The following is a 72089-nucleotide window of genomic DNA, read 5'->3' as shown; positions in this document are numbered from 1 at the left end:
AGAACAATCATCACAAATAACATTCATTCGGTAGGTCATGCTGCTCGTATCAATACTAGCTTGACAAATTATATCTGATATTTATATCGAAATAATTTGGAAAATACATATGCGAATTTTATAATAGCAATGCAAGGTTTGAAATAAATATAGATGGAGTTTGTTAGCATGAGGAACAATAGCCAAACACACTGTTACGAAACTAAAGTGAGGGGTGGGACGGATTGTCAATGACGAAACACAAGCGAACAAATGGTGGTGTTTTCTTTTTTTGGGAGGAATACATTCGAGAGAATAGCAAAAAAAAAAGAGAATATGAAATGAGCGCAAATAGAGGCAAAGTAAGACGAAGTAAGAAAATGGTTTTGATATTAATGACATTTTTACATATTAGTTTGGGGAAAAAAATCCATTATTTTTATATGAACTATAGAACTTTATTTTACATGCATCGGAATGTCCGATTTGGGCCAAATATGCACCGTTTTGTTGTATGATTTGTTGAAATTTTAAAGGTGACTTCATAATACCTCTCTCATAGAAGTCTTGCTCTCTATTTGCAAAAAAAATATAGTAGTTGATTTTCACTATCCTCCCTAGATACCAATTTTTTATCATTAAAGAAATTGATCATAAAGAAAGAAAAATATGATAATCGATTGCCGGACTGAATGGCGGATGTATTAAAATTTTCCAACCAAGCTCCCGAAGTTTCTGGGGAGTTACTGTAGACGTCTGTGGTTGTCCCGGTGGAAACTCTCCTGTTGGCCAATTCTGGCCATTTATGATCAATTGCTATATTCAAACAGCCCAGTTGTTGACAGAAGAGAGCACAATATAGCGTTTGGCCATATAGAAGCAACTAATAAATAAAGTCCCACCGATCAATTTGATCAATTTCTCATCTCCAGTCACCATCTGTTTAAGAAATGGGTCTATCTCATTTCGTTTGGCCAAGACTTCGCAGATGGAAATTCGATGAATCCTATTTTTTCTGTTAATTGGTGTGGCACCCGAACATCGAGCTTCTTTTTGAATCCAGATTTGTGTAAATGGTTTAAAACAGTGTTATGGTCGATGTTTAGCTCTTGGGCGATGTTACGACTGCTAACATGCATTAAAAATTATTTTCTGCGAAAAAAATGTTTAAAAAATCACGCTTAGTTATTTTTAAAAGATCTTCGCCGTTGATATCCCTTAAAATAATTTTGTTTTTAAATTCATGTCTTTGATTTTCCTTGAAAAATCCACTGATAATCCTTGAAAACATGAATTTTTCTGAATGTTGAAAAAAGCATAAGTTTAAAATAGTCCTTAAAAATATTTTTCACGCTTCTAAATAGTAATTGAAAAATATATTTAAAAAACCCGACGTTTAAATATTATATATTATTGTTAAAAATCTCAGGCTCCTTTTGTCCTGGAAAATATGATTTTCAAAATTTACGATTCCATATATTCCATTGTCCTTGAAAGTAATTAACAAATCCACCTTCTGATAGTCCTTTACAATGTTAATTAAATAATTCTGATATTGACATTGAAAAATTCCTCTTATCAAATAGTCCTTGAACATGTTTAATTTTCCTTAAAAATCCATATTAAAATTGTTCTTGCAAATATAATAAAAATAAAAATCTATTGGATATAAAAAATATCCAATAGATTTCGGATATGCACCACCTGCTGCATATGAAACCATCATTCTAAACCGGTAGACGATTTTTAATTATTTCCATAAATTTTTTAATGGATCTACAGTTATTAACATTGTAAAGATCATTCATTACCTCGTCAATTGTATGCAAATAGTAGAGTTTTTTTTATTATTCCAAAGGAACATCAATAATTTAACATTGAATTATGGGTGGCATGATCAATAATGATGTCACAACAGCAGCAGCCGAAGTCATTATTTGATGGCAATTATCTCCCCCATCTGAAATGACTTGCATTCCAGGTGCATCATCAGCCAGCAAGTCAGTTAGCAACAATAATAATAAAAACCCTTCATTTCAAATTCAAATTAAGACAATATTTCAAGTGGCAAATAATAAAAAAAATATTGATTTTTTCCATCAAATATATCTTCTTCACGGTTTGCTGTTGTTTTATGATTTTAGATGCCAATATGCAAAAAGAAACAACAACAAAAACATAAAAAATTACAAAAAATACACTAAACATTGCAATTACACAGGCTGGCATCGGATCGGGTGAAATCCAACCAATAAGGAATTTGAGAAACGATCAGCAAACAACATCACCACCAACAACAAACAACTGCAACAAAAGTGATGTTTAATAGACACGTTTTTGTCATTGAGCTTTTCTGTTTTGCCAATGACAAAATTCACTGAATGACGACTAGATTATTATGACTGACTAAATGACGGTGGTGGTATTGAGTTTCATTTTCTAAAAGACATGAAAATTAAGAAGAATAGGAAAAACCATCATAGAAAGAAAGACTTAAAGACTTTTTTGCATTGCCATCCATGTCACAACTACCAGCTACCATGGTTGCGAATGGTTGCAATGTTTGCTGCTGTTGTTGATTGGTTGGATTGATGACTGTCATATCGTAAATTTCCTTAAGAAATAGTGAAAACGGATGCTTAAACGGAAAACTAATGAAAATGTTTTTATTTGTTTCCAATGCAAAAAAAAGACTGCAGTTGCTAACTTGGGCAAAACGGAACTAACTGTCGGAATGTTCGTGATTCTCTAGTTGGTTGGAAAATTGTTTTGGATGCGAAGAATGACAAATGTGCTGGTATCGGATTTTATGTTCAACGGCTATGAAATAAAACGATTTTTTTCTTATTTGTTTATTACTTGGACAAGAAATTATACCGATCAAAGGCCAAGAAGCTTGGGAAAGGTGTGAATAAAAAGGGAATTTATTTCGCTCTGTGATGGATTGTGGACAGTATTATTAGACATAATCGAAACTGTTAAAATAAAAATGTAGCTGTAATGTTAAAAATTTTCTTTAACCGGAAATCATATGTGGGAAAAATTCCAAGACGTCGGTACTTCAAGCCCAGTATTAAAGAAAAATAATACAATCACTTAAATTGAAGAAAATATTGCGATATTTAAAGACTGGATCAATCTCTTGATATTAGACTCAATTCTCTTGATATTGATTATTGAACATTTTCAGCGGACAGATAATCACCGTTTTCAAGTTTTTTAGTGACTCGGATACTCCGTTCGCAAAAAAGTTAAAATTTATATTTTTTCAAAATAAAATTAGTTGTTCAACAAAAAAAAAAAATATATATATATATATATTTAAGGGGGAAATATGGAATTTTTACCAAGTGGTGAGATATAGCCACTGCTAGTGTCATATATAGCCACTAGTCCTCATAAGTTTACTTTTTTTATTATAGAAGCTTTTTAAAAACTTCTTACAACAGGTAAAAAAGTGTCAGTCGGTGTCGCCGAGAGATATATACCCTCATCCTATGGTGTGCGCATGTCTTCAGAGTTACACACAGGTTGAATTATTCGGATTAAATGTTGATCAATGTCAATTCAATTCTTATAAAATATTATCCTTTGTGGAGGAGGTACCAGAAAGAGGGGACCAATGGACCAAGTAAGTCTTTGGACTTAATTTAGGCTTGGTGAAAATAATATTACGATCGTGTGGACCAGTCCAGACTGACATCCCGACGAACGGACATTTGCAAACTGAGTCCAAACTTATTTGGTCAAAAAAAAAAAAAAAAAAACATGGGGTCTAAAACAAATATTTCGATCAGGCACATTCTTGCCGTATCAAATTTTATATACCCTCATTAGCCATAAAGCTGAGAGTATAAAAAATCTCATAGAAAATGTTCACTGGATGTTATAACTTAACATATCCTCGTTGTAAGGGTTTAGATCGATTTTAGGAATTTTTCAAACCAAGTGGCTGTAAATTGGCATTTTGAGTTTCACAAGGATAAATAAGTGTCTCCAGAGGATTAAAAACCGACAGACAGAAAAAAATAAATTTTGTCTCCTCTAGAAATGAGCTACATAATCGAAGATATTACGTACAGGAAAGCCATAGATATATGTATAGAATATTACATACCCATCAATGTGGAACATGTTTCGACATTGGTTAAGCGGCTCATCCGGCATATGGGGTAGTGTCGTTACTGTGATCATTTGTATTTATGTCGAAATAATGGTGTAGGGATTTTCAAGTTGTTCAACAGGATCAGTTGCAAATTGGTATTTTGAATTTCATTTCTGCTATCAGATCTGCCCACCAAAAAGGATCAATACTGACTTTCAAGTGTTTCAACTAATTTGGGAGAATTTTAATATTTTGGATTCTAATAGAATTTTTTAAACATTGGCACATGTTTCCGGTTTGTCCCCATATAATGGTGAACCCCATTATTCGGTATTTTGGACTTATTAGGCATGTTTTTTAACAGAATTGGCTCTAATTTGATTTTTCAGGTTCTAATGGGGTGTCTAATCTTTCTACTAAAAATTATCAATATTGGTTCATTTTATAGGGAATCGCTCATATAACGCTACATCCACAATTTCAGTAGCTGATTTTTTATATGTATTTTTTTTTTCTCGTTGTGTAGAAAATGTCCCTAAAAAATATCAAGATTGGTCCATGTTTCCGGTTAGCCCCCATACACCTGCTTTTATTCTAATTTAATTTCCAAATTTCCATGGGGTATCAAATCGATTTCGACCGACAACTTAAGTAGACATGTTTTCCATTCCCTCTACTTCCACTTCTATCTGAATCACAACTGGGGCAGCGGAGTCAAGCATTTATTTTTTGACAAAAACTCCTGCAAAATTGACTGCTGTTATGGTCATAAATCAGTGAAAATGATGATAAAAATCCGTTGATATAGGTTTCGGATTGCTCCTGCATGCCAAAGCGACTAAAATTAAAATAATGGTGGGTGTCGAATGATGGCTCATTTTGAAAAAAAATCGTTGTAATTTTCCAAAGAAATCGTCAAGTAAAATTTTCTTCATTCCATATTTGTAGACTTTCATATTTTCAGAATTTAACCTGATTTTTTTCATATGGGTTTCAGTAACCTATAAAGAATTTAAAACATTCTCCATGATATACCACTTGGACATTTTTTTAAAAAAATATATTCTCGTTTTTGCAAAATAGTTAGGCTGAATCCCAATATTCTCTAAAAAACCCCGCTTCATTACAAAAATTATTGAGAAGTTGTAGGTTCAAATTAAATACACATAAAAAAATCGATTGTTTAAAACCGAAAATGGGCAGTCGCCTAAAAAAAACAATCCCCAAAAATATTTTAAAAATCTACGATTATCCGTCCCTGAAAATATTTTAAAAAATGCAAGGTTATAAGTCCCAGAAATTAATATTCATTAAAAAATTGACTTTTATTAATTATTGAAAAAATAGTTCTTGCTTATTGGTACCTGCCAGAATATTCATTAAAAAATCAAACTAGTTGATGCCGCAAAACATATTTTTAAAAAATCCAGGCTTTGTGAAAAATATTCCCAAAAAATCGCATGCTGATGCCTGAACACATTTTAGGTCCACAATTTATATTTGCTTACAAAACTCCTCATCTGTCTCCTGTAAACATCTCGTAAACGATATAGCAAGTGATTCGGTTTTCAAATGTATTTATATGTTGTTGTATGTATGTTTTTATAAACAATTCACCTAAAAATTTTTGGATTCCGAATTTTTATTATTTTTTTAATTTAAAATTACTTGAAAATTACATAAACATTCGAATATTCTATAGGCCATTTAAAAAATTTCTGTCAGTTGACAACAACAGATATTTGGAAAATTGTTTTCCAAGCCATTGTATTTGTAGTGTTGGTTTGTATTCAAACAATGAATAATACAATGAACTTATGAACTAAATTCTGAATTTACTTGGCGTTAGAGCGTATTCTGGTAGCATCGGTAATTTGAATTGGAAATTTATGCAGCAGCATCGCCGGAAAACGTGAGTCGTGAACAAAAACGTGAACGACTTTCAATCCAAAAAAATCAAAAAAACTGATTGCACAAAACTACTTAACCACACGCTGATGAAATGATGACAGCAAACAATAACAATAATAACAAAAGCAAAAATTTATTCTTTTAATTAGGATAATTAAGGCGATGGTAGTGAGTGAACGAACTTCGTTGGGTAGGTGGATACACAATTGTTTCTTTTTGTTTACAAATCCATTAAACAAAAGAAGATGAATTTCAGTTTCATAATTAACACAGTCATGTTCATTTTTAGGAATTTTTTCATATTTTATCTTTTTATTACTTGAACACTTACACTGTTTTTTTTTTAATATGTATTTTGTCAGTAACACTAAACAAATACTTTGTTTGTTTTCTTCTAGATTGTTGCACTCTGAATGCACAAAAATATGAATTTCAAAAACAAATTCAAATTCAAAACGGCTCTAAACTTTGTCCGTACGCAACGATATACTTTTACCAACTGATCGTTGAGACGATCTTACCATGGTTTATAATAGCTTGTCCCCAAAAAAACACGGCTCAACAACTACAACGGCCAAGCATAGAAACACAGAAACTGTGAAAAATGCGCTAAAACTCAACGACAGACGGGCACAGCCACAGCCGCACATCATCAGCTAAGTACAGCAAAAAAAAAAAAAAAAAAAAAAACTAAAACGAAACAAAAACCATCAGCAACAACAACAACAACGACAGTCGTACAAAAAAATAAATGACTGAAAATTGTAATCACAATTTTTGCCAGTATGTACTCGTACACCACCAGCAGCAGCATTAAATAGCAACAACAACAATGCGCACACATACTCCAATAGGTATTGGTGGTATAACTGGTAGTCAGCCAGTCAGTCAATGGATGAATCTTCAGTCATATCCATGCCCCCATACTCCAGCCAACCGCCGACCAACCATCCAGTCATTCAGATATCCACCGTCCAAGCCATGGCTTACCGTAAATATTGCCGCTGCCTTGTAACGACCCCCACACTTCATGCTGTTGTTGTACCGTGCCATCAGGCCAAATGTAAGTAACTTGGTTAGTTGGTTGCTCCGTTGGTTTATTAGCTCCGGCCCGTTTTGTCAGTTTTGGTGTTTTGTCGTTTCTTCCAGTCGTCCAGCAGAAGATAGCAAGAATTACAAGCAGACAGGGTTGGATATGAAAAGGCCCTAAAATAATCTTTAAAAAATCCACGCCATAAAAAGTCCTTGAAAAAATAATCTTTAAAAAATCCACACCATAGAAAGTCCTTGAAACAATAATCTTTAAAAAATCCACACCATAGAAAGTCCTTGAAAAAATAATCTTTAAAAAATCCACGCCTTAGAAAGTCCCTGGAAAAATATTCTTTAAAAAATCCACGCCTTAGAAAGTCCCTGGAAAAATATTCTTTAAAACATCCACGCCTTAGAAAATCCCTGGAAAAATATTCTTTAAAAAATCCACGCCTTAGAAAGTCCCTGGAAAAATATTCTTTAAAACATCCACGCCTTAGAAAATCCCTGGAAAAAATCCACGCCTTAGAAAATCCCTGGAAAAAATATTCTTTAAAAAATCCACGCCTTAGAAAGTCCCTGGAAAAATATTCTTTAAAAAATCCACGCCTTAGAAAGTCCCTGGAAAAAGATTCTTTAAAAAATCCACGCCTTGAAAGTCCCTGGAAAAATATTCTTTAAAAAATTCACGCCTTAGAAAGTCCCTGGAAAAAGATTCTTTAAAAAATCCACGCCTTAGAAAGTCCCTGGAAAAGATATTCTTTAAAAAATCCACGCCATAGAAAGACCCTGGAAAAGATATTCTTTAAAAAATCGTTGAAAAAAGATTCTTTAAAAAATCCACGCCTCAGAAAGTCCCTGGAAAAGATATTCTTTAAAAAATCCACGCCATAGAAAGACCCTGGAAAAGATATTCTTTAAAAAATCGTTGAAAAAAGATTCTTTAAAAAATCCACGCCTCAGATAATCCTGGCCTTAGATAGTCGTTGAAAAAATATTTTTTAAAAAATCCACGCCTCAGATAATCCTGGCCTTAGATAGTCGTTGAAAAAATATTTTTTAAAAAATCCACGCCTCAGATAATCCTGGCCTTAGATAGTCGTTGAAAAAATATTTTTTAAAAAATCCACGCCTCAGATAATCCTGGCCTTAAAAAATACCCGCCTCAGAAATACGATTTAAAAAATCCACGCCTCAGATAATCCTGGCCTTAGATAGTCGTTGAAAAAATATTTTTTAAAAAATCCACGCCTCAGATAATCCTGGCCTTAGATAGTCGTTGAAAAAATATTTTTTAAAAAATCCACGCCTCAGATAATCCTGACCTTAGATAGTCGTTGAAAAAATATTTTTTAAAAAATCCACGCCTCAGATAATCCTGGCCTTAGATAGTCGTTGAAAAAATATTTTTTAAAAAATCCACGCCTCAGATAATCCTGGCCTTAGATAGTCGTTGAAAAAATATTTTTTAAAAAATCCACGCCTCAGATAATCCTGGCCTTAGATAGTCGTTGAAAAAATATTTTTTAAAAAATCCACGCCTCAGATAATCCTGGCCTTAGATAGTCGTTGAAAAAATATTTTTTAAAAAATCCACGCCTCAGATAATCCTTGAAAAAATATTCTTTAAAAAATCCACGCCTCAGATAATCCTGGCCTTAGATAGTCGTTGAAAAAATATTTTTTAAAAAATCCACGCCTAATCCTGGCCTTAGATAGTCGTTGAAAAAATATTTTTTAAAAAATCCACGCCTCAGATAATCCTGGCCTTAGATAGTCGTTGAAAAAATATTTTTTAAAAAATCCACGCCTTAGATAGTCGTTGAAAAAATATTTTTTAAAAAATCCACGCCTTAGATAGTCGTTGAAAAAATATTTTTTAAAAAATCCACGCCTTAGATAGTCGTTGAAAAAATATTTTTTAAAAAATCCACGCCTTAGATAGTCGTTGAAAAAATATTTTTTAAAAAATCCACGCCTTAGATAGTCGTTGAAAAAATATTTTTTAAAAAATCCACGCCTTAGATAGTCGTTGAAAAAATATTTTTTAAAAAATCCACGCCTTAGATAGTCGTTGAAAAAATATTTTTTAAAAAATCCACGCCTTAGATAGTCGTTGAAAAAATATTTTTTAAAAAATCCACGCCTTAGATAGTCGTTGAAAAAATAATCTTTAAAAAATCCACGCCTTAGATAGTCGTTGAAAAAATAATCTTTAAAAAATCCACGCCTTAGATAGTCGTTGAAAAAATAATCTTTAAAAAATCCACGCCTTAGATAGTCGTTGAAAAAATATTTTTTAAAAAATCCACGCCTTAGATAGTCGTTGAAAAAATATTTTTTAAAAAATCCACGCCTTAGATAGTCGTTGAAAAAATATTTTTTAAAAAATCCACGCCTTAGATAGTCGTTGAAAAAATATTTTTTAAAAAATCCACGCCTTAGATAGTCGTTGAAAAAATATTTTTAATTAAATCCTCTCCTTAGATAGTCGTTGAAAAAATATTTTTTAAAAAATCCACGCCTTAGATAGTCGTTGAAAAAATATTTTTTAAAAAATCCACGCCTTAGATAGTCGTTGAAAAAATATTTTTTAAAAAATCCACGCCTTAGATAGTCGTTGAAAAAATATTTTTTAAAAAATCCACGCCTTAGATAGTCGTTGAATCCACGCCTTAGATAGTCGTTGAAAAAATATTTTTTAAAAAATCCACGCCTTAGATAGTCGTTGAAAAAATATTTTTTAAAAAATCCACGCCTTAGATAGTCGTTGAAAAAATATTTTTTAAAAAATCCACGCCTTAGATAGTCGTTGAAAAAATTTTTTTTTTAAAAATCCACGCCTTAGATAGTCGTTGAAAAAATATTTTTTAAAAAATCCACGCCTTAAATGGTCGTTGAAAAAATATTTTTTTTTTAAAAAATCCACGCCTTAGATAGTCTTTGAAAAATATTCTTTAAAAAATCCGCGACTGACGATCCTTAAATTCACACCTAGTGGGTCCCTGAAGAAATATTTATAGAAAATCCACTGCTATGCGTCCAGAAAAAAATTGCTAACAAAAATCCATGCCTGAAAATTTTGAGGCCCCACAATTTCCATTTGCCTTTGAAACTCCTCACCCGTCTCCTGCAAAATTCTTCTCATAAACGATAATGCAAGTGATTCGCTATTTTAACTTGGTTTATATTTTGTTGTATGGATGGATTTCTTAGTGAAGATGATGGTGGGTAAATAACAAAACGACCCAAAGACCAAACGACAGATTGTCAGTCGAGTGTCATACAAATGGCGGCATAAATGATTCACTTCTGTTTTTTCGGGCTGTGCGAAAGAGAAACAAAAAAGAATGCCTAAACAAAACAATTCGCTTGCCATATTAGACGGGGTTAGACAGCCAGATATCTATGTATTTAAATGAGAAAATACCCAGAAATATACATATATGTATGTATGTATGTGGGTTTGTACAAAGAGCCACAAATTCGGCATACATATACACCTGTAACCCCAACCACAACTATGTATTGTCCAAAATAGAAAAAGATGAAAACACTTGTTACAGCGAACAATGTTCGCAAAAAATAATCAACAAAAAATTACTTTAGATTCTCGTCATACATCATTACCATCATTATTTTTGTTGTTATTCAGTTTGTTGTTGTTGTTATCGCATTTGTTTTTATTATTTAAGCCGCTGTAATTGTATATTTTGGAAAAATTCTAGAATTTGTAGTTTTAATCAATTTTGAATGTTTATAAACATGCTGCATGGTGGCAAAGAGTTTGGCAACATGTTGCAGATGTTAAGGTTAACTTGGCAAACATGTAGCTGGGAATTTTTATAATTGATTTTTCTTAGTTTTTTTTGTAATAAAATCGCCATAAGAGAAAGAAATATTTGAAATTGTGGACTTAAGGACGTGCTCAGAATACATTAATCCATAGTTTTCAGATGCATAAGAAGGATATCACTATGTTGCGGTATTGCTAATGTGTGACCAAACTTTTACCATATTCGGCAGCGGATTTCTGAGGCACTTTATCCATAATTCTTTAACAGATATTGGTGTTTGCAGTCCAATCATGCCAACTGTGTTTATTGACATAAGTATCTTCTTATTCTTAGATATTAGAAATGATTAGGAGATTTCCTTATCGAGGAATTTTAAGCGTTCTAAACTTGAATGGTGTTGCTTTCCTGATTTGTTGGCATTTCCAAATTGTCAAAAAAAGAAAAAAACTTAAAATAAAAACATCTCAATCTTCGATTTAAGATTTAAGATTTAAACATGTCAATTAATCAGCCGCCGGTGCCACTTTTTTTTGCAACATTGTGCCTGACGATGATGCTTCCAAAACTATTATTAGTTTTCAATCGATTTATGACCGTTAAATATGGATACCTGATGATGAATTTCCATAGTCATTATCAATGACTGTTTGACAAATTTTCAATTCATCATTGAGTTGAGTAAAAATATTTTAAAAATGTTGTTTTTTATGTTTTAACTACTTTTTATGCACTTTACGTTCTTGAGGTTTAAAAAACTTCTAATATTTGACAAGAATTGTGAATTTTATGTTTTGAAGAATTCGATTTTAAATATTTTTGTTGCTTTAAATAAAAACTCGCCTTCTTTAACTACGCTAATTACACTGTTATACAAAATGAATCTCATACTCAGGAGATAAAAATTTCGTATGGGGATAAAAGTCTATGGCAAAGTAAAGGACAAATTCGCCATAGGTAAAGTTTTTTGAGATATGGCGTGATTATTTTTTTTTACTGGCAATTCTAACGCGCATGAAGAAAGGGCTTTATATATTTAATAGCGGTTATTGCAGGTTATATTTGAGATGGCATGTCTTCAGTCAAATCGAATTAGCCAGATTTTTGTAAAACATATCATTCTTCTATCTCGAGGCCTTGTGCGTCTTATTCGTCCTTTTTATTCAACCATAATCTAATACCACAAGAACAGATTTTTTGACCATTACAATAGATATGTCCGTCAAAGATAAGAAACCGATATTGAAATGCTTTTATCGCCCTTTTATAATTGTACCCGATGCTACGAGAACCTTATATCTATGTGCACTAATAAATTTCGTATAAATTGTAGATTATGATGACCAGGCGGATCCGTCAGTAATATTTACCATAATGACAGTAATTTATGCGATGAAAAGAAAATTCAGGAGAACATACGCACCCACCATTATGCGACGCGTTGGTTAAGCGGCTCAACTAGCATATTGGGCTATGTGGCTTCACAAAGGTCGCATGTTTATAACTTATATTTATAACTCAGATAAGGCGAAGTTGCATCTGCCAAGTTTTCTTAGTTTCGACATTTGTCTTTACTCTAGAAACAGACCTTTTCGAAGCAGATTTTTGTTGCAGCGATGGTTAACTAATCCACACACCTACAACTGCTCCCATGCACATGTTGCGCATGTTTTTTGTGCAACTTTGTCTTAGTGAAAATATATTTTATAATATAGTACCCGCCGAACTATTCAATACCGGTGGTGATCAGGAGCATGCACCAACTGATTAGTAAACTTTGGCTAGATGAATGCAACCCAATTGGAATTGGAACCTCAGAATCCTGTGTTCCGTGCACAAACACGGAGACAAGACGGTATGTGTCATATATAGAAGAATCAGTCTCTTCACCATCGGGTCGGAAAGGATCTCACGGAGCCCTTCAATACCGAACGAGGATTTAGACAAGTGACATTTTGTCCTGGGATAAGCTTTGAAATCCGGAAGAGAATAGTGTTGACCAACAGATGCTACTGTGGTGCCTTAGCAACTCAAAAGCGAGGATCTCACGGAGCCCTTCAATACCGAACGAGGATTTAGACAAGTGACATTTTGTCGTGGGATAAGTTTTAAATCTGAAGAGATGGGTACTTGACGCAAGCAGATGTGTTAGCTCTCAAAAGCAAGGCCACCTCTCGCGCAGGAGGGGAAGCCCAAAAATTGCAGTTGTATGAATCTGAAGCATGGGTACTTGCGCAAGCAGATGAGGCAGCTCTTGGAGCGATGGTTCGCGCAGGAGGGGAAGCCCAAAAATTAGATGGAAAGATCAAGTGGAAGAGAACAGTTCTAAACATGGTATTTCAAATTGGAAGAGCTTCGTCCAAGACCTCTGGTATATTCCAAAAGGATAAATATTTTGTGGAAAAATAATTGTATAATATAATGCTAACGTAGTATCCGATTTGAACCAAATTAGAAAAACCATATACTGCGTCATTAGAACAACCATATACAATGTAAAGCATTCGGTTAGGCTTGTTGTTCGTATTGATATATTGCATTTAGTATTTACATCGAAATACTTTGGAAAAGGTATATGCGAATTTTGTAATAACAATGCAGATGTTGGTAAGAGTGTCTGTAATAAAGAAACAATGGAATGCAAAACTAGTCACAACCGAGTGAGTGGTAAGTTGTCGATTGTTAGCAACAGAAGGGGCGTTCTTACAAGCCTAATTTTTTTACAAATATGTTCGAGGGATTCGTCCAAACACATACCTTGGGGGCGTTTTTACAAACTTTGATTTTTGACGTAACCTTTTTTGAATCGTTTTTTGTAGTTTACCAAACATACATTAAATCCGAAAATATACCCTCTTTGATAAAAACATTTACATTATAAAAATCAAATGGTAAACCCTTTATTATGTATAATTGGCGGACTTAAATATTTATATTAAACGTGGTTTTTATGCAATTATCTCTTACATATGGCCATTATATCTGGTACCTACCCTACAAACAGTCACAAATTAAAAAATACTTCACCTCGACACTAGATAGTAATTCCGTAGACCTCTGCAAATCGTAGGTTGTCTGTGCGTCTGTTGAAATTACGATAATTATGATAGGACTCTGAAAATTTGCACATATATTGCTAGTACTTCTAGGATGTTTGATATTACAAATGGGGTATATCGGTCCACATATTGATATAGCCACATATTGGGGAAGTTGAGCACGTTTTTCAACCGAATTAACTGCAATTTTATGAAAAGTATTTTGAGTTCTTAATGCATAGAAAACGTAACTACTAAAAATAATTAATATTGACCTAATTTTCAGAGTAAGCTTCCATATAACGGAATTTGAAAATTTGGGGACGTTTGCGTAAGTTTTCAAACAAATTGTCAATTGTTTGGTATTTTGGGTTCTTAATGTATAGCAAACCTCCCTACTAAAAATTATTAATATTGACCCAAGTTTCGAAGTAACCCCGTATAACGGTATTTTGGGGATGCCGGGCCAATTGACTGTAATTTATTAGCAACACCGACAGACTCTTTTTTCCAAACCATTAATTTTCCCAACTACATCTTTGATTAGTTGATTTAGAGATTCAAAGATGTAGCAATAAATCGGCAATCAATGTTACAGGCAGCTAATATGGAAATTTTGTATTAAATATTCCGCAAACCTACGATTTGTTATCAATCAAAGCCCTCTAAACTATAGCAATTAGAATGTGTGACAATAATTACAATAAATTCAATACCTTAAATTGGTTTTGCCAGACATTAATGGGTCAATATTGACATTCCTAAAGCAGAGCATTGGGTGGCAGAGGCGTAGCAAAAAATAAATAAAATATTTGAAATAAAAATAACTAACAAGCCAAATCAAATATTTCATACGAATTTAAGGAGGAATTAATACCCACAAATTGCGTTTATTTTTAATGTATAATAAAGTCCCCTTTGGTGTATTTGCATTTCTACGCCACTGCCTAAAACAAGGCTAGGCACTCAGTCTAGCACCGACTGAATTGCCAATTCTTGCAAACCAACTACGACACATCATGCAAGTGGCGCTCAGTGAAAGTTTTTTTTTTTTAATTTAGACTACGTAAATTAGGGGAGCTGAGTTGGTGGGTGCGTGCATGTTTGGTGGGCCGGTAGCTGCCTTAGTCCGTTCGTTCGTCAGATTGTAGCTTGGATGGATGATTTAATCGTCGTTGACATTTTGCATTGGCATTATTTTATTACGCTACTTTTATAATAATTACATGATATTCATTGTTACTTGTACCTATTGTTGTTGTTGGTGCTGCTGCCTGTGTTAATTGTTAATATTTTCTTGTTGCTGCTGTATTCATTGTTATTATTGTTGTTTATTATTTCATACTTTGCATTTCGATATGGCAAAGCCATTTGAGGAAATGAAAGAAATTATATTTCTTAGCCATGAACATTAAAAAACCAAACAAACCCACACAAATTTTTATTATGTGAGTAAGTAAGCCCACACAATTATAAAAAAACGTCATAAATGCACATCTATTTGCCATTCAAATTGACTAATTTTTAATGACAACTGAAAGATGTCGCCGAAGAGCTTTAAAGACAAAAACGCCAAAAAATAATACCTAATTATTTATTATCAATATTGTGACGGAAGAAATAATAGAGGGTGTACCGAGATGAACAATTACGGTAATGTATCATTCATTTTTTGTTAAATTTATCTTAGCTTTGGGTATTTGGAGATGATGGTGCCAATGTCATAAAGATTGGATTTTTAAGTTGTTGGAGTGCTCGTGTGGTCTGCAAAGCCTATTATGTTACCTTATTAGGGGTCTCATTTTTAAGACTATTGTCATTACATTTCGAAATAAGTTGAAAAAAATATTAAATTGTCAGTTATGTCCTAAACTACAGCAATACACACGTACGAAATTTAATGAAAACTGATCTCAATGTCGTATGTTGTTGTTAGTTGGTACACTACAACACCTAGTAATTGAGTATTGAAAAAATCATTAAAAAAACTTAAATAAAAACAAAAAAAATCCACAAGTATTCTTTGAAAATGCGCTATTATTTGTCTGCTGGCTGGAAGGTTGTGTTCTACATGTCCTTGACAAATTCACTGGTTTTTCAGCCGGCCGGACAGACGGACGAAGATTTGTAAATAGACTCCAAATTGCAATGAAGCACGTATTTGGCCTAAGTGTATAAGGCCTAATTAGGCATAAGGTTGATAGTATAAAAATCACCCATATTTTCCCACATGTCCTTCATTAAAAAAACTGAATAATGTTCCACGTTTATTTCCCTATATATTCTTGAGTAAATATTCTTAAAAAATCCTTGAAATCGATGACAATTTGTCACATGTCCTGGAGAAAATCATGTGTTTAAAATCCAACTTTGTAGCTCGATAGGTCCTTGAGAACAAATTTTTTAAAAATCCACGCTCATTGGTCCTTGAGAAAAAACTTATTTTTTATACCCTACACAACTATGTTGTCAGGGTATTATAGCTTTGTGCAGCCCCAAAGAGTTTGTAACGCCGCGAAATATTGGCCCTAGACCCACCTTTAAGTATACCGATCGTCATATCTCGACTAGCTGAGGCGATCTAGACATGTGTGCCCGTCCGTCTGTCCATTATATTTTGTAAACACGATACAGGCCACAGTTATGGACCAATATTCACGAAATTTTGCATGTAGGATGGGTTCTGCCCAATGAAGACCCCTATTGTTTTTGGTAAATATCGGTTAATATCTAGGGGATGAAATGGACCAAATACTTGATTTTTATCGTTTTTGTGGTCGCTCTAGAGGCCGCAATGATGACCCAAACATCGCGAATTTTTACATAGAGAAGGGGATCGGGCCAAAGAATAACAGGCATGCTGTTTTGATAAAGATCGGCGAATATTTAGCGGGTCAAATTGACCCTGACTTTTGTGTAAAAAATTACAAAATTTGTATTCTATAGCGAATAGATTCACACCTGAAGGACATAGACCAAAAAAGTTGTTGGTATATCCAAGGGCAGTGGTTGGTCTTTAAATTGATACCAATTATATAGTCGTAGGTACTCAGATGTGGGAGTTACACTTAAACATTTACAGGTGCTTATGTATTCAGATATTATTTAATAACCCTTTACCACACTAGAGGGCGAAAATATAGCGCTGATCGCTTTAAGATGTTCCATGAAGTTCCAGTTATGGTCAAGGATAACGCCTATAATTTTCGGTGACTATCAGGTAATTATATTGTGATGAAGTGGACCGAAACATAATTTGTTGTGTTTTTTCGAGTCGATCTATATGCTCCAATGGGAATAAGAAGATCACAACACAAGGGATGGGAATCTGGACAAGTAATTAGAAGGGCTGTACTGAACATTAGTAATAATTGTCGGCCTCTAGTTGGTCCAGATGGTTCAAATATCGCGAAATATTGCCCAAGCTCACAATATAAATCCACAGAAAGTTAGTTTTTCGTGGAAGATGTGTAGGGTATCATATGGTCGGCCCCGTCCGACTATACTGCTCCGCTCACTGGTTAAATATACCCTTATTGGTTTACAGGTCCTTGAGAAAAAACGTGCCTTAAAAATCTAAACTTGAGAACATATTCTTTAAAAACATATATCATAAAATAGAATTTAAAAATCGACACATTTTGGTCGACTGGTCCTTGAGAATGTAATATTATTTAAAAATGCACGTTTATTTGTCTACTGTTCCTTGAGAAGAGTGTGCTTAAATATTTACGATTACTGGTCTACAGGTTCTCGAAACAAAATGCGTTTAAAAAACCACGCTTTTTAGTCTAGAGGAACTTGAGAAAAATGCATTTAAAACCCATGCTTATAGGTCAATTGGTTGAGAAAAAAATGTAAAAATCCACGCTTATTGGTCTACAGGTCCTTGAGAAAATATTGTTAAGAATCCACGATTATTGGTATATAGGTCCTTGAAAAAATATTCTTTAAAAATTCACATATTTGTCTACAGGTCCTTGAGAAAAAAATCTTTTAAAAATACACGCTATTTGGTCTATAGATGCTTGAGAAAATATGCTTTATATAGTAAAAACGTCGTCAAGTTCAAAACATTTGAAATAAAAAAATAAAATTCATTGAAGATGTTGCTGATGATGTGCTAAACTATTAACCATTGTTAATAATAATTTTGGAAAATCTGTACCATTTTTATAAACATTGCATAAACATATTTTCTATCTTCCGTAGTACTTCATTTTCGTAACGGGTTGGTGTGTGATTTTGATTTATTTATGTTTCAAAATTGGCTCAAGGACAATATGAAACCAGTGAGCGGAGCAGTAAAGTTGGACGGGACCGACCATATGCTACCCTACACAACTTCAACGAAAATTTGACTTTCAGTGGTTCTATATTATAAATCGCGATATTTGCAGCCTTTCGACCGACTAGAGGTCAACAAATATTATTAATATTCAGTACAGTCCTTCTAATTACTTGTTTAGATTTCCTTCACCGTGGGTTGTGTTGCGATGCTCAGCTTTCAATTGTGGCCTATATATCGATTCGAAAAAAAACACAAAAAATAAAGTTTTCGGTCCACTTCATCCCACTATTAGTATCTGATCATCACCTGACCATACCATGGTCCTCATGGAAAATTTCAAAGCGATCAGTGCTATATTTCCGCCCTCTAGTATGTTAATGGGTTACTAAATAATATCTGAATACGTAAGCACCTGTAAATATTTAAGTGTAACTCCCACATCCGAGTACATACGACAATATCATCTATATACTTCTCGGCTCTATGTCCTTCAGGAATAAATATATACGGCATAGAGTACAAATTTTGTCATTTTTCACACAAAAGTCACGGTCCATTTAACCCGTTAAATATTGACCGATCTTTATCAAAACAGGCATGCTTATTCTTTGGACCGATCCCCTTCTCCATGTAAAAATTCGCCATGTTTGGGCCATAATTGAGGCCTCTAGAGCGACCAGAAAAACGGACAAAAATTACCCTAAATATAACTCGATCTTTACCAAAAACAATAGGGGTCTTCATTGGCCAGAACCCATCCTGCATGCAACATTTCGCGAAGATTGGTCAATAACTGTGGCCTGTATCGTGTTTACAAATTATAATGGACAGACGAACGTACACACATGTCTAGATCGACTCAGTTAGTCGAGATATGACGATCGATATACTTAAAGGTGGGTCTAGGACCAATATTTCGCGGCGTTACAAACTCTTGGGGCTGCACAAAGCTTTAATACCCTGACAACATAGTTGTGTAGGGTGTAAAAAACTAACAAGCCCTCCGGCAGGAATACTTATTAATATCGAATTATGAAATTAATGATAACACAATTGAATTCTCTCAATGGTTTTAATTTAAACCTCTTATAGATTTTTTGTTATTAAAATAATTATTGAAAACAATAATCTATTAAATATAATGGTTCAAAAGATTGCAATTGAAATTTAAATCAAACATTTCATATTATATTTTACTACTTAAGCAAATATATAATGACTCTCTATATTGCCTTAAAGCAAACCATACACTTCTGTAATGTTACGAATATCGTAGTTATGTTTATAGATTTGGAGGTTTTATTGGAAATTTTACCCTACAACACTTTGTTTGGACTACAAATATATATTAATGGAAATATATTTTCATTACAAATGATATGACAATTTTAATGTAGCTTGTATTCCTTTGTAAATGTAAAAAAAAATTAATTTGTAGAGGATTAGTGAAGAACGTGACAACAACAACACCAAACCCCCAAGTCAAGTGTCATGAGAGTTTTTTTTTTGTCACTTGTACGCCTTACATCTTTGTTTCTTTTTTAACTTCTTCTTTGTCTACTTCAAAGAGTTGGTATTACTTCGATTTGCAAAGCACTTAATGTCAAATTCAAATGAAATTGAAACTGAACCGGACCGAAAAAAACGGAAACAATAAGCCGGCATCGGCAGCACCAACGCCACCATCGTCATCATCATTGCCAGCCTTACAAATAAATAAGTAAATAAATAAACAAAATAATTATAACAAAACGTAATGATAATGGTAATAGCAACAATAAACTAAATTAAATAATTCAAAGAAGAGGGGAACCAGCCGCAACAACAGCAGTACCAACAAAAGCAGGTGACTTTGACTTAAATCGGACTGAAACAATTTTTTTATTCAATTTTACCTCTTTGCTCTGTGACAGAAGAAACAAAAACCTTCAATTGAAAACAAAAGTGACCTTAATTTTAGAAGAAAAAACAAACAAACGAACACAAATATATAAATAGATGCCAACAAATATGAAATAATGACACCCTCTTGGCGATTTAGTTTATAAATGCCCTACAATTAAATTGAAGTACAACAAAGTTGTTATATATATGGAGAACTTGATGGCAATCATAGAGATTATTTTCCCGTAAAGGCAAATATCAACAGAAGGGAGTATTAAGGGGACCCCCCCCCATTTTCGGGGTCAAAATTTTTGTTGATATAATTCGAATCTACACTGATTAAAGAATGTCTCTACAAAATTTCAAGTGAAAATCTCAAGAACTCTTGAAGATATAGCCGATGTTTTGTGTTAGCATCAAGTGACGGCTGAAGGGCTTCTCAAACTTTAAATGCGTTTATCTCTAATTTTTTTTTTGCGAATGGCGGGCACGATAACTCAAAAACTAATAGTCCAATCGGTTCCAAATTTTGCAACGCTTCTCTGGGAGTGTATAGCTCTCGTATGAACTAGGATAAAGCCAATCGGTGAAGATCTTCCTTATTTTTTAACTTGGTTTTTTTGTAAAAAATCGGCGATTTTCCAAAAATATTTTTTCAAAGGTCCACCATTTTGTTAATTTTAGAGCGAAGTCAATAATCCTAGTTCATACGAGAGCCAGACATGTACTCTTTCTAACACCGTTGGAATTTTCGGATTCCGATGTTCCAGTGAGGAGTTATCATGCCCGCCATCAAAAATAAGGACTTTTCTTTAATTACAAAAAACAACAACAAAACAATAACAAAATTTTTTTGTAAATTATTTTTCTTCTCTTTTAAATCTTCAATTATATATGTGCAAAGTTACAAACCTTAACAAGCATTTGTATTCATTTACCAGCCCTTTGAAAATCTTGAAAAATTAAAATCGAGAATGGGTGGGGTTCCCTTAAGGCAGAGGTAGACAATGCGTTACCCTATTCCACAGCGTATATTTGGCTAGTAAGCGAAATTAAACGCAACTAGCTGTAATAACTTCAAATCTTGATTCACTATTTACACGAAATAAGACGACATTTTATAGAGCTAAATATATAAATCGGTTCGAATCGATGTTCAAATGAATGTGCATTATATTGAAGACTGCATATATATATATTGGAAGATTTAAAGGATAAGATATAATTTTGTTGTTGTTTTGTAGCTGTTTCTGTAATTAAAGAAAAGTCCTACTTTGGGATGGCGGCCATGATTTCCAAGTAGTGGAATTTCCCCTTCTGGGCTCAATTCAGTTGCCTTTGCAAAATGTCGTGTTAATTGCAAGGTATATTTGGAGCACCATTTACATTAAATTGGAAGAAAAATTCTGGGGATTTGTATCTATACCTAAACCGATTTTCCTTTAAACTGAATATATAAATGAGTTTTAGATATTAGATATAAATTTAGTAGAACTTACAGTTTATTGACCGTTCATGAACCTTTATGAAACTAACATTACGGCGTTCCTGCGATTCCAGTCAGCTGGTGGCTCCTTAAGTTTATTTGGGTCGTAGCAGACCATGACCAACATCTCCTGAAACGAATTCGAAAAAAAAATAAAATTTATCTAAAAATTAAAACGTGTGATCATTAGTAAAGGATATGACTAAGTAAAACAATAGGAAATTGGACGAACAAACTTTGCATAAACAATTAACAACTTTATGCTAGGTCGGACTAAATTTTATTATACCCAACACCAGATGATCATTCAAAAATACCAAAAATAGATCACAACGAAAAGGCACAGTTTCCAATTTGGCGAGTGTACTCAAGAATCAGATATTATTGCCTTGCAGAAAAATGCGATAGGACAGGCGTAAATAAATCAGATGATTACGCCCTGTATTATAACTGCCATGAAACGAGACATGAATTTGGCTGCAGATTTATGATTAATAGGAGAATAAAAGATTTCTACATCAGTCTTATTTGACATATTTTACGAGCATCTAGAAACAACATATGACAGCTGCGCTCTGGCCATGACATTAAAATGTTGCTAGGAAATTTTAATGCAAAAATTGAATGAGAAAACATTTTTGAGTACCAAAGACCTCCATCAAGAAACCCATGGTACGATGAGGAGTGTAGTAATGCTACTGAGGTGAAAAATGCAGCATATCGGGCAATCCTGCAAGCAGTAGCAACACCCAATGCGAGAGAGAATTATCGAGAGAAAGGTAGAGAGGAGAAACGTATCTCAAAAAAAAAAGAAGAAAGAACAAGAAAAACGTGAGCATATAGAGATGTACAGGTGTCAGAATGAAGTCAGAAAATTTTACCAACGAGTAAAACACCAAACCGAAGGTTTTAGTGTATAGGTTAGGTTAGGTTTGGGGATGTGCAGTCACGTGTATGACTGCAACACTCTGAGACCGGTTAGGTCCGTTGTGATCATCCACAAGAAGAGATACAGCGAAGTGAAGAGACAATAGATAGATCTGTAGGGGAGAGAAGATTTGTGAATTAAAGGAGTTAAGAGTGAAGAAGATGGTCCTATGAGTCAGAAAAGTGTTACGTGCCAAGGTTGTATGCTCCTAACCACTTTATGTTTCTAATTATACTGTAGATTAGAGCAGGTTCGGTTGTTGAGAAGAGGCTGAGACTAGGTAGAAAATGAGCACCCATTAGTGTGTGCCGCCTGTAAGCGAGGGCTGGGCACTGGCACAGGAGATGCTCAATTGTCTCCGTCTCCTCCTCGTCAACACAGAGTCTACAGTAATCAATTACATCGAGATCCCATTTACTAGTAAAGGCCCTGATGTTGCAGTGACCAGTGATGATTCCTGTCACCACTCTAATTTCGGCTTTACTCAGGTTCAATAGTGAGCGCGTTCTTTTGGTAGACAGAGTCGGCCAAATGGATCTTGACACGTTGCACCTAGGTTCGTTGTGCCAAAGCTCACAGGCTGTTTCGTCAAAGAATGCCTCAAAATTCCTATAGAAAAGACATATGGGTGGTTTTATTGAGTCATCAGTTTCTAGAGCGGTGGATTGAGATCCTCGTCTAGCTAGTTCGTCCGCTCTTTCATTACCCAAAATGTCACAATGTCCTGGTACCCAACACAACCGATAGCTACGGTTAAGTTCTTCCAGAGCTGCTCTACACTTGAGGACGGCTTCGGATTTGATGTGACAAGATTTGATGGCTTTAAGAGCCGCTTGACTATCCACAAAGATAGTCACCGGTTCAACGACCTCAGCATCCAGACTTTTTATCAATTCCGCTGCCTTCCAGATCGCGAAGATTTCAGCTTGGAAAACACTGCAGTTGCTATCCAGCTTGTAGGTTAACTCAAGGCCTAACCTTTCACAGTAGACGCCTGCCCCAGTGCCTTCTTCCATCTTGGATCCGTCTGTATAGAAAGCCAGACCGTCCAGAGGAGGGTTACTTCGTTTCCAGTCGTCTCTACTAGGAATTACGACATCTACATCGTCAAATCTAAGGATTGGTGATATATAGTCGCTTAGTTTAATGCGTTGGTCCAAAGCTATACCTGGTTCATTCAGAACACTACTATGCCCAAAGGTACAGTTCCGCCAGAGTTTTTGTTCATGCAGCCGTAGGGCGCTACGCGCAGCTTGACACTTAATGCTGAGGCCCAAAGGCTTGAAATCCAGCATTGCGTTCAAAGCTGCTTGTGGCGTACTCCTTCTGGCTCCTGTAACTAAAATCGCGGCGGCTCTTTGTACCTTGTCTAATTTACTAGATGTCGACTTGAGGCTCAGACAGTTCCACCAAACAAGAGAGCCATAGGACAAGATGGGCTTCACCACAGTGTTATACATCCAGTGTATAGTCGATGGTTTTAGCCCCCAGCTTTTCCCAATGGAGTTCTTGCATGCATAGAGTGCAATCATTCCTCTCTTCGCTTGTTCCTCAACGTTCCTTTTCCATCGTAGTTGACAGTCCAGGATTGTGCCGAGGTACTTTGCTTCGGGGGATAGGTAAAGTTGCACTCCATCCAATGTTGGTGGAACAAAAACGCCAAGCTTACGCTTCCTAGTAAACATTACCAGTTCCGTCTTCGTTGGATTTACACCAAGACCATTTGCCCTGGCCCAGCGTGACAGCGTCAGTAAGGCTCTTTGCATAAGCTCAGACGGAAATTTCCCGGAGATCAATAACACCACGTCGTCCGCATAATCTATAACTTTGATACCTATCCCGTCCAATTCCCTTAATATGATATTAATAACCAGTAGCCATAGTAACGGAAACACCCCTCCTTGAGGTGTGCCTCCATTTTGATCTATCCTCGCATTTTATCTATCCAATATGTCAGGGTATCAGGAATGCCAACTTCCCTAAGTGAGTGGTTTATGGATTCAAGTTAGACGTTGTTAAAGGCTCCCTCTATATCTAAGAAGGCAGCCAGCGTAAAATTTGAATTCTCCATGTTCCTCTCACTTCGTGCAGTGCAGATTCCACAGACTTGCCCTTTATGTATGCGTGTTGTGAATTGCTAAGGGAGGTGGTGTCTATACGACTCCATAACTCCAGATCGATCAGTCTTTCGAGAGTCTTGAGGAGAAAGGATGATAGGCTAATGGGTCTATAGTCTTTTGGTGCAGAGTGGCTTGTTTTCCCTGCTTTGGGAATATAAGTAACCTTTACCTCGTTCCATAGATCCGGAACATACGAGAGAGTCAGACACGCAGTGTAAATCTTCTCAAGAATCAGATAAATACTTGGCGAGGCATATTGAAGCATCGCCGGTATGATACCATCCGGTCCTGGTGATTTATACGGCTTGTTAATCACCTTGCTAATGAGATCCAGATCCGGAGTGACGAAAGGCCGAGGTTTTAGTGTATGCTCATCCTCCTGTAGAGATGAAGAAGGAAACCTAATGACAGATACAGATAGCGTGTTGAGGATCTGGAAGGATGATTTTGCAAAGATTCGGGTATAAAATAGCAGCGAACAAGGAAATACCCTAGAACCAATAAAGGATACCACCTAGCCAAGATGAGGTTAGAATAGCAACTAGTCGGCTGAAGAATATTGAAGCCGCAGGTGTCGATGGATTACCAGACGAACTATTCAAGACCGGTGTTCAGATACTGATCAGGAGTATGCATCAACTGATTAGTGTAATTTGGCATACCCAATGATTGCAACCTCAGTATCCTGAGTCAAGACAAGACGACTATAGAACATCACATATAAAGTGCTATCCAGCGGACTGTGTGAACGACTGAAGCCAATGACCCATAACATTATTTGACCATTCCAATGCAGCTTCAGGCCTGGCAAATCCACCATTGATCAGATTTTCACTATGCGCCAAATACTGGAAAAGACCTACGAAAAAACACTTCGACACATTCCATCTATTCGTCGACTAAAAGCCCTATCCGTTCAGAGGTGTTTATGTCTGCCTTCGGCCGTCCTGCATAATTAATACGGCTATGCAGGATAACTTTAATTGCCGATGACATCGGTCGAACATTGTCAGCGGTAACAGTCACCTTTGAGCGAATTGAGAAAGAGTCAGGCAAATTGGGACTGGGCAAATTAAACGTGAATGTCTTAAAGATGATTTTTTAAGGTGCCTCTTGGCGTGTATTTTTAAATATTATTTTTTTCAAGGAGACTCTAGGCATGGGTTTTTTAAAGAATATTTCGTCAAGGTGACACTAGGCTTGTATATTTAATTTTTTGTCAAGGATTTTTTAAAGAATATTTTTAAGGAGCCTCTAGGCGTAGATTTTTTAAAAACTTTTTTATGTGCCTCTAGAAGTGGATTTTTTAAAATTTTTGTTTCAATGTACCTCTAGGAGTGTATTTTAAATTTTTGTTTCAATGTGCCTCTAGGAGTGTATTTAATTTTTTTTTTCAAGAGGCCTATATGCATGGTTTTTTTAAGAATATTTTGTAGGGAGCCTATAGGCGCGAACATTATAAACTATATTTTTCAAGGCGTAGATTTTTTAAAAATATTTTTTTCAAATTATGATAAATTGTAGATTCTTAAAAAATATATATTGTCTTCAAAAAAAAAAAAAACATCAAGACCCAATGTGGAAGGAGGTTATTTCAAAAATAAGTAAGTATATGAGATTTACAAGTAATCAAAATGTTGACCATTTGTGGGCTAGGTACTAGAAGGTGTGGACCGATAAGTCCCATTTTTCATCATTATAATGTCATGGTTATCATATTAGATTGTGCAAAGTTTAGTTAAAATCGGATAGTCCATGTGATATTATAAAATAAATTTGCAGCAACGTTTGGACCAACATTTGGCGTGGACCAATATCCTTCATCTTCGAACTTGATTGAACTAAGTTTGGAACAAATATTACCATGTGTAAATTTTGAATCGGTTATTCGCTTCAGACGTACATTTGTATATTGACTTCAAATTGTCTTAAACGGATTTGGTCCAAGGAAACATGGGATCAAAAGACCAATATTTCGAAGAGGCAAATTATTGTCGTAGCGGAGTGTATTTACCAACCAAAATTTCATCATTCAATGACTCGCCAAGGGCTTTCATTTCCGTAAGAAATTTTCCAACCCTCAGAAGCTCGATTTTGTTGCTTAGCAATACTTCCATTACTGTAGGGAACCTCATTGTCTTTCTTGCCGACTATAGTCTTTTCGAATAATGTTTCTATTACATTATTTAAATCAGAGTGTTCTTGTAATTAATGCCTACCCTCATTTATTTGGCAGAAAAAATATCCCGGTAGTAGATCATTTGCAATAAAATTAATGTTACACCATTTCCAATTCCTTAGATCCTCAAAACTTGGTGATGCCAATTCATACTTTAGTTATATTGCATGGATAGAATGAAAATTGCAGACTGTCCAAAATGTTATATATTTTTAATGTTCCTTAAAAATTCCATAGGCAATGGTGTAACTTCTTATTTTCCCTTGAAAATGCTGTACTATAGTTTTCTAGATGCCAAAAAAATTATAATATTGTTATAAATGAAAAGCAAAACAAACAAAAAAATAATACCAACACCATGTCTAGGGCGCTCATGGTACCCAATTAGCTACCTAAATAGCTAATAGTCACCAAGCCGTTAACAAAAAAGTCTAAAACCATGCGTATGTTCAGTGACCTTGAAAATAATGTACTTGTAAATCAACACCAGCGGATTAATGAAGTCTGCACTCAAGTGTGGAGTACAAATGCTGATGTACGCATAGATATGCAGACTCATTAAAAAAAACTTAAAACGCAACAACACTTACACATCATTACAAATATAATATCAACAAATGGAAAAACTCAAATTTATTGATTTTGTGGGAAAATAAAAAAGCAAATAATAACAAAAAATTGTAAAATGTTAAATATTTTACATGGCAACAATGAAATATAAGACAAATAACTTGTTAATAATAATGATGATGGTGGTGGTGGTGGTTAGTGGCTGATTGGCGGCATTTGTTTGAAAGCGAGTTTGTTTCTTAAGTCTTTCGTTTTGCCACCACCACCATAATCCATATTGGCATTCAATTAGGTTGTGGACAGCGAAACCAGGTTAAATAATTAAACCAAACATCACCCTCACTTAACCTCAACTCTCACCTTCGCCGTTACCGTTAAGTTATGGAATATTATAACAACAATAACAATAACACCAACAACAACAATTAACGAAGATTGAAAACTAATTTTATTGTTTACTTCCGTTTTACTGTGTGGTGGCGGCGGTGTGGATTCACTTTTTTTTGAAAAACAGTTTACCGATCATTAATCATTTGTCCAATTATTTGGCGTTTAAACTTCATTGAAAATCTATTAACATTTTTTATTGTTTTGTTTTTATTAAACATAAACAAATTATCAATTAAACAATTAGTACGCAATTTATTTGTGATGCTTAATGAAAGATCGTACTTTCAATATTCTCAATGAAAATATGATTTTTTTTTAAATTGTTATTTAGAGTGGTGCTCAAGGAAAATATTTGGAAAGTGTTAAACAAGTCAACTTTTGTAATGTACCGCAAATATTTTCAGTAAGAGGTGTGCTTATATTTTGAAATACCCTACTCCCAGTAATTCCCAGTAGGTACTTATATTTTTCAAGGAGATACTAAAAACAATTATATAATACAAATATTTATTTTATATGGCGTGTATTTATACCCTACACAACTATGTTGTCAGGGTATTATAGCTTTGTGCAGCCCCAAATGTTTGTAACGCCGCGAAATATTGGTCGTAGACCCACCTTTAAGTATACCGATCGTCATATCTCGACTAGCTGAGTTGATCTAGACATGTGTGTCCGTCCGTCCGTCCGTCCGTCCGTCCGTCCGTCTGTCCATTATAATTTGTAAACACGATACAGGCCACAGTTATGGACCAATCTTCACGAAATTTTGCATGTAGGATGGGTTCTGGCCAATGAAGACCCCTATTGTTTTTGGGAAAGATCTGTTAATATTTAGGGGATGAAATGGACCAAATACTAAATTTTTGTCGGTTTTTCTGTTGGCTCCAGAGGCCGCAATATTGGCTCGAACATCTTGAAATTTTGCACGGAGAAGGGGATCGGGCCAAAGAATATGTGTGGCTGTTTTGATAAAGATCGGTCAATATTTAGCGGGTCAAATGGACCCTGACTTTTGTGTGAAAAATTACAAAATTTTTATTCTATAGCGTATATATTTGTGCCTGATGGACATAGACCCGAGAAGTTGATTTTATATCCAAGAGGAGTGGTTGACCTTTAAATTAATACCAATTATATTGTTGTATGTGCTCGGATGTGGGAGTTACACCCAAATATTTACAGGTATCTCCGTATACGTATATTATTTAGTAACCCATTACCATACTAGAGGGCGGAAATATAGCGCTGATCGCTTTGAAATGTTCCATGAGGTTCCAGTTATGGTCAAGGACAACGCCTATAATTTTCGGTGATGATCAGATAATACTTTTGGAATGAAGTGGAACGAAAACTTAATTTTTTGTGTTATTTTCGAGTCGATCTATAGACCTCAAATGAAAGCCGAAGGAATCTGGACAATAGCTGTACTTAATACTCGAAGTATTCGGAAAATATGTCACTGTGAGGTGCTGTTTACCTCTAATCGGGCAAGAGGGGGAAAATATCACGAAATATTGCCCAGGCTCGGAATAAACATCCCCAAAAAATTTGAGTTCCGTGGTAGTTGTGTAGGGTATTGTATGGTCGGCCCCGTCCGACTATACTGCTCCGCTCACTGGTTTTAAGAATATTTTTAAGGGTCTTGAATTAAAAAATAGTTAAAAAAATTAGGAACCAGATAGGAATGGATTTTTTAATTTTTTAAGGTCCAAAAATATTTTTTTCAAGGCGTAGATTTTTAAAAAATATTTTTTTCAAGGCGTAGATTTTTAAAAAAATATTTTTTTTCACGGCGTAGATTTTTAAAAAATATTTTTTTCAAGGCGTAGATTTTTAAAAAATATTTTTTTCAAGGCGTAGATTTTTAAAAAATATTTTTTTCAAGGCGTAGATTTTTAAAAAATATTTTTTTTTCAAAGCGTAGATTTTTTTTTAAATATTTTTTTCAAGGCGTAGATTTTTAAAAAAATATTTTTTTTCAAAGCGTACAATTTTTTAAAAAATTTTTTTCAAGGCGTAGATTTTTAAAATTTCTCGTTAAAGTGTAGATTAAAAAAACGTTAAATTTTTTAAGGTGTAGTCTTAAAAAATATTTTTTCAAAGCCTTGATTTTTAAGAAAATATATTTTTTTCAAGGCTTATATTTATAAAATATATGTTTTCAAGGCGTAGATCTAAAAAAAGGTGGCTAGGGGATAATACATACCAATCAACGGCTCTGATTGGCTTTAACATGGCGAAGTCCAGGCTTATCTTTGTGCCTCTTTCATCTCAATTGTGACAGTGACCTCCCCTCGGTGTCACCTGGGGTAGCTATTTTTTCTTCCCCATTTGAAATAGGGAGCTAATATGTGCCGCAAGTTCATCCATAAGAACTATAAAAAAATGGGTTGAGGCGTCGGGTTAGTTGCCCACACTCGGAAAACCGAACCTACTATGAAAAAGCAAAGAAAAAGAAAACCAAACCCACCTTATGTTGACGACCCCCGCAAACATATAAAGGACGACGATCTGCGAATCTGCACTTGGAATGCGCGCACCTTTTACAGAACAGGCGGAGTTTTCGCTTTGGCGGATGTACTCAAGAAGTACAAAGCCTTACAGGAAATGCGATGGAAAGGGACTGACGTAAGTAAATCAGATGATTACGCCCTGTATTATAGCTGCCATGAAACGAGACGTGAATTTGGCTGCGGATTTATGGTTAACAGGAGAATAAAAAACCTCGTCTCCAGATTCACTACAATAGATGAGCGAATTGCTATAATCCGTATAAAAGCGAATTTCTTCTACATCAGTCTCATTTGCGCACATGCTCCGACGGAAGACAAAGATGAACAGACCAAAGACATATTTTACGAGCGCCTATGAACAGCATATGATCGCTGCCCTGGCCATGACTTTAAAAATCTGCTAGGTGATTTTAATGCAAAAATTGGAAGGGGAAACATCTTTGGCCCCACCGTCGGAAAATTCAGCCTTCATGATGAAACATCCGACAACGGCATAAGGTTGATTGATTGCCCACTCCCTACAAACTGCAGCAAAAGCAACACTTGGGTACCAAAGACCACCATCAAGAAATCCGTGGTACGATCAGAAGTGTCGTAATGCTAATAATATGAAAAAGGCAGCGTATAGGGCAATCCTGCAGACAGTAGCGCACGTAATGTGATGTAGAATTATCAGGAGAAAAAAAAACAAGAAATAACAAGAAAAACGTGATCGTGAGCAAATCGAGATGTACAGGAGTCGAATGAAATCCGGAAATTTTACCAACGAGTAAAACACCAAACCAAAGACTTTAGTGCAGGCACATTCTCGTGTAGAGATGAAGAAGGAAACCTGGTGACAGATACAGACAGCGTGCTGAGGATCTGGAAGGAGCATTTTAAAAAACTTCTGGTATCAAATAGTAGCGGTGAAGAGGATACCCAGAACCAATATTAGATGACGTTATGATGAAGTCAAAATATCAATTAATCGACTAAAGAATAATAAAGCAGAAGGTGCCGATGGGTTACCAGCCGAACTATTCAAGACTGGTGGTTAGATGTTGGTCAGGATTAGTACAATTTGGCTAGAGAAATGCATGCCCAACGATTGCAACCTCAGCATCCTGTGTCCCGTGCACAAAAAAGGAGACAAGGCGATATGTGCCAACTATAGAGGAATTAGCCTACATCCTATTGCATATAAAGTGCTATCCAGTGTGCTGTGTTAAGATTGAATCCAATGGTCAATGACATTATTGGACCATACCAATGCGGCTTCAGACCTGGCAAATCCACTATTGACCAAATTTTCACTCTGCGCCAAATCCTGGAAAAGACGCACGAAAAACACATCGACACATACCACCTATTCGTCGACTATAAAGCCGCATTCGACAGCCCTATCTCTTCAGAGGTGTTTAAAGCCATGTCTGCGTTTGGCATTCCTGCAAAATTAATACGGCTATGCAGGATAACTTTAACTGGCACAAGATCAGCATTTAAAGTCGGAAAGGACCTATCGGAGCCCTTCAATACCGAACGAGGATTCAGACAAGGTGACAGTTTGTCGTGTGTCCTTTTTAACATCCTTCTGGAAAAGATCATACGAGAGGCAAAAGTGAAAAGTGAAATGACACTCGGTACACCAAACAACACATGTTATTCGCCTAGGCCGATGACATCGACATATTGGACGGAAAACCAAGAGCGATAACAGCCTTGGCACCGCCATAAATAAAACGTATGACATCAGTTTTGAAATTCGGAGAAGGATTGTGATGGCCAACGGATGCTACTATGGTCTAAGTAAGCAGTTTACAAACAAGGCCACCTCCCGCCAGACTAAACTCAAACTTTACAAGACGCTGATACTACCCGTGCTGTTTATATGTACCTATTTGTCTTATAATTTAGCCATAAGGGATGTAGGGTATTACGTATTCTGCTTCCCTATTATTCCAATTTGATTTCATTATCAACTAATAACCATCTAATTGAATAAAACATGCCACCACTTAGCTCACTTATCATTGATAATGCATTCAGGTGCGCATGCGTGTCTCACAGATGCACTAATTAACCAAGAATAGTCAGTGATTCGACAACCACACACACACACACATTCGGTTAATTAAACGAAAATTATTTATGTTGTTCAACGATGACAACAACAACACAAAAATACATTTATTTCAACTCATCAATTTTGTATTTCAAGTTCAATTTGTTTTGTAATTGCTGCTGCTGCTGATGTTGAGTGTTCATCTTCAATTTCAATGTCATTGTAAAAATCTGAAAATGTAGCAGAATCCAGTTTAAAACTAACAACAACAGCAGCAGCAGCAAAATACAACATTCTAAAAAATCACCATCAATGAATTATTTTTTATGTTGCATCTGCTTTAAAAAATATTATTTTGAAAATAATTGAAAAACCAGAAAAAACTATTCACTTGACATTGAACTATGTGTGTGTGTGTGCGTGTGTATGTCACAAGTATAAGTACGTGTCTGTCTAGTAGGTCAGTAAGTCTAATCTAAGGTGCGTACAGCAAAATTGATTATTAATGGAAGAAGATGGCGACGATGATACTGCACTTAATTACTTCAGACATTTTCGATATATATGTTATAAATAAATGGGGACATTTTCAGAAGGAAGAGGTTTGCAAAGAAACGCTGTGCTCATTTTAAAAGGTCAAATATTGCCAATTAATCCCATTCTGCTATTGTGCCAGAACCCTTAAAAAATATTTTTAAAAAAATCAACGCCTTCTTCAGAGCCTTGAAGAAATATTTTCAACAAAATGTTGGAAAAAAGCCAACGAAACGTCGAGCAAAATATGAAATAAAAGCCAGTTTTTTATTTTCATCAAACACCTGGCCAAAAAAGCCCAACAACAAAGTATCAATGATTAATAAAATCCAGAATATTTTTAAAAAATCCACGCCTCTTTCAGAGCTTTAAAAGAATATTTTTAAAAAATCCACTCCTCTTTCAGAGCCTTAAAAGACTATTTTAAAAAAATCCATGCCTCTTTCAGAGCCTTAAAAGACTATTTTAAAAAAATCCACGCCTCTTTCAGAGCCTTAAAAGACTATTTTTAAAAAATCTACGCCTCCTTCAGAGCCTTAAAAGACTATTTTTAAAAAATCCACTCCTCTTTCAGAGCCTTAAAAGACTATTTTTAAAAAAATCCACGCCTCTTTCAGAGCCTTAAAAGACTATTTTTAAAAAATCCACGCCTCTTTCAGAGCCTTAAAAGACTATTTTTAAAAAATCCACCCCTCTTTCAGAGCCTTAAAAGACTATTTTTAAAAAATCCACGCCTCTTTCAGAGCCTTAAAAGACTATTTTTAAAAAATCCACGCCTCCTTCAGAGCCTTAAAAGACTATTTTTAAAAAATCCACGCCTCTTTCAGAGCCTTAAAAGACTATTTTTAAAAAATCCACGCCTCCTTCAGAGCCTTAAAAGACTATTTTTAAAAAATCCATGCCTCTTTCAGAGCCTTAAAAGACTATTTTTAAAAAATCTACGCCTCTTTCAGAGCCTTAAAAGACTATTTTTAAAAAATCTACGCCTCTTTCAGAGCCTTAAAAGACTATTTTTAAAAAATCCACGCCTCTTTCAGAGCCTTAAAAGACTATTTTTAAAAAATCCACGCCTCTTTCAGAGCCTTGAAAGACTATTTTTAAAAGATCCACACCTCTTTCAGATCCTTGAAAGAATATTTTTAAAATATCCACTCCTTTTCAGATCCTTGAAAGAATATTTTTAAAAAATCCACGCCTCTTTCAGGGCCTTTAAAAAATCCACGCCTCTTTCAGAGCCTTTAAAAAATTCACACCTCTTTCAGGGCCTTGAAAGAACCCCTCTATTAAGCCTTAAAAAATATTTTTAAAAAAATCCACGTTTCTTCAGAGCCTTGAAAAAATATGTTTATATATTAAGCCGTGCGAAACATGTTTTAATCCACACCTTCAGAGGCTTGACAACACATTTTAGGAAATCTACTCATCCTAATCTTGACCTTTGTTTGAAATTCCAAAAATAAAAAAAATAACAAACAATCAAGTATTAATTAATTACAATAATATTTAGATCAAAATGACCTGATTCAATAAAGATTATTATTCAATGATAATGTTGCCCAAAGGGACATCACATTAACCAAACAATGTGGCACTGGCGAACATTCCGTCTTTCAATTGTAAAAATGCCGTTGTTCGTGTCGGTTCAAAAATTGCCGTGGCATAAACGCCTCTTTCGCAAACTATTCACCTCGAACAGTTATTACAAATCAATGCAGCCGATGTTTTGTACAACCTTCGTGTCCGGTGTTACACCCTTTCGCATTGTCAGCCTTCCGAATGGCGGGAAAATTTTAAAAACTTCCTATTTTGGTTATTTAAATCTGGTGGTTCATGTCATTTTGATGGCCTATTGTTATGCCTACACCATGCATCATCATGAATCCGTGGTCGGTTATTTGTTGAGTACGAAAGTATCGAAATATGGAAATTATTTGCATGTCTGCAGTGGTATTGTGGGTGCAACTGTATTGCCCGTAGTCGCCATAATTCGAAAAAAGACTTTGGAGAAGTCTTTTAATCTTTACTTGGAAGTCGATAGACATTTCGATCGGATAAATGTCAGTTTGGACTACTCGCAAATTTTACAATATGTCATATTTGTGTTGAGTATGGTGGCATTGTTCGATTGCACCATCACAGTGATTTGTATTTATTGTCTGAATTCGATTAGTGTCTATCCATCGCCATGTTTGATTTTTATTTCGGTGGCTGAGGTAATGGGCATCTCGGTGACCATATCATTATTTTGTGCTATGGTTAGATCGGCCCAGAGGCGTATGCGTCTCTTGAATAAGGTGAGTACAAGAAGAATATTACCATATATACCCGAAATTTATAGTTTAGTTCAGCCTCGAAATTATAACAAAAAGAGTTCATGTCACACGCCATCTTCAGAGCCATGAAAAAATATTTTTAAAAACCCAGGTTCCACAGAATCTTAAACGCCAATGACCTTTCAAAGTCTGTAAAAATATTTGTAAAAACTCAACTCTTAATACCCTTCAGGGCTTTATAGCTTCGCATGTGACTTATTTTGCCATTTATCCCTTATAAAAATGTCGACTTTCTATGATGGATAATAATAATTATACACAAATGTATTGAGAATTTGCATGTCTGGAAACTCATACTAAATATTGGACATAAAGATAAACGAGTGAATATCCTGGTTGGTCATTGCCTGTGTCCTTATTGACATAGGAAACCCGGGTTTTTCTCATTCATCAGTCAAGTGACAAATTTGTTGTAGTTGTTTTTTGTTTTACATAAATAAAATCGATGAAGTGAAATAACCATTATTTGGCCCTAATCAAATGTGTTGACAATTTTGTGTGTGTGTGCTCAAGGGACAACAATGATGACATCCAAAAGAATAACATTTTCCTTCATAGCCTTGAAAAAGATTTTCTTTAAAAAAAATCCACGCCTATGATCCTTGAAAAATATTTTATAAAGAAAATACTTTAAAGGCTCGGAGAATATTTTCTATAAATAATCCACGCCTATGGCCCCTCAGAGCCTTAAAAAATATATTCTTTTAATAATCCACGCCTATGGCCCCTCAGAGCCTTAAAAAATATATTCTTTTAATAATCCACGCCTATGGCCCCTCAGAGCCTTAAAAAATATATTCTTTTAATAATCCACGCCTATGGCCCCTCACAGCCTTAAAAAATATATTCTTTTAATAATCCACTCCTATGGTCCTCAAGGACCTTGACAAATATTTTTTTAAATAATCCATTAAAATCGTCCTCAGAGCCTTCAAACATAGCCTTGAAAAATATTTTATATTTTATAGAGCGTTAAAATATATATTTTTTTAAATCCACGCCTAAGGTTCTTCAGAGCCTTGAAACATTTTTTTTAATCCACGCCTAAGGTTCTTCAGAGCCTTGAAACATTTTTTTTAATCCACGCCTAAGGTTCTTCAGAGTCTTGAAACATTTTTTTTAATCCACGCCTAAGGTTCTTCAGAGCCTTGAAACATTTTTGTTAATCCACGCCTAAGGTTCTTCAGAGTCTTGAAAAATATTTTCTTTAAAAAAATCCACGCCTAAGGTTCTTCAGAGCCTTGAAAAATATTTTCTTTAAAAAAATCCACGCCTATGGTCCCTGAAAAATATTTTCTTTAAAAAATCCACGCCTATGGTCCCTGAAAAATATTTTCTTTAAAAAATCCACGCCTATGGTCCCTGAAAAATATTTTCTTTAAAAAATCCACGCCTATGGTCCCTGAAAAATATTTTCTTTAAAAAATCCACGCCTATGGTCCCTGAAAAATATTTTCTTTAAAAAATCCACGCCTATGGTCCCTGAAAAATATTTTCTTTAAAAAATCCACGCCTATGGTCCCTGAAAAATATTTTCTTTAAAAAATCCACGCCTATGGTCCCTGAAAAATATTTTCTTTAAAAAATCCACGCCTATGGTCCCTGAAAAATATTTTCTTTAAAAAATCCACGCCTATGGTCCCTGAAAAATATTTTCTTTAAAAAATCCACGCCTATGGTCCCTGAAAAATATTTTCTTTAAAAAATCCACGCCTATGGTCCCTGAAAAATATTTTCTTTAAAAAATCCACGCCTATGGTCCCTGAAAAATATTTTCTTTAAAAAATCCACGCCTATGGTCCCTGAAAAATATTTTCTTTAAAAAAATACACGCCTAAGATTCTTCAGAGCCTTGAAATTTTTTTTTTTTTTAAATCAACGCCTAAGGTCCTTCAGAGCCTTGAAAAATATTTTCTTTAAAAAAATCCACGCCTAAAATCCTTCAGTGACTTAAAATACATTTCTTTAAAAAAATCCACGCCTAAGGTTCTTCAGAGCCTCGAAAAATATTTTCTTTAAAAAAATCCACGCCTAAAATCCTTCAGTGACTTAAAATACATTTTCTTCAAAAAAATCCACGCCTTCTGCAGAGCCTTAAAAAATCCACGCCTTCTTCAGAGCCTTAAAAAAATCTACGGCTTTTTAACAGCCTTGAAAAAGATTCCACGCCTTCTTCAGATATCTGAAAAAAAAAATCCACGCCTTCTTCAGAGCCTTGAAATAATATCCACGCCTATGCTCCTTGAAAAATATTTTCTTTAAAAAAATCCACGCCTTCTTCAGAGCCTTAACAAATCCACGCCTTCTTCAGAGCCTTAAAAAAATCCACGCCTTCTTCAGAGCCTTAACAAATCCACGCCTTCTTCAGAGCCTTAAAAAAATCCACGCCTTCTTCAGAGCCTTAACAAATCCACGCCTTCTTCAGAGCCTTAAAAAAATCCACGCCTTCTTCAGAGCCTTAACAAATCCACGCCTTCTTCAGAGCCTTAAAAATCCACGCCTTCTTCAGAGCCTTAAAAAAATCCACGCCTTTTTAACAGCTTTGAATAAGATTCCACGCCTTCTTCCGAGCCTTGGAAAAGAACCACGCCTTCTTCCGAGCCTTGGAAAAGAACCACGCCTACTTCAAAGCCTTGGAAAAAATCCACGCCTTCTTCAGAGCCTTGAAAAAAATCCGCGCCTTCTTCAGAGCCTTGAAAAAATCCCTGCCTATGGTCCTTGAAAAAAGTCCACGCCTTCTTCAGAACCTTGAAAAAAGTGCACGCCTTCTACAGAGCCTTGAAAAAAGTCCACGCCTTCTTCAGAGCCTTGAAGAAAAATCCATGCCTTCTGCAGAGCCTTGAAAAAATCCACGCCTTCTTCAGGGCCTTGAAAAAAATCTACGCCTATGCTCCTTGAAAAATATTTACTTTAAAAAAATCCCAGCTTATGGTCCTTGAAAAAAAATCCATGCCTTCTTCAGAGCCTTGAAAAAATCCACGCCTTCTTCAGAGCCTTGAAGAAAAATCCATGCCTTAGCAGAGCCTTGAAAAAATCCACGCCTTCTTCAGGGCCTTGAAAAAAATCCACGCCTTAGCAGAGCCTTGAAAAAATCCACGCCTTCTTCAGGGCCTTGAAAAAAATCCACGCCTTCTTCTGAGCCTTGAAAAATATCCACGCCTATGCCAGAGCCTTTAAAAAATCCACGCCTTCTTCAAAGCCTTGAAAAATTATCCAGGCCTATGCTCCTTGAAAAATATTCTCTTTAAAAAAATCCCAGCCTATGGTCCTTGAAAAATATTTTCTAATTTAATAATCCATCCATATCGTCCACCAGAGCCTTGAAAATATTTTCTTTTAATAATCCACGCCTATGGTCCTTTTATTTCTAATTAATCCACTTCCATTGTCCTTCAGAACCATTTTATTAATTATTACAGCCCTATAGTCCTTCAGAGCCTTAAAAATTATTTCTTTAAATAATCCAAGCCCGCGAACCCCATTCGCTTCACCTTAATGTATTATTTTTATTATTTATATTTATTTATATTTATTTATTTATATTATTTCCTCCTCGCCACCTAACAGCCTTACATTGTCGCTTAGTGTTGCAAGCAACGATACCTGTGCTAAGGACCTTAGATAAAAAAGGATCATATTTCCAAAATAAATGAATAGCAACAACGAAAGCCACAAAACCTGCATATCTACGATGATGGGCCGACAGTCAAACAAACAGACATTCGAAAAAAGCAACACCTGACGGTGGAGTTGCGCAATAAATTGTTTGACCACGAGAATTCGGAGACCGGAGAACCAAAATAGAATAGCCCGACTGTTTTGAAAACAAACAAATAAAGCGATGACAATAACACCGTATTGCGAAGATAGTTGTGTGTGATGACGACGAGGCCGGTCACAAAATCAACATATTTTTCACACGAACACACACACTCATGCACACTCATACGCACCCATGCCTTATTATTTCCCTTGTGATGGGGGGAGACACACATACACCATACCCTAGACAGGGGGAAAAAGGAAATTTATTCAAATTGTTGGTTTATTTGGAAACCGAACAATTTGTTGTTGTTGCTTTAAATTAACCAAAGATGATTCTATCATTTTTTTGCTTTGAATACCTTCGAATATGACTAACTATAGATTTTTGTGGACACACATACATCGATAGTTACAGCCAGGTGTTGACAGTTAGAGTGGCTAAGTGGCATGTCCAGGATGTTGCCAATAATATAGTGTCGGGAATGATGTTGTATTGTAGGGTTGCCGCTTTAGGATTTTCTTGAGTATCAAATATATTAAAAAAACACGGCTTCCTGGAAAAACATTTTTTTAAATACTCCAAGGGTGCCTAAGGCCCTTTAACAAATATGTTAAAAAAAAATAACACAGGATCATAGGCAGCGGTCCTTGAATTAATATTTTTAAAAGGACCTAGCTTGACTAAGGCCATGTTCAGAGCCTCGAAAGTTGTTTTTTAAAAAATCCACGCCTTCTTTAGAGCCTCGAAAAATTATTTTTTAAGAAATCAGCGCCTTTTTTAGAGCCTCGAAAGTTTTTTTTAAGAAATCCACGCCTTCTTTAGAGCCTCGAAAAAATATATATTTTTTAAACGCACCTCTCCTTCAGAGCCCTGAAAAATATTTTTAAAAAATCTACGCCTCCTTCAGAGCCCTGAAAAAATATTTTTAAAAAATTCACAGACTCTTTAGGGTATTCAAAACTTTTTTAAAAAATCCACGTTGTATTTACGTCCGTGGAATATATAAATCCACGTCTATGGTCCTACTGAGCCTTGAACACATATTTCAAAAATCTGGCCTTTTTTAAAACCGACCATTATGGCAACCCTACTATGTTCACGATAATAATCATTATCACCGTCATCATCATCATGATGACGATATTGATGATGATGTATTGTGATATGTTTTATAATTGGCATATAACACCAGCTAGTGGGTAACATGTTGTTCGCTAGCCGCAGCAGCAACATTACCCCCTATACATATCCTGGCACACATCAGCGATTCAGTATTAATTTATAACTCTTTCGTTAAGGATCGTTTAATTTTAATAAAAAAACGACAGCCATTGAAATCGGAAAATTGAAAAATTTTAACAAAAATGATTAAATCTGCATCTCGTTTGGAACGTTTGCGTCAGTGTTTTATCTCCCATCAAGTATTCGAAGCTCTACAACCGTTATTTCTTATCACCTTCCTGTATGGTTTGACACCATTCCGGGTGGCGAAAAACAATAAAGGTGTAACCACGGTACAAATGTCCTTTTTCGGTTTTATAAATATCGCGCTGTATATCCTGTTGTATGGGGCGTGTTATATTGTCTCGCTGCTGCAGGATGAAACTGTGGTCGGTTATTTCTTTCGCACGAAAATCTCAAATGTTGGAAATACTTTACAAATTTGTAATGGCCTGATTACGGGGGCTGTTATTTATATATCGGCGGTGACTCAGCGACGGAAGCTGTTACGGGTCTGTGAAATTCTTTTTAATTTGGATGAGAATTTTGCCAATATTGGCATTCGAGTGAAATATTCGCGAATCTATCGCTTTTCGATTGTAATGATAATTTTCAAAATGTTGGTGATCGGATGTTATTTTGCGGGAGTGTTGCATCTGTTGAAATCGCTGGGCATCACGCCATCCTTTAGTGTTTGTGTAACGTTTTTCCTGCAACATTCTGTGCTGTCCATAGCGATTTGTTTGTTCTGTTTTGTGGCAAGAAGTTTTGAGCGACGTTTGGTGATTGTCAATAAGGTAGGTGTAATGTAATTGAAAAAAATACAGTGAAACTTGGTTATAATGAATTTCACTTAAAATTTAAAATAATACTCCCTAATAATGATATTTAAATTTGAAAATCGACGAATCTTTTACGTTGTAACTAATTATAGTTTCTGACCATTTTAACCAGGTTGATTGTATATTAAATTTTTTCCACCCACACACACACACACATATATACTACCCTTCTAATATTACCACATCATTAAAAAATAATCAAAATTTAAAACACTTTAAATATTAAAAAAAAAATAATAATTGGGAGGACGTTTTAACACCACTGTGTAAAAAACAATAAAGTGTTGGTTAGTAATAAAATGGAATTCCAAACTTTTCAAAATAACTTTATTATTGAACGCCTTAATTAGTCATTAGGTTTTTATAACTGAAAGTTCTGGATATACACGCACCACAGTAACAGGCGCGACAAAATGGAGCCAAATATTAGAGATGGAATTCTAGAAATTTATTTTTTGGAATTAAATGTTTAGGCGTGGATTTTGAAGACGTTGATTTTTCAAAAATATTTTTTTCAAGACTGTAAAGAAGGCGTAGATTTTATAAAAATATTTTTTCGAGGTTCGGCTCTAAAGAAGGCGTGGATTTTTTAAAAATATTTTTTTTGAGGTTCGGTTCTAAAGAAGGCGTGGGTTTTAATTTTTTTTTCGAGGTTCAGCTCTAATGGCGTGGATTTCTTAAAAAATATTTTTTCCATATTCGGCTCTGAAGAAGCCGTGGATTTTTTAAAAATATGTTTTTTGAGGTTCGGCTCTAAAGAAGGCGTGGGTTTTAAAATTTTTTTTTCGAGGTTCAGCTCTAAAGAAGACGTGGATTTCTTAAAAAATATTTTTTCCATATTCGGATCTGAAGAATGCGTGGATTTTTTAAAAATATTTTTATCCGATGTTAGGCTTTAAAAAAGGCGTGGATTTTTTAAAAATATTTTTATCCGATGTTAGGATTTAAAGAAGGCGTGGCTTTCTTAAAAAATATTTTTATCCGATGTTAGGATTTAAAGAAGGCGTGGATTTCTTAAAAAATTTTTTTTTCCATATTCGGCTCTGAAGAAGGCGTGGATTTTTCAAAAATATTTTTATCCGATGTTAGGCTTTAAAGAAGGCGTGGATTTTTTAAAAATATTTTTTCCGATTTTAGACTCTAAAGAAGGCTTGGATTTTTTAAAAATATTTTTTCCGATTTTAGACTCTAGAGAAGGCTTGGATTTTTTTAAAAAATATTATACAGTGTTTTTGAAGGCTCTAAAGAAGGCGTGGATTTTTTAAAAATATTTTTTCCGATTTTAGACTCTAAAGAAGGCGTGGATTTTTTTAAAAAATATTATACAGTGTTTTTGAAGGCTCTAAAGAAGGCGTGGATTTTTCAAAAATATTTTTTCCGATTTTAGACTCTAAAGAAGGCTTGGATTTTTTAAAAATATTTTTTCCGATTTTAGACTCTAGAGAAGGCTTGGATTTTTTTAAAAAATATTATACAGTGTTTTTGAAGGCTCTAAAGAAGGCGTGGATTTTTTAAAAATATTTTTTCGAGGTTCGGCTCCAAAGAAGGCGTGGATTTTTTAAAAATATTTTTTTCGAGGTTCGGCTCTAAAGAAGGCGTGGAGTTTTTAAAAAAAAATTTTTTTTTGAAGTTCGGCTCTAGTGAAGGCCTGGATTTTTTAAACAAAATATTCAAGGCGTGGATTTTTGTTAAAAAAAAATATTCTGTCAAGGTTCTGAACAAGGCGTGGATTTTTTAAAAAATATTCTTTCAAGGCTCAGAACAAAGCGTGGATTTTTTAAAATATATTCTTTCAAGGCTCAGAACAAGGCGTGGATTTTTTAAAAAATATTCTTTCAAGGCTCAGAACAAGGCGTGGATTTTTTAAAAAATATTCTTTCAAGGCTCAGAACAAGGCGTGGATTTTTTAAAAAATATTCTTTCAAGGCTCAGAACAAGGCGTGGATTTTTTAAAAAATATTCTTTCAAGGCTCAGAACAAGGCGTGGATTTTTTTAAAAATATTCTTTCAAGGCTATGAACAAGGCGTGGATTTTTATACCCTTAACCACACTGTGGTACAGGACATTATATCTTTGTGCATATGTTTATAACAGGCAAAAGGAATATGCTCTCACTTTATGAAAAAGGTGTGGATTTAAAAAAAAACATTCTTTATGATACATTTGCATGAAATTCGGCATAGCTCACTTATTTGACACAAGGACGAACCCTATGTTGGGAAAAATTTAAAAAAAAATATATATTTTCGTCTTTTATGTAAGGTGCACCAAAGTCCATTAATATCCTTCGGCTTGCACGAAATTTTTTTAATGAATTAGGTCTAGAATGATGTGTGTTAAGTTTCCTGAAATCGTTTTTTATATAGCTTCTATATCTGACCAAATGAAAAATTTAGTATCGGCTGCAGAATGACATGTTTATGGATCCAATTTCATTTTACTGTTTCTTTAAAAATGCGACGTCTGTTAGGATTCATCTGTTGAATATACCCAAAGTGGTGAAGGGTATCATATAGTCGGCCCGTCCGACTTTACTACTTTCCTGACTGGTTTAAAAAATTATTTTTTTAAAGCTCCAATGAAGGCATGCATTTTTTAGATTATTTTTTCAATAACCTTAGGTAGGTATCTTTTTTTCAAGTTCTTTATAAACATGTACAATCTATCACCTTATTCCGAGATTCCGAGTCAAATGTTATTCTGATTGTTTGGCATTTCGAAAACTGTCCGTCTTTCTAACGAAGCAATAATGTCTAATTTCATGATAGCTTCGGACAACTTTAATTGCCACACAACGAACGAAATGGATGAGCAAATAATAGTCATCTAGTTTATTACCCGCCAAACGAAGTGACAGATCATCCATAGGACATGCCATTTATATTCGAATGTGTGTTATTAAATATTTATCCTGGGTATTAAAGCAATTAAAAGTAAGGACGTCGACGACAAGAAGAACATAACATTGGTCATTGTGATTGTCACTACAGCGAGTTAGGAACTAACTAACTAACCAACCCGTCAACCAGCCCGCCTACTCCCATTAATAAAAGTCAATGGCAATAAAGTTATCAACAGGTCACCCCGCAGGAAGAACCAATTCTCATTTCAATACCGATGAGTATCGTGACATGTAAATTTATCCTTTAGTTGAACGCTAAACCTCCGCCATAATGGACACCGAAGAAGTTGTCGAAAGAGTGCCACTGGAAAATCCCGTCAAAGGTCGATTTCGTCGCCTGTTCTCGGCCACGCAGTTGTACGATTGCATACAGCCTCTGATGTTTCTGTTGTATTGGCACGGCTTGTGTCCCTTCTATATAGCCCGTGATAAAAATGGTAAAAACGAATTGAAAGAATCAATTTGGGGTTACATCAATGTTGGTGGCCACATTATCGTCTATGGTGCATGCTACATAATAACACTGATGAATGACCACGAAACGGTGGCTGGACATTTCTTTAAAACGGATATTTCGTTCTTTGGTGATTTCATGCAAATACTTAGTGGCTTCTTGGGCGTCACGGTGATATATCTCTCGGCCATCCTGCCCAAACAATATGTCCAACACAGCTTGGCCATTATCCAGTATATGGATGAGCAGTTACGTGAGTTGGGTGTTAAGATACTTTTTACGAGAATTCTCCGTTTTAATTATTTGTTTTTAACTACGATGATTTTGTCAAATCTGTGTTATACAATTGGTTGTATTTTCATCTTGAGATCGGGTGAACGGGTACCTTCATTTTCGCTACATGTCACCTTTGTCATGCAACACACCGTGGTGTTGTATGTTGTGACTGTGTTCGGCTGTTTTACCCGAATGCTGGTTATGCGGTTACATATGATGCAAAAGGTAAGCAATTATGATATTTTTGACAAAAAAAATTGGATTTAAAAAATATTAAGAAAAAATATATGGATACGCGGAAGTCTCTAAAAATATGTGAATTTGATTAATTTGTTTTTTAAAGTTTTTCAAGCCTAAGGTCCTTCAGAGCCTAGGAATTTTTTTTTTAAGTTTTCCAAGCCTAAGGTCCTCCAGAGCCTAGATTTTTTTTTTAAATTTCCACGCCTAAGGTCCTTCAGAGCCTTGATTTTTTTTTAATCCAAGCCTAAGGCCTTGATTTTTTTTTAAATCCAAGCCTAAGATCCTTCGGAGCCTTGATTTTTTTTAAATCCAAGGCTAAGGTCCTTCAGAGCCTTGATTTTTTTTAAATCCAAGGCTAAGGTCCTTCAGAGCCTTGAAAAAATATTTAAAAAATCCACGCCTGTATAAGGTCCTTCAGAGCCTTGAAAAATATTTTTAAAAAAATCCACGCCTGCCCAAGGTCCTTCAGAGCATTGAAAAAATATTTAAAAATCCACGCCTGCCCAAGGTCCTTCAGAGCCTAGAATTTTTTTTTTAAGTTTCCACTCCTAAGCTCCTTCAGAGCCTAAATTTTTTTTTTAATTTTCCACGCCTAAGCTCCTTCAGAGCCTACAATTTTTTTTTAATTTTCCACGCCTAAGCTTCAGAGCCTTGAAAAAAATATTCTTTACAAATCCACGCCTGTAGACCTTCAGAGCCTTGAAAAAAATATTCTTTACAAATCCACGCCTCAGGCCTTGATGATCTCCATAAAAATATTCTTTACAAATCCACGCCTCAGGCCTTGATGATCTCCATAAAAATATTCTTTACAAATCCACGCCTGTAGACCTTCAGAGCCTTGAAAATTCTTTAAAAATCCACACCTGTAGACCTTCAGAGCCTTGAAAATTCTTTAAAAATCCACGCCTGTAGACCTTCAGAGCCTTGAAAATTCTTTAAAAATCCACGCCTGTAGACCTTCAGAGCCTTGAAAATTCTTTAAAAATCCACGCCTGTAGACCTTCAGAGCCTTGAAAATTCTTTAAAAATCCACGCCTGTAGACCTTCAGAGTGGCCTTGAAAATTCTTTAAAAATCCACGCCTGTAGACCTTCAGAGCCTTGAAAAACTATTCTTTAAAAATCCACGCCTGTAGACCTTCAGAGCATTGAAAAAAAATTCTTTAAAAATCCACGCCTGTAGACCTTCAGAGCATTGAAAAAAATTCTTTAAAAATCCACGCCTGTAGACCTTCAGAGCATTGAAAAAATATTCTTTAAAAATCCACGCCTGTAGACCTTCAGAGCATTGAAAAAAATTCTTTAAAAATCCACGCCTGTAGACCTTCAGAGCATTGAAAAAATATTCTTTAAAAATCCACGCCTGTAGACCTTCAGAGCGTTGAAAAAATATTCTGCTTAAGGTCTCTCAGAGCATTGAAAAAATATTTTTTAGTATTTAGTATTATTATTTTTTAGCCAGTAGACATTCAGAGTGTTGAAAAAATATTCTTTAAAAATCTACGCCTGTAGACCTTCAGAGCGTTGAAAAAATATTCTTTAAAAATCCCCGCCTGTAGACCTTCAGAGCGTTAAAAAAATATTCTTTAAAAATCCACGCCTGTAGACCTTCAGAGCGTTGAAAAAATATTCTTTAAAAATCTACGCCTGTAGACCTTCAGAGCCTTGAAAAAATATTCTTTAAAAATCCCCGCCTGTAGACCTTCAGAGCGTTGAAAAAATATTCTTTAAAAATCCACGCCTGTAGACCTTCAGAGCGTTGAAAAAATATTCTTTAAAAATCCACGCCTGTAGACCTTCAGAGCGTTGAAAAAATATTCTGCTTAAGGTCTCTCAGAGCATTGAAAAAATATTTTTTTAAAAAATCTTCGCCTGCTTAAGGTTTTTCAGAGCCCTGAAAAAATATTGTTAATAAATCCACGCCTCATTCTCTGCTCTTAAAAATGTTTTTTCCTCAGTACCCTAATTATCCTTAATTGAAAGGAATCAATTTCATAAATTATAACAAATTAACCTTTGACCTACACCCTAAAATATATATATATTAAAAGTTGGAAACAAAATACCAAAAACTTTATAAAACAATAAATTATTTCATTATTTTTTTCGATGGGGCGAGACTTCACAGAGGCTATTCCAATCCAATCAAATACGAACTTTTGTATTCCATAAATAACAATTAGCATCTAACCCATTCATCATCTCCGAAACTACTTTGTTTGCATATACCCCCCTTCTCAACCATTCGCGACAATTCTCAAGAGGGGGATAAGTTAATCAGGTATTATGCTTACAAAAGGCAACTCCCACCCTGTGCCATTGTTGATGTATTGTCGTCTAAATAAAGGCTAATTACCTGGATAAATATAATCGGCAAGCAATGGCAAGAGAAGGAATGGAGAGTAGCGTGTCCAGACTATCCATGTCTAGTGCTGCGACACAGCGTACATACATCGCACATTGAGTGTGATTAAATATTTATCCAAGTGTCGCGTAATTTCAATAAAACAAATGACCGACAGCCAACCACCACCTACAATGACACCAGCAAACCACCATCATTCCCTTGATTATAGGAAACACACGCAAAGTTCCACTTACCAACCCCACGACCTACATGGCCAGAATACACACAGTCAACAGGTTCATCGAAATTAGGACGAGAAAAGAAAAAAACTGAAACAAAGTAGACAGTTTTCTTATATTTTTATAGCCTTCAATAAGGAAGGATGGCAGCCAGGAAGTATGATGAACTGCAAAAATTTAGTAGCACTTCCTTCCTTTCGACCAACAAGTGGTCAGTTTTCATTTAAACTTCGAACGGAATGGATGTTGAGTTGAAAGAAAATACCCATCTGGAACATCCGGTTATCGGTCGGATACGTAGATTTTTCTCGGCCAAACAGTTGTTCGAATGTCTGCAGCCGTTATTTTTCCTTCTCTACTGTCATGGTCTGGTGCCCTTCTATATCCACAGTGATTCGCATGGCCATAAGCGTATGAAACAATCGGCCTGGGGTTATGTCAATGTGGCCCTTCACATTGTCGTCTACGGGGCCTGTTACACCCTGACCCTGCTAAATGATTTCGAAACGGTGGCTGGATACTTTTTCAGTTCCCACATATCACATTTTGGAGATTTCATGCAAATTCTTAGTGGATTTCTGGGTGTCATGGTCATCTATTTGACAGCGATCATACCGAAATATTATGTCCAGCGCAGCATGGCAGCAATGCAGGATATGGATTATCTTCTACGTGACATGGGCATCAAAATAATGTATAGTAAAATTTTACGTTTTAGTTATATTTATATTCTGACAATGGTCACGGCGAATTTGACCTATACGATAGGTAGTTTTCGCCTGTTGAAGAAAATCAATGAAGCACCATCGTGGTCGTTGCATGTTACGTTTATCTTGCAACACACCGTGGTGCTGTTTGCTGTGTCAATGTTTTCCTGTTTTACACGAATGATTGAAATGCGTTACAATATGATGCATCAGGTGAGTGAGAAGTCACGGTGTGATATAGATTTTTTCGTGTGTAAATAAAAAATAAAATAAAAAGATTAATTCTGACCACATATACAAAAAACAAAACTCTCTAAATAATCAGAATTTGACTCTTAAAAAGTAGAGATTATAGCCCTGAGGAATTAAAACAGTGGAATATATAAAGTACCTTTACAACCTTGAAGAAATATTTTTTTTAAAAAATCAACGCTTGACTAAGGTCTTTCAAGGCCTTGAAAAAATAGTTAAAATAGTGGTCTATGGTCCTTTAAAGCATTAAAAAATAATTTAAAGAATGCACTCCTATGGCGTTTCAGATTTTTTATTATTTGTTCAATAATAAGAAATCGCGTCTAATATCCTTCAGAGCCTTGACAAAATATTTTAAAAGATTACACACTCGCCAAAGTTCCTTCAGAGCCTTGAAATATATAACTTTTTAATAATCGACTCCCGCCGAAGGTCCTTCAGAACCTTGAAAATGAATTTTAAAAAATTCACGCCTGCCTATTCTCCTTCAGAGCCTTGATTATTTTTTTTTTTAAATCAACTCCTGCCTTGAAAAAATATTTTTAAACCAGTGAGCGGAGCAGTATAGTCGGACGGGGCCGACCATACGATACCCTACACAACTACCACGGAACTCACTACTTCAGTACTGCCCTTCTAATTAATATTTGAGTGCATAAGTACCTATAAATATCACATCTGAGTCATTACGACAATATATTTGGTTTCAATATAAAGGTCAATAAATCCTTTTGGATATACTGTCAACTTCTCGGGTCTATGTCCTTCAGGAGTATACGCTATAGAACACAAAGCCAGGGTCTATTTGACCCGCCAAATATTAACCGATCTTTATGAAAACAGGCATACTTATTATTTAGCCTGATCCCCTTCTCCTAGTAAAATTTCGCTAGAAAAACCGACAAAAAGTATGTATTTGGTCCATTTCATCCCCTAAATATTAACCGATCTTTACCAAAAATAGGGGTCTTCAGTGGTGGGTCTAGGAGCAATATTTCGAGGCATTACAAACTCTTGGGGCTGCACAAAGCTATAATATCCTGACAACATAGTTGTGTAGGGTATAAAAATCCACGCCTCATTCACAGCCCTAAAAAAATGTTATAGAAACAAACCTCATTCAGAGAACTGAAAAATATCTTTAAAAATCCTGGCCTCCTTCAGAACTTTGAAAAAATTATTCTTAAAAAATCTATGACTGCCTAAGGTCCTTCAGAGCTTTGAAACAAATATTTCATTGAATAATCCATGCCTCATTCAGAACCTTGAAAAATATGTCTGTAAATAATGCACGCCTATGATCCTTAAGAACCTTAAGATCCTTGCAAAAAAAGATTTCTTTATAGCCGCTTAAAAATAAAAATAATCGTATTAGTTTTCCCCCCTACATTTCTTGGTATCACAGAGCATCCACAAAGCATCGCCATCTATTAGTCGCCATTGATTTTGCATATTTCCATGTAAGGATATTTTATCTTAGTTTTCCGATCAATGTTTGTCGTCAGGTGTTTCTTGGTCGTCCAGCTAAGTAAATGCCCAGAAGCAACGCCCTCTTGAATTTTTTAATGGTTGTTGTACTTGCTTATTTAATGTTGTCATTTTACTCCGAATGGCGCTATCTCCTGTCATTCCTATTGTGTTATCGTTATTCCATTTCATTTCACTTACACCTAAGACTTCGATTTTATATGATTCTTTTTGCAAGTCTTCATGCTTCACTAAGAGTTCGAACATTCCATTGCGCAACCTTTTTTGTGTGTCAATGGTCATTGCCATAAAATCATTTTTTTTGTTAATCTTGCTTAAATGATTAATTTCCTGTAGCCAGTCCCAGGTTCTGGGGGGTTGCCATCTATTGTTGCCTAGAAGCAAATTTCAATAAACATTATGCAATGGTTCCTTACTTATTTAGTGTTGCGAGTTTCCTTTATGTATCGCCTTCTCCTATCATTCCTATTGTGTTATCGTAATTTCATGTCGTTTAATTTACAGATTTAATACGATGCCATTTCCTATTCTAGCTGTGCATATGTTGATGCTTTACTATCAGTTGGAATATTCCATTGCATGTTCTATTTCGTATGTCACATGCATTGTCATAAAATTCCTTGTGTTTCTATATTCCAGCTAAGTATATTATTAATCTGCTGTAGACATAGTACGACTTATGTCTTAGATTTGCCATTTATAGTTGCTTAGAACCAACGCCCTCTACAATTGTCAATGGTTGGGGTCCTTGCTTACTTAGTGTTGTCATTTTTCTATAGGTGGCGTTATTAACATCCATTCAAATTATGTTATTATCAAGTGGTCAAGGTTGTTATAATAATGTTGGAGAGCTTCAGATGCATTTCATTCGGGAGGAGGGATGGAAATATCATCTGCTGGAATTAGAAGCCGGTATCCATCGGTACTCCACACTGAATACTTCTTCAATTTGGAAATTTGTAAAATATGTACATACAAACATTTCACTACGTCAGCTTATTAATATAATTCTGTAAAATGATAGACAGGGGCCTTTTTAAATTAAAATATTAATGACCAATTCATCTTCACAATTTTTTTTTTCATTTTTTATAAAAATCAAAAATCTATTTAATATCCACATAACTAAAATTTAAAGTTTGTTCATCCGAACTATTGATATTTGTGTATGTGTGTGTTCCTGTCATTTTATCATCATTTTGAAATACTCAGAGGTTTTCTAGATTTATTATGGATTCCTGGAAAGGTCCTTGTATACACACACACATACTTACATTATTCGTGTTATACACTCATGGTAAAAATCATTTTTTTTGACCATGGGCGATTTTGGTGGGGGCGATTTAAGAGATTATTGGTTTGATTTTTTTTTTGTGATGGCCGAAAAATAAATTTGACAAACTCTACTAATGCACACAATGGTTTATTATCATCACCCTGCCAACGTAATATGGATGGGGAAAATCATGTTTTTCTGAAAATTTGATGAGTAGAACCAATATGAAATGTCAATTAATCTTTAAATGAGGAAAATAATAAAGCCAATTATTTTTAATAGAAAATGCCAATCACAACTAGACTTGATTTTTCGCAAGGAAAAACTATAAAAGGCAATTGATTTCCTTCCTTATATGTGTAGTATTTTTAAAGCCCTGTTAAACGGTAATCATCGATAATGTCTTTCTGGGTAGACTTCCTGAATCCGCAGGACACATATGCTGCAGAGAAAACTCTACTATTTGTAACATTCGTGTTGGGTCTAACACCATTACGCATTGAAGGCACCTGTGGAAACCGACGGATTTACATATCACGTTTGGGCCTAATCATAACCCTCCTACAGGGCACCTTCTTTGCCTATTGTTTCTTGCATTCCTTTCTCTTACAAGAATCCATTGTAGGGTTCTTTTTCAAAACGGAAATTTCCAAGGTGGGAGATATTCTACAGAAATTTATTGGTCTGACGGGAATGTTGATCCTGTTCGGTATGAGTTTACGTAATAGTCGGGATTTGGTGAGAATGTACCAGACAGTGGCCCAAATTGATTGTCGTTTTCGAAATTTGGGTGTTGAATTTAAATATCGTTATATAATGAAATTTCGTCATACCAAAGTGGCAATGATGGTCGCGGTGTGTGGCAGCTACATGACCAGTTGTATGTGGATATTATTCCACAATCAAATATGGCCATCCTTCCAGGCGGTGGGAGCGTTCTTTGTGCCGCATGTCTTTATTTTGAGTGTTGTGGTGTTGAATGTTTCGTTTGCAATGCGTTTCGGGCAGCAATTTGATTTGTTGAATCGGGTAAGTTTTTGGAAATTAAATGAAAAAAATATTTTTTTAAAAAATGTGTGGATTTTTAAAGAATATTTTTTCAATGCTCTGAAGGTCTAAAGACGTGGATTTTTAAAGAATATTTTTTCAATGCTCTGCAGGTCTACAGGCGTGGATTTTTAAAGAATAGTTTTTCAAGGCTTTGAAGGTCTACAGGCGTGCATTTTTAAAGAATAGTTTTTGAAGGCTCTGAAGGTCTACATGCGTAGATTTTTAAACAATATTTTTTCAAGGCTCTAAAACCTCAAAGGCGTGGATTTTTAAAGAATATTTTTTCAAGGCTCTAAAACCTCAAAGGCGTGGATTTTTAAAGAATATTTTTTCAAGGCTCTAAAACCTCAAAGGCCTGGATTTTTAAAGAATATTTTTTCAAGGCTCTAAAATCTCAAAGGCGTGGATTTTTAAAGAATATTTTTTCAAGGCTCTAAAACCTCAAAGGCGTGGATTTTTAAAGAATATTTTTTCAAGGCTCTAAAACCTCAAAGGCCTGGATTTTTAAAGAATATTTTTTCAAGGCCTGGATTTTTAAAGAATATTTTTTCAAGGCCTGGATTTTTAAAGAATATTTTTTCAAGGCTCTAAAGCCCCAAAGGCGTGGATTTTTAAAGAATATTTTTTCAAGGCTCTAAAGCCCCAAAGGCGTGGATTTTTAAAGAATATTTTTTCAAGGCTCTAAAGCCCCAAAGGCGTGGATTTTTAAAGAATATTTTTTCAAGGCTCTAAAGCCCCAAAGGCCTGGATTTTTAAAGAATATTTTTTCAAGGCTCTAAAGCCCCAAAGGCGTGGATTTTTAAAGAATATTTTTTCAAGGCTCTAAAGCCCCAAAGGCGTGGATTTTTAAAGAATATTTTTTCAAGGCTCTAAAACCTCTAAGGCGTGGATTTTTAAAGAATATTTTTTCAAGGCTCTAAAACCCCAAAGGCGTGGATTTTTAAAGAATATTTTTTTAAGGCTCTAAAACCTCAAAGGCCTGGATTTTTAAAGAATATTTTTTCAAGGCTCTAAAACCTCAAAGGACTGGATTTTTAAAGAATATTTTTTAAAGGCTCTAAAACTTCAAAGGCCTGGATTTTTAAATAATATTTTTTCAAGGCTCTAAAACCTCAAAGGCGTGGATTTTTAAAGAATATTTTTTCAAGGCTCTAAAACCTCAAAGGCCTGGATTTTTAAAGAATATTTTTTCAAGGCTCTAAAACCTCAAAGGCCTGGATTTTTAAAGAATATTTTTCAAGGCTCTAAAACCTAAAAGGCCTGGATTTTTAAAAAATATTTTTTCAAGGCTCACAGGCTTGAATTTTTAAAGAATATTTTTTCAAGGCTCTAAAACCTCAAAGGCGTGGATTTTTAAAGAATATTTTTTCAAGGCTCTAAAACCTCAAAGGCCTGGATTTTTAAAGAATATTTTTTCAAGGCTCTAAAACCTCAAAGGCGTGGATTTTTAAAGAATATTTTTTCAAGGCTCTAAAACCTCAAAGGCGTGGATTTTTAAAGAATATGTTTTCAAGGCTCTAAAACCTCAAAGGCGTGGATTTTTAAAGAATATTTTTTCAAGGCTCTAAAACCTCAAAGGCCTGGATTTTTAAAAAATATTTTTTCAAGGCTCTAAAACCTCAAAGGCCTGGATTTTTAAAGAATATTTTTTCAAGGCTCTAAAGCAAGGATATGGAGGTCTGTAAAAGTGGATATGTTAAAAATTATTTTTCAAAGCTCTGAAAAGCCATATAGAGGGATTTTTTTTTTTTTTTTTATTATTCACTAAAATAATGACTTAGACCACCTAGTGGTCATCTTCTATTACATAATCGTATTTCCATTATGTCATTATATTGATATCATAAATATTTTATTTTTATTGCTTCAATAATATAATTTGCCATATAATACCATATCGGACAGAACAATACCCATTTTCAAGCTAATTATTATCGGAGTGTGTGGGTGTAAATGTGCATGTGTGTGTTCGTTTGTCACAATTTGTGAACATTTGGATAATTTCATATTCATAGAGCAGTTATTAACACGTATATGCAATTAATTAAACATTTTATCCCGGGGAGATACCATCACCCAACTGCATAGCCATTAAAATGAAGTTTTAAGTGCTGGTCAAATCATTTCGATGGTTAGATTGCTTCGAAATCCTTTCAGTTATGTTTTAACTTTCAAAGCGTAATGTCTACCTCGGTTCTAGTTCTTCCACGAAGTGTACAAATATTTTTTCGTGATATTCGTAAGCCGAGAGATATTTATGCTAGTCTGCGGTTATTATTTCTGGTCACCTTCTTGGCCGGGGTGCTACCTTTGGAATTTCGGTCCTTGCCGCGGAGACATTTGAAGTCTTCCATAGTTTCCTTTGCCTATGTCATTTGTATTTGGATCTTCTTTTTGTTTATTCTAATCTATCTTCAGGTTGCACAAGAATCGGTCATGAAACACCTGCGCTCATCGAATGTCTCGAAATTTACGGATAATATGCGTCGTTTTAACGGTTTGTTCGGTGTATTGGTTACGATGTTTTTAAGTCTTTGACGTTGTCGGGTATTTGTAAAATTAATCGAACGATTGGATAATTTAGAGATACGTTTGGCCCATTTGGGTTTAAGGTTCTGGCGTCGAAATAATGCATTTTGGATTAATCTAACAATTGTGTGTTTAAGTGCTGCCAATGTGGCATTCTTTGCATATGGTTCGCTGGTATTTAGTTTGAATCACGTCGACGTAATACCCTTAGCTTGGATCTCATTCTTTTCACCACATTTAATTGTTAGCTGTGTTGTGATACTGTTCAATGCCATGATGCAGACTCTGGCGTTGTATTTTAGAGCTTTCAATAAGGTAAATATTACGAAAACAAATTCACAAACAAATCTAATAATAAATAAAAAATCGAAAGTTCTAACAAATATCCTTAAGAACATATTTTAAAAAAATCCACGACTTGTTGTAGTCCTTAAAAATGTTTTTAAAAAAAATCCACGACTTGTCGTAGTCCCTAAAATATTTTTAAAAAATCCAAACCTTGTTTTGGTCCTTAAAAATATTTTTAAAAAATCCAAGCCTTGTGTTAACCCTTAAAACTATTTTTAAAAAATCCAAGCCTTGTGTTAACCCTTAAAAATGTTTTTAACAAATACACGCCTTGTGTTGGTCCTTAAAAAATCCACGCCTTGTATTGGTGCTTAAAAAAATCACTCCTTGTGTTGGTCCTTAAAAAATCCACGCCTTGTATTGGTCCTTAAAAAATCCACGCCTTGTGTTGGTCCTTAAAAAATCCACGCCTTGTATTGGTCTTTAAAAAATTCACGCCTTGTGTTGGTTCTTAAAAAAATACACGCCTTGTGTTGGTCCTAAAAAATTCACGCCTTGTGTTGGTCCTTAAAAAATCCACTCCTTGTGTTGGTCCTTAAGAAATCCACGCCTTGTGTTGGTCCTTAAGAAATCCACTCCTTGTGTTGGTCCTTAAGAAATCCACGCCTTGTGTTGGTCCTTAAAAAATCCACTTCTTGTGTTGGTCCTTAAAAAATCCACGCCTTGTGTTGTTCCTTAAGAAATCCACTCCTTGTGTTGGTCCTTAAAAAATCCACGCCTTGTGTTGGTCCTTAAGAAATCCACGGCTTGTGTTGGTCCTTAAGAAATCCACGCCTTGTGTTGGTCTTTAAAAAATCCACGCCTTGCGTTGGTCCTCCGTGTTGGTCATCAAAAATCCACGCCTTGTGTTAGTCCTTAAGAAATCCACGGCTTGTGTTGGTATTTAAAAAAACCACGCCTTATGTTGGTCCTCAAAAAAAAAAACAACGTCTTGTGATGATCCTCCACGCCTGTATTTTTAAGGACCAACACAAGGCGTGGTTTTTTGGAGGACCATCACAAGACGTTGTTTTTTTTTTTGAGGACCAACATAAGGCGTGGTTTTTTTAAATACCAACACAAGCCTTGGATTTCTTAAAACAGTACTCGAAAAATTATTTTAAAAAAATCCTCGCCTATAATATCCTTGTAAAATAATTTTCAAAAGTCCACCCTGAATAATGTCGCTCTTATTATTCTGTTTGTCCTGCTGACCTATATTCCATTTTTCATTTTATGAGGAAACAATAAATATTTTAATGAAAAGCGACTTCCGTACTTCGCTTAATAAAAATAAATACAAATACCACATTTCTTACCCTGCAATTAAACTAAAGCGAAATTAAATATTGACCCACCAATAACACTTTGCGTACCCAATATGACTGTCAATATACATGTATGTACCTCGGCAAGAGGACCTCAAAACAAAAACACATAAATAAAAAATGTCATAAACGATATTAGCAACAAAAACATTAACAACAGTGTATTCAATTAATTAATTAAGCGTTGGCAGTGAACTAGTGATACCATCATCACCATAAGTCATGACCATACGAATAACAATAACCGGAATAAACTATGGATCCGGAAAGAAACCATTTAGTTGAACTTGAAAACTTTTCCGTGTAATAAGAACCCGTTCGGCAATGTCATTCATTCCACAGTCTCTTCGAATTTTTCTACACGATTTGCATCGGCCGGGAGATGTCTACGGTTGTTATCGTTTAATGTTCCTGCTCGGCCTAATTGCTGGAATTATCCCATTCGAATTTCACTCCCATCCTAGGAGACATTTAAAAAATACTATGCTTGGATATGGAAATGCTTTGTTGCGTATAATATTCTATATCCTTGTTTTTGGGTACATTAGGGGTCATGAACAATCTCTGTTGAGCCATTTCTTCGAAACCGAAGTATCGCGTCTAACAGACAACTTGCAGAAATACAATGGCATGTCCTGTGTCCTCGCAATATTGTTTTATTGTTTGGTGCGAAGTAAATATTTGATACACCTTGTGGAACAATTCGAATGGATTGAATTGAGATTTTCACGTTTGAGTGTTCGATTTATGCAGAAGAATTGTGCTGCTTGGATAAATTTGAGAATTGTTGTGATGTTGCTCGCTAATATTGGTTTTATTTTGTATGGTTCATTGGGTGTATTTATGCGGAATGGTGTCTCGATATCTCTGATGACCACAATTGCGTTTTATTCACCTATTTTGGTGGTTAGTTGTGTGGTTGTCATATTCAATTCGATATTGGAGAAATTAAATACTTATTTGAAGGTTAATAATAAGGTAATGAAAATATGAGTCTGTCACATTTGTATTAAAATAAACCAAGCTCTAAAATATTCTAAAAATATTCTTAAAATAAACCACGCCTCTTTGAAGGGTCTAAAAATATTCTTAAAATAAACCACGCCTCTTTGATGGGTCTAAAAATATTCTTAAAATAAACCACGCCTCTTTGAAGGGTCTAAAAATATTCTTAAAATAAACCACGCCTCTTTGATGGGTCTAAAAATATTCTTAAAATAAACCACGCCTCTTTGAAGGGTCTAAAAATATTCTTAAAATAAACCACGCCTCTTTGATGGGTCTAAAAATATTCTTAAAATAAACCACGCCTCTTTGAAGGGTCTAAAAATATTCTTAAAATAAACCACGCCTCTTTGAAGGGTCTAAAAATATTCTTAAAATAAACCACGCCTCTTTGAAGGGTCTAAAAATATTCTTAAAATAAACCACGCCTCTTTGATGGGTCTAAAAATATTCTTAAAATAAACCACGCCTCTTTGATGGGTCTAAAAATATTCTTAAAATAAACCACGCCTCTTTGATGGGTCTAAAAATATTCTTAAAATAAACCACGCCTCTTTGATGGGTCTAAAAATATTCTTAAAATAAACCACGCCTCTTTGATGGGTCTAAAAATATTCTTAAAATAAACCACGCCTCTTTGATGGGTCTAAAAATATTCTTAAAATAAACCACGCCTCTTTGATGGGTCTAAAAATATTCTTAAAATAAACCACGCCTCTTTGATGGGTCTAAAAATATTCTTAAAATAAACCACGCCTCTTTGATGGGTCTAAAAATATTCTTAAAATAAACCACGCCTCTTTGAAGGGTCTACAAATAGTCTTTAAATAAACCACGCCTATTTGAAGGGTCTAAAAATAGTCTTAAAATAAACCACGCCTCTTTGATGGGTCTAAAAATATTCTTAAAATAAACCACGCCTCTTTGATGGGTCTAAAAATATTCTTAAAATAAACCACGCCTCTTTGAAGGGTCTAAAAATAGTCTTAAAATAAACCATGCCTATTTGAAGGGTCTAAAAATAGTCTTAAAATAAACCACGCATCTTTCAAGGGTCTAAAAATAGTCTTAAAATAAACCACGCCTCTTTGAAGGGTCTAAAAATATTCATAAAATAAACCACGCCTCTTTGAAGGTCTAAAAATATTCATAAAATAAACCACGCCTCTTTGAAGGTCTAAAAATAGTCTTTAAATAAACCACGCCTCTTTGAAGGTCTAAAAATAGTCTTTAAATAAACCACGCCTCTTTGAAGGTCTAAAAATAGTCTTTAAATAAACCACGCCTCTTTGAAGGGTCTAAAAATAGTCTTTAAATAAACCACGCCTCTTTGAAGGTCTAAAAATAGTCTTTAAATAAACCACGCCTCTTTGAAGGTCTAAAAATAGTCTTTAAATAAACCACGCCTCTTTGAAGGTCTAAAAATAGTCTTTAAATAAACCACGCCTCTTTGAAGGTCTAAAAATAGTCTTTAAATAAACCACGCCTCTTTGAAGGTCTAAAAATAGTCTTTGAAGGTCTAAAAATAAAATAAACCACGCCTCTTTGAAGGTCTAAAAATAGTCTTTAAATAAACCACGCCTCTTTGAAGGTCTAAAAATAGTCTTTAAATAAACCACGCCTCTTTGAAGGTCTAAAAATAGTCTTTAAATAAACCACGCCTATTTGAAGGGTCTAAAAATAGTCTTAAAATAAACCACGCATCTTTCAAGGGTCTAAAAATAGTCTTAAAATAAACCACGCCTATTTGAAGGGTCTAAAAATAGTCTTAAAATAAACCACGCCTCTTTGAAGGGTCTAAAAATATTCTTAAAATAAACCACGCCTCTTTGATGGGTCTAAAAATAGTCTTAAAATAAACCACGCCTCTTTGAAGGGTCTAAAAATAGTATTAAAATAAACCACGCCTCTTTGAAGGGTCTAAAAATATTCTTAAAATAAACCACGCCTCTTTGAAGGGTCTAAAAATATTCTTAAAATAAACCACGCCTCTTTGAAGGGTCTAAAAATATTCTTAAAATAAACCACGCCTCTTTGAAGGGTCTAAAAATATTCTTAAAATAAACCACGCCTCTTTGAAGGGTCTAAAAATATTCTTTAAATAAACCACGCCTCTTTAAAGGGTCTAAAAATAGTCTTAAAATAAACCACGCCTCTTTGAAGGGTCTAAAAATAGTCTTAAAATAAACCACGCCTCTTTGAAGGGTCTAAAAAATAGTCTTTAAATAAACCACGCCTCTTTGAAAGGTCTAAAAATATTCTTAAAATAAACCACGCCTCTTTGAAGGGTCTAAAAATATTCTTAAACCACGCCTCCAATTGCCTCTAAAAATATTCTAAGATAATCCACGTCTCTCCCAAGTCGTCTAAAAAATAAATAACGGCGATTTTAGTTCATTAAGAAATATTTTTAGAATAAATCAATTCGCTATCGATTCTCCTAAAACATTCCATAAAACCGGGACCTAATACAATATTTGTCCCTATCTTTCTCTCCTACAGGTCCTCAAAAATCTCAGCCACCAATGGGATACACGCAGCATTAAGGCCATCACCCAAAAACAACGTTCCCTACAATGCCTGGACTCCTTCTCCATGTATACCATAGTTTCAAAAAATCCCTCGGAAATCATACAAGAATCTATGGAAATACATCAGCTAATTTGTGAAGCAGCATCGACAGCCAATAAATATTTTACCTATCAACTACTGACCATTATTTCAATTGCATTCCTGATCATTGTTTTTGATGCCTATTATGTCCTTGAAACACTCCTGGGTAAATCGAAACGAGAGAGTAAATTTAAAACTGTGGAATTTGTCACCTTCTTCTCCTGTCAAATGATTTTGTATTTGATTGCAATCATTTCCATTGTCGAGGGCAGTAATCGGGCAATTAAGAAGGTGAGTTGGCGAATCATCAAATTTTTCTAGAAAAAATTAAAAAATTTACATTTTCTATTTCGTTGCAGAGCGAAAAGACGGGCGGTATTGTCCATGCTCTATTGAATAAAGCCAAAACCCCTGAAGTCAAGGAGAAGCTACAACAATTCTCAATGCAACTGTTGCATTTGAAAATAAGTTTTACCGCTGCTGGCCTATTTAACATCGATCGAACGCTATATTTTACGGTAAGAATGATAATTGTCTCCTTAAAGGACAATTTTCTTATTGGAATTTTTTCGTATTCAATTTCTGTAGATAAGCGGTGCCCTAACCACATATCTCATCATTTTGCTGCAATTCACTTCAAGTGGCCCTCAGAGTCTCTGCGATAATGGAAATTCGACGGCTATTGCAAATTTAACGCAACATTAGTGTGCAACATCTATTTTATTTATATTATTAATTTCTATATTTCTATTTTTTATTTTGTTAAATGTGATTTAAGCTATTATCATTAAAATTAAAGAATAAAAAATACATATTTTGAAAAATAAATTATATTTTATCTATCTTGTTGTATTTTTTGAAAATATTTGGTTTAGGAGAAAAAAATCTTGAATAAAATTCAGGTCAACCCATAATATCTTCTACAAACATAGCGCATTAACACCTCTATACGTATACGTAATATTTTTTATAATTGTTCTCAATACTTATACCACCCGGTGGAGAAATATTCAAATGAATTTAATGAGAAAACAAAACACCAAATGACAGATACTTAGATTTTATAATTTGATATGCTTCTTCAACATACCGAAAATAGGAAATACACTGAGACTGTTTCAATACATGGACATCTATCTAATTTTCTGCATAAATGATGATAAACTAGGGATCTGATCTAGATTACGCGGATACTATCCGCGGAGTGATAGCACGTATGTTTCTTATTTGCTGTGCATTTACACACTAATTTATTTGAATAAAAAGTAATCCTTAAGAACTAAGTTGTACAGTATGACTTAACCTATCTTAGACTTATGTGTAAGAGAGAGAGAGAGTGCATCTGCCATAACCCATGGAGTGGACACACACAATTCTTTATCTCACATGTGGCAAGCACGCTACACCTGCTTATCTGTCTGTAGTGAAGATTACTCCCCGTAATCTCACCCAAACATACCACATGTGGCAATAGAAAACTCCTATCTTATTAGAGTGTACAAATAATGTTCTCTCTTTTACACAAGAGACCCCCAGCAAGACGTTCACTATCTTTATTATTTAAAAACCATGTTCGGTACGTGAACAAATGATGTTCGTCCTTGTAGAACCCGGAATGCAAAATTACAGCCACTTCGGTTCGAAAATGTGAATAAAGCAGCCTTATAAAACATAAAGTGGGGTGGAAATGTATGAAAAAGTGAACCAATACAATACACACAATGAACCTTACGATGATCCCTACACGTTGGTAGCCAACACCTTGATACGGGAAAATGTGCCTCATCGAAATATTGGTTTTAGACCCCATGTTTCTGTGGATCAAACCGACTATCAGGGAATACGGGACTGGGACTTTTTATTGAAGAAGCGATGACTTAAGGGAACCCCCCCCCCATTCTCGATTTTAATTTTTCAAGATTTTCAATGGGCTGGTAAATACAAATGCTTGTTAAGGTTTGTAACTTTGCACATATATAATTGAAAAAAAAATTTTTGTTATTGTTTTCTTGTTGTTTTTTGTAATTAAAGAAAAGTCCTTATTTTTGATGGCGGGCAATTCCAACGGTGTTAGAAAGAGTACATGTCTGGCTCTCGTATGAACTAGGATTATTGACTTCGCTCTAAAATTAACAAAATGGTGGACCTTGCACAATTTAGAACCGATTGGAATATTAGTTTTTGAGTTATCGTGCCCGCCATTCGCAAAAAAAATGTTTCGAGAAAAACGCGTTTAAAGTTTGAGAAGCCCTTCAGCCGTCACTTGGTGGACACAATAAATCTTCAAGAGTTCTTGAGATTTTCACTTGAAATTTTGTAGAGACATTCTTTAATCAGTGTAGATTCGAATTATATCAACAACAAATTTTGACCCCGGGAATGGGGGGGTCCCCTTAAATTTCACTTTGCCTGCCAGATATCAGATCAGTTCTTACGGAGTGTCTAAACTGGTTAGTTTAAATCTGGTCAAAATACTACAAAAAAAAACCATGAAAGATAGTATGGGATTGAATAAAAGCATAAAAAATGCTCACAATATGGGTTTTTACGAATCATATGGGTCGGACACCTAACGAAACATTTTTTCGTAGGAAAGTTTATTTTGAAAATGAAAATGATTATATTGAACCAGCGGACGGGCGAAACCCAAATGAAGATAACACCAAGCAAGTCTTAACGTTTAATGCTTTTTGAAACTGAGAATAGGAGGGCACAGGTTACAGGTATTCTCACAGGACATCTTAGTCGGCGGGCACATTTACCCAACATAGGGTGCGCCGTATTCAAAAAGTGTAGAGCTTTTACAAGTCCTCAAGCTCAATTCATCAAAATTATGCTATTCACGAACTAAACGGTACAAGGGGGCGGGAATGGAAGTATAACAAAGACTAATCTCAAGAAGATTTCATCTAAGATTTTAACAGTCATTTCACTGACATAAGTACATGTCCTACTATGAACATGTGGTGGCGTAAACGATCCTCTTTACCTAAACGAGAGCTCCATTCGGACCACTGCAAGACGTATGGAGAAACTAACACATATATGAGAAAAACGATAATTATTCTGCTGTAGTCAATGAAGCCACCAAGCAAAAGCTTGGCATTAACAATGATCCAGGATCATATGCAGGATGTTTTGGCCCAACAACATAAGTAATAAGGAGCTGTAGAATGTAATGGACTAGGAAATCATACGAAAACAGATTAAAAGTAGAGAATGGAGGTCACATTTGAATGGAATCCCCAAGGATCACGAAATCAAGGTCAATCAAGAAACACCTGGCGACGAAGAATAACACATGAACTACCACAAAATAACCTTACATAGGCATATGCAAAAATAACGGCAATTAATCAAATAAGTAGAAATAGAGGTTAGATTTGGCTTACAAATTCGATTCTAAATTAGACCAGGACCTAGGACCTATATAAGTTTACCGATCGTCCATTATAATTTGTAAGCACAATATGGACCGCAACTCACGAACAGGTTGTGGTCATAGAAGATCCCTTTTTTTGGTAATGATCCGGGGATAAAATTGGCCAATGAAATTTTTCATGAGGAATGAATAAACATGACGGTTTATTATTTATAAAACGAATTTTACATTAAGGGATCCCCACCCATTCTCGATTTTAATTTTTCACGATTTTCAATGGGCTGGTAAATCATTACCAATGCTTGTTAAAGTTTGTAACTTTGCACATATATAATTGAAGATTTAAAAGAGAAGAAAAATAATTTACAAAAATTTTTTGTTATTGTTTTGTTGTTGTTTTTGTAATTAAAGAAAAGTCCTTATTTTTGATGGCGGGCATGATAACTCCTCACTGGAACATCGGAATCTGAAAATTCCAACGGTGTTAGAAAGAGTACATGTCTGGCTCTCGTATGAACTAGGATTATTGACTTCGCTCTAAAATTAACAAAATGGTGGACCTTTGAAAAAATATTTTTGGAAAATCGCCGATTTTTTACCAAAAACCCAGTTAAAAAACCAGTGAGCGGAGCAGTATAGTCGGACGGGGCCGACCATACGATACCCTACACAACTTCCACGGAACTCAAATTTTCTGCGGATGTTTATTCTGAGCCTGGGCAATATTTCGTGGTATTGGCATCTTCTTGCCCGATTCGAGGTAAACAGCACCTCTTCCTCACACTGACATATTTTGCGAATATTACGAGTATTCAGTACACCTATTGTCCAAATTCCCTTCACCGTGGGTTGTGTTGTGATGTTCGGCTTTCATTTGAGGTCTATAGATCGACTCGAAAATAACACAAAAAATTAAGTTTACGGTCCACTTCATTCCAAAATTATTATGTGATCATCACCGAAAATTATAGGCGTTGTCCTTGACCATAACTGGAACCTTATGGAACATTTCAAAGCGATCAGCGCTATGTTCGGCTCTCTAGAGTGATAATGGGTTACTAAATAACATACAAATACGGAGACACCTGTAAATATTTAGGTGTAACTCCCACATTAGAGCACATGCAACAATATAATTGGTCTTAATTTAAAGGTCAACCACTCCTCTTGGATATAATATCAACTTTTCGGGTCTATGTCCTTCAGGGGTAAATATATACGCTATAGAATACAAAATTTGTAATTTTTCACACAAAAGTCAGGGTCCATTTGACCCGCTAAATATTGACCAATCTTTATCAAAACAGGCATGCTTATTCTTTGGCCCGATCCCCTTTTCCATGCAGAATTTCACGATGTTCGGGCTATTATTGCGGCCTCTGGAGCGACTAGAAAAACCGACAAAAATTTAGTATTTGGTCCATTTCATCCCCTAAATATTAACCGATCTTTCCCAAAAACAATAGGGGTCTTCATTGGTCAGAACCCATCCTACATGCAAAATTTCGTGAAGATTGGTCCATAACTGTGGCCTGTATCGTGTTTACAAATTATAATGGACAGACGGACGGACGGACGGACACACATGTCTAGATCGACTCAGCTAGTCGAGATATGACGATCGGTATACTTAAACGTGGGTCTAGGACCAATATTTCGCGGCGTTTCAAAACTTTTGGGGCTGCACAAAGCTATAATACCCTGACAACATAGTTGTGTAGGGTATAAAAATTAAGTTTTCGGTCCACTTCATTCCAAAATTATTATCTGATCATCACCGAAAATTATAGGCGTTGTCCTTGACCATAACTGGAACCTCATGAAACATTTCAAAGCGATCAGCGCTATGTTCGGCTCTCTAGAGTGATAATGGGTTACTAAATAACATACAAATACGGAGACACCTGTAAATATTTAGGTGTAACTCCCACATTAGAGCACATGCAACAATATAATTGGTCTTAATTTAAAGGTCAACCACTCCTCTTGGATATAATATCAACTTTTCGGGTCTATGTCCTTCAGGGGTAAATATATACGCTATAGGATACAAATTTTGTCATTTTTCACACAAAAGTCAGGGTCCATTTGACCCGCTAAATATTGACCGATCTTTATCAAAACAGACATGCTTATTCTTTGGCCCGACCCCCTTCTCCATGCAAAATTTCACGATGTTCGGGCCATTATTGCGGACTGTGGAACGACCAGAAAAACCGACAAAAAATTAGTATTTGGTCCATTTCATCCCCTAAATATTAACCGATCTTTCCCAAAAACAATAGGGGTCTTCATTGACCTGAACCCATCCTACATGCAAAATTCCGTGAAGATTGGTCGATAACTGTGGCCTGTATCGTGTTTACAAATTATAATGGACAGACGGACGGACGGACACACAGATCTAGATCGACTCAGCTAGTCGAGATATGACGATCGGTATACTTAAAGGTGGGTCTAGGACCAATATCAATTTTGACCCCGAGAATGGGGGGTCCCCTTAATTCAAAAACATCAGGCCAAAAAAGGTGAATCTAATTATATTGTTTAGATTTATATTTTCACTACTCCAAAAAATGTTTATGATCGGTCAATATATAGCGGGTCAAGTTGACTTAAACTTTTGTGAATTGCTACAAAATTTGCATAATTTTACAGTATATCCAAGATGAGCCGTTGACCATTGAATTGATATCAATTATATTGATGTATGTAGGGTAGGCTGGAGCAGATATAAATGATATAAAAATTGTTGGGCCGGTTATTGTCGTCTGATACTTAATTATAAAAATTAGAACCAAAAATCTATAATAAATTAGTATTAGTTAAACATTTTTACAGTTTTGTAAAAAAAGTCAAATTCGCCGAATGTGCCCCTACCCGGGGTAGCTTCCAAATTTGATGGGTTATCACCGCTATCAGTCTGGTTTGAATTTCGATCCTCTAAAGGTTCTATTTTATTTGAATACGCCACTCAATGTTTGACTTTTAAGGCTATATTTTCTAGCGGCGGACGTTGACTTCTCAAGGCCTCATACACCATCAGAAATAGCTTTTTTCTATCGCATTTCGACAGTACAACCACGTGTGGTCTTATAAATGTAATTTCGAACTTATATTGAACTATATGTATATGGCGAATGTGCCCCACTTCAAAATGCCGAATCTACCCCAAAGGTACTTGTAAATTTGTTTCTGCCTATCTTCAAAAAACATTATATTTTTAATTATTTTTATAAGAATGCACATTATAATTAACTACTTTTTAATAATACAGCCTTAAAATATGAGTAGTTTTATACGAAATACCTATGAAATGGAATGGAAATATTACAAAAACATCTTTAAAAATTAAAAAAAAGTGCATCTAAATGTGTTTATTAGCTAGAGATTTCAAGGTGCCCCTGTCTCCCCTACTCGAATAGGGGAGTTATGCGTTATTATTTATTCTCATATGGTTTTGTGTTACCATTACCACACTAGGCGACAGAAATGTCGCGCTGATCGCATTGAAATATTACATGATGTTCCGGTTATTGTGAAAGACGACGCATATAATTTTCGATGATGATCAGATGATATTTATGGGATGAAATGGACCGAAAACTTTACTTTGGTGTATTTTTGAAGTTACTCTATAGGCCACAATTATAAGCCAAACATAACATCACATCTCACGAGGAAGGGAGTCTGTCCAACCAATTAGAATGATCCGTCAATAATGCAAGTGTCAAACGCACCAAGACTTTTGTGTTAAATTACAAAATTTGCATTTCATGGCGTAAAAGTTCAACCCGTAACAATAAATGTAGTAAAAAATATACAGTAAACCCCGCTTAAATGCCTCAGTGAAATTTTCAAGATTTTTTGAATAATTATCCGTGGAAGCGAGCATGGTTAATTAAGGGCGAGCACGGTTACCCAGCAAGGGTAAATATCGGTGGACACCGGTGTTTTGTTCTTTTCTTTCTTTTTTGCTTGAGATACATATAAACTGGATCTATAGTTTGATAAACAAAGATGTATTTATGGGAGACATTTCACGAAAACTTTCATTGTGCACATGTGTGGCAAGTGCACTAGCAAATGTAAGCCATTTTAAGTGAAGTTGCCAGATTTAAAAAAATACATTGGGTAATTACATAGATTTAAACGTACGGTTACTTTGGGGTAGGTTTTTTAGGGGCAAATAAATGAAATGAGTAATAAAATATGCCAGGGTAAGAAACAGGTTGACCTCTAATCGGCCATGATGGTGCAAATATCCCAGGCTTGGAATTTAGATTGGGAGAAAGTTAGAATTCCGTGGTAGTTGTGTGGGGTATCTTATGTTTATCGCTGGATTTAAATACGAATTACAACAAAGTAAAAAAACCTCTGCACTAAAGACCATTTCCCTATTAAATTGTTTAAATTGTAGTATACGTATAGGTATACGAATACTTAAACTTTTGTTTTAGCATTTATATTACGTATACGGCCGATGTTGCGCTATGCGTGAGATAACAGAGTTAAACACAGCATTTCATTCAATATGACCATAAAAGATAATGTACTTCAACATTCAATTTAACTGTAAAATGTGTCAGTACGCTATCATTTCATTTCTCATATCAATTAGACACATGCCATGTATATCTGAGTTGATTATTCCCTCATAGTGCTATTGATCGGCTACCGAACATTTGTCACAGGATTAATTGTTGATTCTTTTCAACATGGTTTTTTAATCCACTACAGACTTTTTATTTTCTTAATTCCCTTTTCTTTTACATTGTAGAAATTGTAAACATATATTAAATTTATCCTCTACATTTAAACAAATGGAATTTAACACTTTAATAACGGTTACATTTTATGCGAAATTTTACTATAAAATTGTTCTCACTTTCTCCTCCCATGTCATTATACCTTTTTTAAAGTGCTTGGGTCATACCAACCGTTCGTTCGCTTGTCTGTCAATATATTTGTCTGATAGCGTAATTTAATAAACAATGCATTTTTATGGAGCATTCATTCTTCTTCGTCTTTGACGAAGTATTTTTTTCAGTTAAACGGTAACATAATACAATAGAAATATTTACCACACGGATGTCATGCCGATACACATTCCTTTACACACACACACCTACATACAGTTGTATGTGTAGAACAAAAATTATGATTGTTTTTGCGTCTTCCTAGAAATTTAATTTGTTATGTGGAGTGGTTCATGGAGGTAATTAACCGGCAGGTTATAAGTAGTTGTTGATATTTTGCTATCAGTCATCAGCAACAGCAAGGGTTGAAAATATAGCAATAGGGTAAACATTTAAAATGTTATAAAAGAGGCGATTCAAATTACCCAATTAAACACAAAATAATTTAATTTTAAATACCAAGAAGAAAGAGGATTTTTTAAAGACTAAAAAGAGAAAATAGATTTTAAGGACTACCACTAGGCATGGATTTTTTTAAATATTTTTTATGGACTTTTTACATTTTTACATTTTTACAAAGATTACCACAAGGCGTGGATTTGTTAAACATATTTTTTCAAGGACTACCACAAGGCGTGGATTTGTTAAACATATTTTTTCAAGGACTACCACAAGGCGTGGATTTTTTAAACATATTTTTTCAAGGACTATCACAAGGCGTGGATTTTTAAACATATTTTTTAAGGACTATCACAAGTCGTGGATTTTTTTAAACAGATTTTTTTAACATATTTTTCAAGGACTATTACAAGGCGTGGATTTTTTAATATATTTTTTCAAGGACTATCACAAGGCGTGGATTTTTTAATATATTTTTTCAAGGACTATCACAAGGCGTGGATTTTTTAATATATTTTTTCAAGGACTATTACAAGGCGTGGATTTTTTAATATATTTTTTCAAGGACTATCACAAGGCGTGGATTTTTTAATATATTTTTTCAAGGACTATCACAAGGCGTGGATTTTTTAATATATTTTTTCAAGGACTATCACAAGGCGTGGATTTTTTAATATATTTTTTCAAGGACTATCACAAGGCGTGGATTTTTTAATATATTTTTTCAAGGACTATCACAAGGCGTGGATTTTTAATATATTTTTTAAACATATTTTTTCAAGGACTACCAAAAGGCGTGGATTTTTTAAACAAAATTTTTTATGGACTACTACAAGGGTGGATTTTTAAACATATTTTTCAAGGACTACAACAAGGCATGGGTTTTTTAAACTTATTTTTTTAAGGACTACCACAAGGCGTGGATTTTTTTAATATTTTTAGAGGACTACACTAGACTTGGATTTTTTTTATATTTTTAAGTGGGCTATCAAAAGACGTGAATTAAGTGGAAGTGTGCTACAATTTCACTCACATCTGCCCAAAAATATCAATAATTGATTTTCGATTATTGTCTTACAAATTATGGACGTCCTTTAAGAAAAAACTGAAATGAAATTCAATTCCAAAATAGTTTCACAAAATTGCTGCTCATTTCTCTGTATGTCAATTAAATAATTGATGTAAATACTTTGTTTTAACATTTGACTTGTACTTCAACAACCAACAAACATCAATTTGGACCCCTACACAAGTGTCAAGTTTTGTAGATAAAAGAAAAAGAAAACAATAAGTAAATAAATTGCAAGAACATTGTTGTAGTAAATTGCGGATATTAATAAATAGGAAATTTGGAATGTCAGTCCTTCGCTGGCGTTCATTCACTGTTACGCAGAATAAGGGTGTGATGTTTGATGAAGAACCCAACACCTAACTCTGTGCAAAATGGAATTACCACCCAATCCGCACAGGCGACATTTGTGGGCTCATCAGCATTTGCCTTGAACATCATCATCATTACATTGATGAGTGACACTGACATAGTGAACCATGCCGGGTCTTTGAAAGGATATCAACAATTAGTTAACAACAAGTGGCCATTGGCAGCGGACGTGTCGTCTAGTGTTTCCGTTTAATTGCAACTAAATTTAATTTCTGAAAAAAACCAAAATGGGTATTAAAATCTGGGAACGTTTAACCCAAGCCGATAATATATTTCAGTCACTAAGGCCCCTAACATATATCTCAATAATCGGTTTGGCTCCATTCCACCTCAAGTCGCAAAATGAAGTTCGAACCTCCGCATTATCCTATGTGGCCGGTATCAGTCATTTCCTATTCTTCAGCCTATGTTTCCTTATGTCGCGTTGTGAAAATGGTTCGATAATCGGATATTTCTTTCAAACAAACATCACCAAATTGGGTGATTTCACGCTCTCGTGCACCGGTGTCATTGCCATGTTGACCATATTCGGTTTTGCAATTTTTAAACGCGATCGCTTGATTGCAATTCTTCAAAATAATTTGGTGGTCGATGAGATCTTTGTTCGGCTCGGTATAAAATTGAATTATCGTACGATTTTTTGGTATTCCTTTTTAATGTCCTTTGCCATGTTGCTGTTCAATTTTATTTATTTGTGTGTGAGTTATATGCTGCTCAGATCGGCAGAGATAACACCATCCTTTGTGGTCTTTACGACGTTCGCATTGCCGCACATCAACATCAGCATTATGGTATTTAAATTTATGTGTACCACTCACTTGGCCAAGAGTCGTTTTCATATGTTAAATGAGGTAAGCATTCGACAAAACATATGTACCAGTTAGGAGTTATTGAAAAAGATGTTTAAAAAATCGACGCCTTGTGTTAGTCCTTTGAAAAAGATGTTTAAAAAATCCAAGCCTTGTGTTAGTCCTTTGAAAAAGATGTTTAAAAAATCCAAGCCTTGTGTTAGTCCTTTGAAAAAGATGTTTAAAAAATCCACGCCTTGTGTTAGTCCTTTGAAAATGATGTTTAAAAAATCCACGCCTTGTGTTAGTCCTTTGAAAATGATGTTTAAAAAATCCTCGCCTTGTGTTAGTCCTTTGAAAAAGATGTTTAAAAAATCCACGCCTTGTGTTAGTCCTTTGAAAAAGATGTTTAAAAAATCCACGCCTTGTGTTAGTCCTTTGAAAAAGATGTTTAAAAAATCCACGCCTTGTGTTAGTCCTTTGAAAAAGATGTTTAAAAAATCCACGCCTTGTGTTAGTCCTTTGAAAAAGATGTTTAAAAAATCCACGCCTTGTGTTAGTCCTTTGAAAATGATGTTTAAAAAATCCACGCCTTGTGTTAGTCCTTTGAAAATGATGTTTAAAAAATCCTCGCCTTGTGTTAGTCCTTTGAAAAAGATGTTTAAAAAATCCACGCCTTGTGTTAGTCCTTTGAAAAAGATGTTTAAAAAATCCACGCCTTGTGTTAGTCCTTTGAAAAAGATGTTTAAAAAATCCACGCCTTGTGTTAGTCCTTTGAAAAAGATGTTTAAAAAATCCACGCCTTGTGTTAGTCCTTTGAAAAAGATGTTTAAAAAATCCACGCCTTGTGTTAGTCCTTTGAAAAAGATGTTTAAAAAATCCACGCCCTGTGTTAGTCCTTTGAAAAAGATGTTTAAAAAATCCACGCCTTGTGTTAGTCCTTTGAAAAAGATGTTTAAAAAATCCACGCCTTGTGTTAGTCCTTTGAAAATGATGTTTAAAAAATTCACGCCTTGTGTTAGTCCTTTGAAAAAGATGTTTAAAAAATTCAAGCCTTGTGTTAGTCCTTTGAAAAAGATGTTTAAAAAATCCACGCCTTGTGTTATTCCTTTGAAAAAGATGTTTAAAAAATCCACGCCTTGTGTTAGTATTTTGAAAAAGA

At 34.9% G+C, this 72089-nt stretch overlaps 4 protein-coding genes across 4 annotated transcripts in view; all 4 read left to right on the top strand.

Moving 5' to 3' along the window:
- Positions 1-34423: 34423 nt before the first annotated feature.
- Positions 34424-35163, top strand: LOC133335019 (uncharacterized). The gene is made up of 2 exons (XM_061543315.1): positions 34424-35095; positions 35140-35163. The coding sequence occupies exons 1-2, from the start codon at positions 34424-34426 to the stop codon at positions 35161-35163; spliced, it is 696 nt and encodes a 231-aa protein (XP_061399299.1).
- Positions 35164-40264: 5101 nt separating this feature from the next.
- On the top strand, positions 40265-40933 carry LOC133335018 (putative gustatory receptor 28b). The gene has a single exon (XM_061543314.1). It carries the CDS (start codon positions 40265-40267, stop codon positions 40931-40933), a length of 669 nt encoding a protein of 222 aa, XP_061399298.1.
- Positions 40934-47662: 6729 nt separating this feature from the next.
- On the top strand, positions 47663-60703 carry LOC133335017 (putative gustatory receptor 28b). The gene is made up of 4 exons (XM_061543313.1): positions 47663-48343; positions 59888-60289; positions 60358-60516; positions 60587-60703. The coding sequence occupies exons 1-4, from the start codon at positions 47663-47665 to the stop codon at positions 60701-60703; spliced, it is 1359 nt and encodes a 452-aa protein (XP_061399297.1).
- Positions 60704-70366: 9663 nt separating this feature from the next.
- LOC133335021 (putative gustatory receptor 28a) overlaps positions 70367-72089 on the top strand; it is a 3707-nt gene continuing 1984 nt past the window's right edge. The window contains exon 1 of the mRNA XM_061543316.1: positions 70367-70990. Coding sequence (XP_061399300.1) covers positions 70367-70990 — 624 coding nt within the window. The remainder of the gene's footprint in view (positions 70991-72089) is intronic.

Source organism: Musca vetustissima, unplaced genomic scaffold, assembly GCF_032173495.1.
Source record: "Musca vetustissima isolate MV318-11 ecotype Yass unplaced genomic scaffold, APGP_CSIRO_Mvet_v1 utg188809, whole genome shotgun sequence".
In the NCBI taxonomy this organism is placed as follows: Eukaryota; Metazoa; Arthropoda; class Insecta; order Diptera; family Muscidae; genus Musca; species Musca vetustissima.
This window is presented reverse-complemented; position numbering and strand designations above follow the sequence as displayed.

Coding starts and splice junctions, on each gene's coding strand:
- LOC133335018 (XM_061543314.1), top strand. CDS start 40,265: ATGATTAAATCTGCATCTCGTTTGGAACGTTTGCGTCAGTGTTTTATC.
- LOC133335019 (XM_061543315.1), top strand. CDS start 34,424: ATGCCGTTGTTCGTGTCGGTTCAAAAATTGCCGTGGCATAAACGCCTC. Junction 35,096..35,139: donor GTATGCGTCTCTTGAATAAG/GTGAGTACAAGA, acceptor CGAAATTTATAG/TTTAGTTCAGCCTCGAAATT.
- LOC133335017 (XM_061543313.1), top strand. CDS start 47,663: ATGGATGTTGAGTTGAAAGAAAATACCCATCTGGAACATCCGGTTATC. Junction 48,344..59,887: donor GTTACAATATGATGCATCAG/GTGAGTGAGAAG, acceptor TCTCTCCTACAG/GTCCTCAAAAATCTCAGCCA. Junction 60,517..60,586: donor ATCGAACGCTATATTTTACG/GTAAGAATGATA, acceptor CAATTTCTGTAG/ATAAGCGGTGCCCTAACCAC.